Below are 72,089 nucleotides of genomic sequence, written 5' to 3' on the forward strand. Positions count from 1 at the left end.
GAGCCAACCAGAACCTAATGCATCATAAGACTTGGTACGCGCTAAAGTAACCATCATTGTTTCCCACAAAAGTGCGGGCGAAAAGAGTGAACTCGTTTACAAAAGCTAGCACTCATGGATACAGGAGCCAACCATAACCTAATGCATCATAAGACTTGGTACGCGCTAAAGTAACCATCATTGTTTCCCACAAAAGCGCGGGCGGAAAGAGTGAACTCATTTACAAAAACCACATGCATAGGAGCTTTCACTCTGCTGCCATGTTTCACATTGGGAATCACCCCTTGAAAGGGAAGGTTTATGTCATGCCTATGGGTACCATTCATGCACGTAGAAGAACTTCTTGGATGAGGATGGTAAGCCAATTACAACCACACCACCGCACGGATGCAATGGAAGGAAATGAAAACCAACATGGTTTGTCAAGAAAGAGTTGTTGGAAGCCCAAGGATAGTATGCTGGTCAAACACAACTATGGCTACCTAAAGTAGCGGAGTCAAAACCATCCAATCAAAGAAGGCAACCCCAACGGAGGTGTGCTACCCAAAGATGGTGGTGGGAAGTTTTATGTCATGCCTATAAGTACCATTCATGCACGTAGAAGTACTTCTTGCATGAGGATGGTAAGCGAGTAGTTGGAAACCCAAGAATAGCATGCAACTCAAACACAATTATGGCTACCTAAAGTCACGGAGTCAAAACCATCCCATCGAAGAAGGCAACCTCAACGCAGGCGTGCTACCCAAAAATGGTGGTGAGTGCCTAATGCTCTTCTAGTGTCACAGCATTTCGGTGCCTGAGATCATAACATCGTTACATCCAACCTCTTTATCCATCAAAAAAAAATACCAAGGAAAAAATCAACCCAAAGTGGCAATGGCAACCCAATGGGAACCAAAGGCTACCAACAAAGTTGGAACCTCACCCTCAACCTTAGTAAAATTGAGGAATTCATGGAACTCAACACCATAGCCCAAACCGCTATGAATACGAGATTCCTTCTGCATCCACCTCAGAAGCTTATGTTGTAAAGGAAAGCAAAGAATCACCAATTCCCCTACCTTAGCCGACAACATCACTCTCCAATTTTCTTTAGTCCATCCAAGTCGAAGAAGCTCCTCTTGGCTCCTCTAGTGATATGTTTGAGCCTCATAGCTTCTTCACCCCTAACCCACATTTAGAGGAGGTGTGGAGCTCAAGCTACCGCGACGCCCATCAAGAGTCACCTAGTGACCCATGCTATGGCTCTCATTATGCTCCCATAATCCGTCACCTATTCCGACTTCATCCCAATGTCCACCACATCCTCTTCAAATGGCCTTCCACCCGTGGAAGCATCCCATACACGCCTCTACTACACCAGTGAAAGCATCCCATACACGCCTCTACTACACCCTCAACACCCTCAAGGATAGGATTGATTAGTCTCTCATAGACCATCTCTTTCCCCCGAAACCAACCGAGGATTTTGCAACTTCCCCAAGTACTTTCATTGTCGACACTCACCTATGGGTCAAGCTTATTGCCATGTCGTAGAGACCTCCAAGTGCCACATCCTTTGGCAACAACAAGAACTTAAGAGTTCGGATGCCTACATTCGGAAAGTGGGCTAAAAAATTACCCATGCCAAATAACTACTTCAAGCCGCCCTTGAGAAGAGTGCCCCATTCAAAGGAAAAAAACAAATAAGCTCCATGTGAAACCCATTGGCTCCAACATGAGCTTGTGGCAAAAGCCACCCAAGGGGATCTAGCCAATACTCATGAGAAGGACATGACTGCTCTCTGCCTTCCAAACCAAGCCCTCTTCGACCCACCAAGGTTGTGATAGCCCAAGCACATGAAGCCGAAGAGAGAACCTCCTAGACGAGTTCAAGCAAGAATAAGCTAAAGAGGCCCAAGTGGTCCGTACAGCTAACAAATTCTCCATGGAGTGTGATGCTACCCTCGCCGCAACAACACATGAAGCCACCAAAACCCTCAAAGAGTTCCAAGAGGAGTACAACCTTACAGTGAGCAAAGCGGCTCTCTCCACCTCCACAAAGAAACCCTACACATGCTAACCCTTGCCTTGGATGATACCCCATTGGAAGGGCGTGCCCAATGAAAGCTATACATGTTCCTCTCATGGGCTACTAACCTTGACACACTACCCACCATGAGCCAGTCTCCCATGGTATAACCTTACCCTCATCAATTGCATGCTAGCCCTATACTTGCTTCAGTCCAACATCTTATTAAGACCCTATTTCCAACCCCATCTTCGACCCGTATCACCGTTGCGTAGCAACCCACCGTCACCTCAACATGTTCTTTGACCAAAGCCATTTCTTTCACGGACATACATTGCTATACTCCATGGAGTCCCATCTGCTTGTATCTAACCTTGCCACATCCTCCATTAACGTCCTCATTAAGTGCATCCATGAGTCCCCATTCCACAAGGGGCCGGCTCTCAATGAGGAACCACCATAGACCACTCTAGAAAAAGCCAGTGAAGATGACAAGGACCCGAGGGTGTCCTTACATGTCCATGAACAACAACTCACATACCCACTAATTGTCCGAGATCTCACATTCCAAGGCAACCTCCATAGTCACCTGGATATCCCTTTTGACATGGTCGAAATCCATCTGGTAAACCAACACATGGATTTCTTATTTGCCTCGGGAGGTGTGCCAAAGAACTAATAAACAAGCAAAGAGTGATTGGTCTTCGATCTCAATGAAGGCCCCAACTTCTATTAGCAACTCAACCTTTACGATATGGTCAAATACTTCCACGGCCATAGAGTGGTCACCTTCGAAGACATGTACCCAAGGAACCAACGATAGTCTTCCTCCTCAAGATTGGGCTTTCCCGTCACATAAATAACCATAAGTCCATGCATATAAGGTTTTGCATAAAACAAATGACTAATGTTTGTAAGCTTATGAATCGTAAACGATAAAACCAATTCGAACATAGGTTTTCCATAGTCATCAAGCCATAGACTTAAGTATATGCAACACTACATGTAAACTCTTATTACTTTGGACAAACTATTTCTTGGAAAGAACGAATCCTCACAACTCTTGTTCCTAATCAAATCATGCTAGCGTTGTGGGAAACGACACCTCAACTGCACTTTTTTTTAAATTTCTTCCTTGTAAACAGTGTCTTTACAAACATTACAAAATGTCCATCATGGTAGAGCCTCATCACATCACATTTCACCACTATAACTAATTTGTCAAGAAGCTATTTTGCACTTTGGATAATGGCCATAGGTTGGCCACTTCCTAAAATGTGCTTTTTTGGGTAAATGAATGCACATACCATTTCCAATTGTGCACAGACCGGTACTTTTTAGTACTAATTGATATGAGCCTAATAAACCAAAAAGCAGATAATCTCTCCCACATTAAGCCAATGTCCAGCAAGAATTGCTTCCATAATCGCAAAGAACAAGCTATTAAAACAAGGAACACAACCGACAGAAGAGTTTTAAAAAAATATGAGAGAGAAGCCGCCACAGAACAACTGCAAAATGAAGAGGAATACAGAAAATCTGGTTGTGTGTCAAAAATAAGAACACGATACTCCTGCAAGCAAAAGAGGATGGGGACAAGCCAGGGGAAATGAGCCCATAATGTACAAAGTGCAGTGATCGGAGAAGAAAACAGGCTCTTTGCCACCTCTCAACAGCAACTTTTATCCTGAAAAGGCAATGTTATCAGCAGAAAATCACCTAGCTTTGAGCTCTAAGGCCACTCTATGAGAAGGCCAGAGCAGGCTCAGGCACGCTTTCCTTTTGCCGAACCAGCTCATCCAAGTCATGCACTATCTTGAAGACAGCATCAGGCCTGGCCAGCTTCAACGCGTTGCATGACATCTCCCGAAGCTCCTCAGCTTTCGGACCGAACCACTCTGCAACAATGTTGGCTATCTGTTTTGGGTCTTTACAAAATTTGCCTGCACCATTGTTCACCACATATGGCACATTCCCGACCTCCTGTCAAAAAAAAAAAAACCCCAAATTTTGCTGTAAATAATCCCCAATTGATGTATACTGAGTGCACACACCGGGTGGCTTCTGAGATTGCCCATCATGGCTAGGAATTCAAACTAGTGAAGCAACAGCACCTGGCCTGCTATGTAGTCATTCAGCAGAAGAGGAAGCCCACGGATCATTGCTTCTGCAATAGTGCCTGGCCCTGCCTGAAAATTTTGAGGGAACAAACATAACATTATATGTAGCCACAGTAAACCACATGAACGAAAAGCATCATAGACTACAAAGTCAGAGACCAAGAGACAGAGGAAGTATCAATCACTACCTTTGTGATAATGCAATCACATGCTCCCATCCATTCTTCCATGTTTGTCTGAAAACCCCTTATCTGCAAGCAGAACAAATCAATAGCTGACATAATTTATTTGCTGAAATGGATACCTAAATTTAACACCATGACACGACCCCAAGAAACAATCAGAAGCGCAGCTACAAATTCATGACTTGGAACAGAGGCAAAGCTAAAACTACAAGAGACTCTTGCCCAACTAGAATGATAAGAACAGATTGCCGAGCATCAGAATGTCCTCATACCATGAAAGAGAGCACACTATGTAATGTGACCAACATCACCCAAACATGCACGATCTTTCCATAGGCACAAGATCACATAACAAAAGAGGAGGAGGATAAGCCAAAATTTACTGTTGAATATCCCCGTTCATACAACAGATGGCTTGCAAATTCCAAACAAGCGAATAAAGAGGGATGATCTTTGAAATGGGGAGGTCTAGGGCCTTTTATAGGGCTTGCTCCTCATAAAAGGGGCCTTACAAACATCAGCTCCACAGATCCCATGCCCACACCGAGGGTGGGGCATTCATTTGCAGCACATATGGTCAGCAGCAAGGCCTAAACAATGTCATCCAGTGAAGACAACTGGAGCTTAAATGGTGACTGCTTCATTCCGAAAGTGTCAATTATGTGTTCAGTCAACCATTTCCCATCTTAATGCATAATATTATGTATCACAGGGGCATATGAGCGTCATAACAATTGCTACATTTGTGCTAATACGACATCTACACCGACTAAACTGTTTGGTACATGTATTCATTTCTTTTGTTCATGGCAAGCTTGGCACATGGTACCCGTGGTTATATACAACAAAATACTCCTAGAAATACAAATGCACTTAGGGAGGGGTCCCCCCCCCCCCCAAACACGCGGCCCGTGTTGGTTTTCTGTGCAAAACTTTATTTTCAGCTTTGTTAGTGCATTGTGTCATATATCCGTAAGTGTTGAAGTGTTTAACTATTTGCATACTGAGCTCAATAAGTTCTCACACCTACCTAGGTGAATTACACTTTCTACAAGCAAAAGCATGCCAACCAAGAGCAACAAGTAGCAGTCTTACCCACAACCCGAGCCCCTTTAAATTCCTAACAAAACGTTAGAAGCTCAAGGCTCCTATGAGGGAGACCCTACCATTTGGGTTCCAAACACCAAGTCGTTAGCGCCAGAATCTCCTAGGATGAAGGAAGTCAAGCGGCAGCCCCAAACCCCAGTTTCATCTCACTCTATTGGATCTCGACAAAGTAGCTAGAACCTGGAGGCTTTTACCAAAGGAACCCCCACATTTGGGTCCGAAAGTTCAAGGCTGTCAGTGCACGCCCATGCCTGACTTAACCTTCAGCATGAACTGTCCAATCCCTGATTAGAGCAGCAGTAAAGCGTCATCATCAAAAGAAGTAGCCGCATCAAAGTCATCATCCTTAGCGTCAACATCAGAAGCATCATCCTTAGCAAGATCATCATCAGCAGCAGCATTAGCTACAGCACTGTTAGCATCATCATAACAAGCAGCACAGCACCATCATCTAGGTCATGGGAAGGTCACAGGACCTGTCGGCTGGCTTCAGGCCTTGTGCATGCAGTCGGCCATGTGCTACAGGAAGGGCAGCATGTGTGGGCAGAAAATCAGAAGATAATCAGCATTTAATCCAGGTTTTAACCAAGCATCAGGCCGACAGTATTTTCAGCTGGCTGACTGGCATCACATACTAATATATCATGTCATTTTCAACATTTTAGACAAGTCATATAATCAGAAGTTTAGTTCATCATTCAGCCATAGCAAGTAGAAGTTATGCAAAAGGGGCATACGTGACCAAGCCCTCATTCATGTAAAATTATCAGTTACCATAGTAACACAGAAAACATGAACACTAATCTCTCTCTTCTTCTCTCTCCTCTCTGTCTTAATCATAAGTAATTAGCATCATTGTTCTTAAGTATGCTTAGGTCTGTGGATCAGTACAAAGGCACCCAGCCTCTGCATCCAAGCCATCGAATGCCAAACTGAAGATAGAGTGGAGACCTAGCCATGCCTCCCGCGCCACTCCCAAAGCCTAACCAAGCATGGAGAGCAGTTGCTATCCCTTCCACAGAGCATCAAGAGCCAGTTAGTGCCCCCAAAGAAGTCAGAAGATCAACCGGCACCAAGCTTCAAGAGCCAATACCAAGTCCGTGTGACACCTACCTATTTTCACTTTCATCAACGTAGAGCCACCCATGGCACCGACTCTCCAAGTGAGCCGCGCACCAACTCCCTTGGCACCACCAAGCAATCTCAAGGCTCAATGGGATCACCAAGGCTCCACAACACCCCGGTGCGCAACGCCGCAACACCAACTCCAATTGGAAGGTAAGGTACCATCAAGTGCACTAGCGAAATTGGTGGTGGTGGCATCCAACCTATGGAATGGATGAACAAATTTTTTGCCCTTGCTGAAAGAGCTCACAAGGTAATCTCCGAAGCCTTAGCCTATTTTGTACATCATATGTAATGTAGCAACCCCTGTCAATTGTAGAGATACATACACTAGGAATGACTTATAAATTATTAATAAAAACACCCCCAAAGCTCTTTTATTTAGCATTCCCTCGTTTGCCTATTAAAATAACTCCTCTCCCTCCATCTCATTTCCCCTATCATTTGCATTAAGATTAACCGCCTCTCCTTAAAAATTTATTTCTGCTTTATAGTTTTTATTTATTTTTATTTTAAATCTATTTTATGTTATTTTTACCGTTTATCTTTATTTTCACTTTTAACATACACAAAAAAACACTAACACTAAACCTTCAATACCCCTTCGACCATCTTCACCTCTTTGGAACCAGAGGCATCTTCACCACCCGAGCTTGCTGATCCGAGGAGGCGGTCACCATAAGGAAGGGGGGTAAATTAACCACTTCGGTTAACATGGTTTCGTCCACCCGTTCTACTATAAGATGCATCGCCATCTTATCCACAAGTAACAGAAGCCTATTCCTTGTAAAACAATGCTACTTAATGCCCAATAGAGAAGTCACAGACTTCATATATATACTTGCTTAAGGATAGAAATACTACTTTTAAGTTATGGCCGGCCAAATGTGAATACTAGCTATTTGTATATAAGGTATTTTTGACATTAAGCAATACACAATCATTATCTTGTAATAGATACTTTTGAGTTCTCTCTCTTCTCCCTACCCTCTTGCTTACTTGTGTTTTGTTGCATCCTTGCCTAGATTGATGGATGCTTACATTGATAGGTTTGATTGTAGGCTTCTCTCTCATGAGCTACCCACCTCTTCTTGCCTCATCAATGTGAATAAAGCTCTTCCTCTATACCCACGGCAATAGAGCACTCCCGTTTGACAATGGAGTGAGAATGCAGATAAGAGGCTAGTACACCCACAATTGGAAGTTGCATTTCGCGGCTCTATATGACAAAGCTCCCAAAGGCGCATGTTTGGGCATATGGGTAAGGTAAGCATTTGACTTGACAAATGCACTGTAGTCGACCAGATTGTTGTTTCCAACAATCTTTCCAGACCGGGCTTGCATCAAGGCGTTTCTCTAGAGGAATCAGCCTTGTCCCTAAGTGATTGGCACCTGGCTAGATAGGACAGGGAAAGAGCTAATGGAATCACGATGGTTTTGAGATTTGGCCACTCGTACAAGACACACAGGTATTAACACAATCAGTTAGGGCGGTTTGATTGATTCGTGTCGATTTCTGATTTTTAGAATCACGCAGGTTTGAACCGCAAGAGTGTATTGAGTAATACACTCTTGCACAAGTTGAAAACGCGCACGCACACACGCACACACACGTAATTAGTGAGTTTGAATGAAATCAGATCATGCGGGTTTGACAAGTTCTATGCTCGCGTGAGTTTGGAGCAACTAGGCTCACTCCAGTTTGGCTTGTTGGGCTCGCGCGAGTTTGGCTTGCTGGGCTCATGCCAATTTGGCTGCTAGGCTCACGTGAGTTTGGATTAGTTTTTTAGTGGTAGGTTTAGCCACGTCTTTGATTTTGAGGAGCTGTAACACCATCACCATGAACAGCATCATAAGCATACGAGGGCATGGGAACCCAGTCGGCAGCCATCAGGAGCTCTCAGCCAGCAGTCGACAGCCCATGGTGGACCCTAGCAGCCAGTCAGCTATCATCAGGTGGAAGGCCAGCAAGTTGGGGCAAACAGTGCATGAAGCGCAGCAAAAGTCATGAATATTCATGTCCAAAGCTGGCCAACCAGCACCTCAGCATAATATGAAAGCATGAAGTTATCATTCAGCAGGACATCAAGTCAATTCATCATTTTAAATAGAAGTCAACATTAATCATGTAGAAAGGGGGCCAAACCCCTAAGGAGCTGACCAAGGGCCTAACCATGTATACAAGCATTCAGCCACTTTTTGGCACCATATTAAATACAAAAAAACCTGACACCAACTCTCTCTCACTTCTTCTCTCTCCATTGTCTTAATCATGTTTAAATCAGCATCTTGTTCTGAATCAAGCTTAGGGTTGTGGATCAGTACAGCAAGGCTTCCGCGCATGCAACAAGGAGAGAGCTCGTGATAAGACAGAGGCATAGGATTGATGAGATTTATGAATCTGTTTGTATATAAATAAACTTGATATAATGAAATACATGATGTGTATTCTTGTTTGTCGATTGTCTTCTGTGCAAATTTTAGGTGTGTAAAGTTGAAAAGTGCAGTAATGGCTCAGGGTTGGACATCCGCACAAGAGCAAAAGATTCTTGAGGTCGTGTTTCAAAAGTTAGCCAATAATAGACATCTAACAGTAGCTGCCTTTTATCGAAGCTGTAGAGAGTATTATTTTGGCCAACCATATCAGCCTCTTTTTATATAGAGGCATATTTGGATCAAATTGAAACAAAATTCAGTATAGAAATTGGCATTGATTATTTACCCTATTATGCCTCAAACCTATGTGTATCCAAGAGCATGGAAAGGATAAATCTAGTAAAGGAATACAAGATTCATGGTAGAAGTCAGTATACCTTGGACAAATATTTGTCTAGATTGAATCATATGAGTATGTACCTCCCTCACCAGAAGTTCGTAATAGTAGGACCGAATAGACAATTTCCTTTGTTTAGGAGTTGTGGAATTCCCCACTGATGTAATAAACCTTTTGATAAAATAAAGATGTCATTTTCTTATCTTCATTAAGTTGTTGAATTTCCAAAGCGTTAAATGGTTGAATAAATTTTGAGAAAATTTAGTTTTTCTTCATAGCAACCATTGATACCACGATTTTGTCACATAAATTTGCATTAAATTGATGTTAAGATTGTGAGAACATTGTAAATCTATGCCGCTAGGCAGCTTGGATTAGTTGAATCTCATCATAAGGAATAATTGGATCATCTACAATAAAGTCATTAGTTTAGATTATTGCATATTTAGAGGTGTGCACATTAATAGATGGTCAAATTTAGAGAGTTTTGTTTTTGGCTTTTTTAGAGCCAAGGTTTTGTATAAATAAGAGTCGTCTCCCTCTCATAATTCAAGGAGCCTTGGATTTGCCAATGGACAAAGCTGCTCTTTTAAAAAGATTTATCGGAAAGCTTAACCCCCCCATGGGTACTCTTGTAAAGAATGCCAAATTCTATTGCTGAAGCGGCAAGAATGGTGGAGGACTTTGCTAAAGCCTTTCCTAAGGAAACCTGTAAGTCGAAGAATTTCCCTCCTCCTGCCCCGAAGAGAACTTTCGCTCCATTTGGAAATCAAGAGATGCCCAAGTCTACACGAAACAGAAGCATAGGATCCAACCAAGGTCCTTGGAGTACGGGTCCGTAAGAGATGTGTCCGCAGTAACAGATGGGTCACTGCAACAACTCCAAATGGAGAGAAGATGTTTTCGGTGCCAGTAGCTTGGACATTATGAGTGAATGTCCCAAGGCACAAGTCTCGGCCCATCCTACTCAAAGTACCATACGACCCCGCTTTCAGAGACCAGCAACTGCAAAGCAATCAAGGATCCCCGTCCCAAATTTGGGAAAATCAGAGAAGAAACATCCAAACTCAATCTACTATCTTCAAAGCTGTTACTGTAGCAAACTTGGAAGAAGAAGAAAAAAAAAAGAATTTGTGCAACTATAGAGCATCAAGGTTGGAATCAACAATTCTCCATCATGCAAGCACCATAAGACTACCAACGTAAACAACTTAAGCTTTTAATTGATTTTGGTAGTACTCATTTGTTCATATCGCCTAGCTGCTTGCGACAGTTGAACTAGACTAGAGAAGTGGTAAACCATTACAAGTTGAATTGGCTAGTGGAAAGATGCTTCTCTCACCATGAGACAGACAACATTCAATTTTCTCTTGATGGCAATGCAACTGAATGCAGATTCAAAGTCTTGCTTCTTGAATTATATGATGGTATTCTAGGAATGGATTGGCTCACCCAAAAGCATGCCGATATTCATTGCCACAAAGAGACCATTACCTTTATAGATATCCATCGGAACAAGGTGCAAGGGATCGGAGTGACAAGAGCTCCTCCCTTACAACTTGTAAAGGCATCTAGAATACTTAAAGGGCTTGAGATAGAAGCACGCAAGTTACATTGTCAAGCTTAATCCGATTGGCAAGAAGTCAAATTAAAGAGCCTAAGTCGTTTGAGTGAATATGCTAATACATTTCAGAGGATTTGATAGAGATGCCCCAATTCGTGAAGTGGATCACGAAATTGAGTTGATACCAAGAGCGCAACCTACTACAAAGAGGGCCTACAAGATGTCTATTCCTGAAGCCATTGAGCTTAAGGAATAGTTGAGACAGCTCTTGAAACTTAAAAAGCATTAGTCATCCATGGAAAAAAGCATTAGTCATCCATGGATACTGCGTAAGTTTTTGCCAAAGCAAGGCACGGTGATGAGCAAATACCAAAGGAGAAAAAACCAACGCAAATTCAAAAGCCTGCCCATTTAAAATGGGTTGCACAATGTTCAGTCTACCATATGGATCATTATAGGCCACAATTGTGTGTAAAGCATGTCATATAAGTACACAAACACCGGAAAAAGTAGTCAAGCCTCCATAATATGGATCATAGTCAATGGAAATAACCAATTTGTCTAGTGAGAGCATGCTGATTATGTTCCTCACAAAAGCAGAGGCAGCAGCTATGAGCAATATTGACGGCCAGCAGGCAAGAAAGGAACAGGTCCACAAGAAGAAGCAGAAGAAGGTTGTCAACGATGGCCAGCAAGTACAATCGATGGCCCACAGAAAGAGGTGACGGCTCTCTCTGTGCCGGAACAGTCGACAGCCCTTTCTCCAGCAAGAACAAGCCACGACCTTGACTCTCTTCTCACACACACACACACTGCGCACTAAATTGACGAACAGGAAAGCAAGCGAGCACCACTGTTGGGATCTCTCTACACACTCTTTTTTTTTGGTGAAAACCATGCTTCTATTAACAATGACCTATGTACAATATAGGAGATGGACTCAAGATAAGTCCATCTTCAAAGAACGTCAGAAGCAATGGAAAAACACCTCAAACTAGCTAAAAGCAATGTCCTCCAACTGTTAGTAATGGAGCGATTGTCACAAATTCATCTTGAAGTAAGCATATGCCTCTTGAGGCATCTGCCCAAACATAGCATTGTTTCTCATCTTTCGTGTGTGTGTGTGTGTGTACCCTGTCAAGCGAGAGAGAGTACACACGCGCGCGCGCACACACACACACACACACACGAACACGTGAGACTCCGAATCCCAACACTTCTGGATCCTTGCTTGCTTTATTAAATTTTCAAAGAACTTCAGAAGGAATGGAAAAACACTTCAAAGTAGCTAAAAGCAATGTCCTCCAACTGTAAGTAGTAATAGAGGGATTGTCACAAATTCATCTTTAAGTAAGCATATGCCTCCCCAAACATAGCATGGTTTCTCATCTTTCGTGTGTGTGTGTGTGTGTGTGTGTGTGTGTGTGTGTACCCTGTCAAGCGAGAGAGAGTACACACACACACAGTTTGTGTGTGTGTGTGTGTGTGTGTGTGTGTGTGTGTGTGTACCCTGTCAAGCGAGAGAGAGTACACACACACACACACACACACACACACACACACACACACACACACACAAACACATGAGACTCCGAATCCCAACACTTTTGGATCCTTGCTTGCTTGATGGATTCCTCCTTGGATAAGAGTGGTTGTAGGATCTCTCTTGCATGAGATTCCCCCCTTCTTTCACCTCTTATGAGTGAGATCAATAGTGTAGGAATCCTTCTTCTCACCTCCATCAAGGTGATTCACACTCTTCCTACACACCCCATGGCTATAGAGCTCTTCGGTGTGACAACGGAGTGAAGATTAGGACGAGAGGCTAGCAATGAGTCATGACACATGTTTTGGCAAGGCTAGGTAAGCTGTAAACTCAACACAGAATATAACTTGTCAATCAACGACAAAGAAGCTTTCCAGTATTCACACTTTTCAAACCTCACTTGAAGCTTAAATATTAGTCTCCACTCTTAGCTGGTGGGACGAGGTGCGAATCTAGCCAATCGCACATCTCACCCCTAAAGATAGGTGTGTGTCCATGTAGCGTGGGCGGATGATGAAGCCATCCTCTGTCACGCATAGGAGGTGATCTTCGCCCCCAATGGACGACTAGGTGAACTCCATGTCCTCTAAGTATCCAATCTGACAATGTCCTTCCTGATAACCTTGTTCCGCTCTGTGCGGCTAAGAGCAAAAGACGAGGCCTCTATGCTATACTGGAACGGGGGGGGGGGTGCCTCCATCTGCATGCCGTGCATGCCAAACCAAGTGCCTATCTATGCATACCAGCACTTTGCATCTCCCTCGAGTGTCAGTTGTCTCGCGGACTGAATGGCTAGCCGGGGGTATCTATCTAGTGGAAGCTCCCGTAGCATATGCTAATATGTCACTGTCTGGAACAGAGCCTCTATCACTATCGGTGGAGCCTCCATCTCTGCCTGCACAATCTCATGTGGCACTAATGGCTTACTCCTAATCACGCGCGACATCATCGCCACTAGGGGCCTCTCCATCGACTTCCGCCCATTATATACCTCCTCTGTATCTGTCTTGGTCGGCTCTCTCCTCTGTCTCCTCCTATGGTATAAGCTGGGACCCCAGCTAGGGGCACCATACAGTAGTGCAGGTGTAACTAGAGTATCAAATAGCCAAAGCTTTGTCCTCTCTAGCGAGCCAAGGGCTATATATCCCCTCATTAATCTAGCTTCGATCGTCTTCCGCATCAAGAACTGAGGTCCAGTAAAACTGATCCCAATGTATACATATAAGGTAACATACTCCACAGGCTCTCAACTGTATGTAAACTGTACTACAAATCTGCCTATCCACTATGGGGAGGTATTAAAGATCATGACCTTGGTCTTTCCAAGGTTCACAGTAAGGTCTCGGTCCTCGCAAAAGGCCCGTAATGCATCCAAGTGCCTCTCCAACCCCTCTGGTGAATCAGAGATAAGAACAATATCATCTCCATACAAGAGGATCGGTATCAGGACTCCTACTAAATGTGCTCCTGGTCCTCCCTGTCTGACTATATAATCCGAGATCTCGTCAATGCATAGACCAAATAGAGTAAGAACACAAGGGGAAGCCCTGCTTCACCCCGATAGTGCTGTGTATGATCTCTAAGTCACCTCTTGGAGCCCGTACTCTGCCTGTGACTGACCATAGAGTGTAATGATCCCCCAAGCATCTCTACTAACACTCCCATATCCTGCAATCTCCTCATCAGCCTGGCCCGTGGGACGATATCAAAAGCCTTACGGAAATCCACAAAGCAACAGTATATCCGATGCCCGTGAGCTCTCCCCTCTTCAATGATCCTGTCACGTGCACACCCATCAAGTGCACAGGTGACATGGCATATCATAGTATCCATAAGCATTTAGTAGGACATTCAAGCATTAATTCAAGTATTAGACATACATTAGCAGCAGCATGGGCAGCATGGAAAGCAGTAGGCAGGTGGCGGCCAGCAGCCAAAGGCAAAGGCACACCTCACCTAAGCAAAAGACCCTTTTTTGGGCCCAGTCGGCAGCTATGCCATCTGGCCGACAGCATCTCTAGCAGCTCAACCACAGCATATAACATTTAATATAGGCGTGAGCATTTAGGTACCTGGCCGACTGGAGTAAGCTGGTCGACCAGCAATAATTCTTCATATATATATTATTATAAAGTCATCGCATCATTCAGCCCTAGGCAAGCATCATAACAGCAGTTCGTCTCAGTTTTCCAGCATCTCATAAAGGGGTTCTCCTCAGCATTTCCTACTAAGGAGCAAAGGGGGAAACAACAGTTCATCTTCAGCATCCGTATTCAGTACATTCGGCATCAGTTCATCCTCCTTGTCCTACATAGAGGAAAGCCGGCATCCAAGTGGTGGACCTCAGCATTGGAACAAGGAACAGTCATCCATCATCAACATTCAGCATATCTCACTCTCCCCGAGTTAGATCTTCATCTAGGACAGCATAGATCTATTCATATATCTTCATTGTAACCCAGTCATTTAATATAGTTGCATTGCATTGCATTGACAACAGTGTCTTCTCTCTTTAGCATTAATAAGTGAAGTTTAGTTTTAGCCTAACGTTGTGATTACTACGATCAATCCCCAGACATTCAAGCATTAATTCAAGTATTAGCCATACATTAGCAGCATGGGCAGCATGGAAAGCATTAGGCACAGGTGTTGGCCAGCAGCCAAAGGCAAAGGTGCATCTCACCTAAGCAAAAGACCCTTTTTTGGGCCCAATCGGCAGCTATGCCATCTGGCCGACCAGCAATAATTCTTCATATATAAAGTCATCGCATCATTCAGCCCTAGGCAAGCATCATAACAGCAGTTCATCTCAGTTTTTCAGCATCTCATAAAGGGGTTCTCCTCAGCGTTTCCTACTAGGGAGCAAAGGGCGCAACAACAGTTCATCTTCAGCATCCGTATTCAGCAGTTGCATCAGCATATTCAGTACATTCAGCATCAGTTCATCCTCCTTGTCCTACATAGAGGAAAGCCCGCATCCAGGTGGTGGACCTCGGCATTGGAACAAGGAACAGTCATCCATCATCAGCATTCAGCATATCTCACTCTCCTCGAGTTAGATCTTCATCTAGGACAGCATAGATCTATTCATAGATCTTCATTGTAACCCATTCATTTAATATAGCTGCATTGCATTCATAGTCACAGGGGACGGAAGGGACGAGTGTTTGGAACGGAGGGACGCCGAAATAGGGACGGACGGACGTCCCCTAGGAAGCGTCACTCACAGGCGACGGGGACGGGGACGGGGACGCCGGTGGGGGACGGCTCTGTGGGGGGACAGCAGGGAGCCGTTGCGCTCGCCTCTTCTAGCCGTTGCAATCGCCATTTCTAGCCATTTATGGTTGTTGGCTTGGCCGTTTATGGCTTGGGCAAAGGCCCTTGAGCCTTGAGCCTTTGAGGCTTGGCCCTCTCTCTCTCTCTTGCCCTCGAGGCTTGCCTCTCTCTCTTGCCTATCTATATAAGAACAAGCCTCTACAAGGCTACAAGCACACACAACTTTCAAGCTTTCAAGCTTCTTCTAGCTTCCAACTTCCAAGTTCCAAGCCTCTCACACAAGGCCCGCGGGCCGCCGCCCTACTCTCTCTCTCTCTCTCTCTCTCTCTCTATCAAGCCTCTTGAGTCTTGAGTCTTCCAACTTCCAAGCCTCTAGGCTCTAGGCCTCTCTCTCTCTCTCTCTCTCTCTCTCTCTCTCTCTCTCTCATCCCTCAAGGCCCAAGAGTCAAGCCATCTTCACCATGGCATCCTCCTCACGTGCCGGGGCTTCCCGTAGAAGGACAACGGGACGGACATGGTGGGAGGAGGTTAATTACACCCCATCCGCTCATGGAGGCGGTTCTCGGACATGGGTATGCAAGCTTTGCCCGTACCGGCGAATGGGTGGCGCCGACAAAGTGCGAGCCCACCTCTTGCATGAGAGTGGGCATGGGGTGAGGTTTTGCACGAATGTCACGCCCAAGAAGAGACGGGAACTTCTTGACAAGCTTAGCGTCTACGAGGCAGTCGAAGCAACAAGGACACCATGAGTGGCCGTGGATCCCGCGACGATGGGGAGAGGAACTCAAGCCTATACAATGGAGTCATGTGGTGGATCGGGATCATGCACACCATCACCTTCACCATCAAGTCAGACTGTTACTCCATCCACGACGCCAGCACCCTCCATCTCCACGGCCTCTCAACCATTACGTGGCCCACGACAACAATCTACACTTGGGGAGAATTGGAACCCCAAGTTGAAGGAGGAGGTGGATATGGCGGTGGCCTGCTTCTTCTTCCACGACCACATTGCCTTTCAAGCGGCTAGGTAAGTGCAATCGATCATTGCCAATTCATCATTCATGTTTTCATCACCTAGTCCCCTTCTCATTAGTAAATTACTTTCTCGAATAGGTCGGGATACTTCAAGGTCATGGTTAAGAAGATTGGGGAGTATGGCTCAACCTATACGCTCCCCTCATCCGAGAGCTTGCACACTACATTGCTCAAGAAGGAGAAGCGCATTGTAGAGCAAGCGGCCGACAACACAAAGCAGCAATGGGGGAGGAACCGAGTCTCCCTCATTGTGGATGGATGGAGTGACACCCGCAAGAGAAGTATTCATATTCCCGCGGAGAGATGCACTTCATCTCATCTCATGATGCATCCGGCACTGGGAAGAGCGCGGATGTGCTTGCGGCGGAGTGGGCTACCACCATGGAGATCGTTGGCCCCGAGCATGTAGTGGGCTTTGTTGCGGATGGGGAGCCTTCCAATAGGGCCGCGGGAGCTATTCTCCAAGGTATGTATGGACATGTCACGGTGTCCTTTTGTATGGCTCATTGCCTAAACAACCTCCTCAAGGACATCGGGGCATTACCATGGATCAGCCCGCTCACTGAGCGGGCCAACACCATGGTCTCCTTTGTCCTCAACCACCAAAGACTTCGGCATGAGTTCAACAAGAGGTCCTGTCTCTCTCTCCTCAAATATTCCGACACCCGGTTTGCCTACAACTTTCTCATGTTGGACCGGTTGAAGGATTGTAGCGGTGCTTTGAGGGGACTTTTCCTTAGCGACGAGTTTGTCGCCATGCAAGAGTCCCATACAAACACTGGCCAAGAGTGTAGGCTACGGGCGGATGACGCCTCTTGGTGGGAGCGTGCGAAGACCACAGATGCTATGGTGAGGCCCATAGTCCACCTATTGAGGATTGTAGACGCTATGCAACCATGCATAGGCAAGGTCTACGAGGCCATGGATCACATGATAGAGAAGTTGAAAGACTTCGTGCCTGACGAAGACAGATACGAGGAGATCCATGCCTTGTGTCTAGGAAGGTGGAATTCCTACTACTCTCCATTGCATGCAGCAGCTTATGTGGTGGACCCAGAATTCCAAGGCAACAAGCAGGAGAGCGACCGGGAGGTGAGCGCTGGATGGAGGATCATCTTGGATCGTCTTGTGCCTGATGCATCGGTTAGGCGCAAGATCAGGGACCAGCTTTCGATGTACAGGTCATTTCATGGCTCATATGGCTGTCATGATGCACAGGTTGACCGCTCCAAAGTTGGTGCTGCTCTATGGTGGGAGGACTTTGGTTCAGATGGACCGGAGCTACAGCAGCTTGCCATCCGCATACTTAGCCAGGCCGTCAGCTCCTCTTGCTTGGAGCAACTTTGGAGTACCTACAGCCACATTGCCTCTAGGAAGAGGAATCGACTCGGGGTAGAGCGTGCCAATGACCTTGTCTTCGTCAGCGAGAACTTGCGAATGCTTTGCAAGAGCGTGACCAAGAAGGCAGATTCCTTCACCGAGTGGGAGATGAGTCAACAAGAAAAGCAACAAGAGGATGAGGTACAGGAGTAGCATGCCAGTGAGGATGAGACTAAGGATGAGCTTGATGCTTCTTTGGAACAAGCTACCCATGACCATGAGGCGAGCACTTCACGTGGATGATCATTCATGAATCATGATTCATGGGCCTTACTACTTAGCTCTAGCCTCTAGTCTTCAGCACTTTTCTGTCATTGACTCATTTGAGTCCGTCCATGTATTCTGCCTCCTTAAGGCTTAGTCCTTTGATGTACTTCCAAAGTAGAATAAGTGGAGTAGAAAAATTTTTAAAAAAAAGTATTTTTTGAGTGCCGTTCCCTCCCCCGTCCCCGTTCCCTACTTATGGCCGTCCCCCGTCCCGTCCCCATCCCCGTTCCCCGTCACCGTCCCCCGTCCCTTGTGACTATGATTGCATTGCATTGACAACTTTGTCTTATCTCTTTAGCATCATTACGTGAAGTTTAGTTTTAGCCTAAGGTTGTGATTACTACGATCAATCCCCCGGACATTCAAGCATTAATTCAAGTATTAGCCATACATTAGCAGCATGGGCAGCATGGAAAGCATTAGGCAGGTGTCGGCCAGCAGCCAAAGGCAAAGGTGCATCTCACCTACGCAAAAGACCCTTTTTGGGCCCAGTCGGCAGCTATGCCATCTGGCCGACCGCATCTCCAGCAGCTCGACCACAGCATATAACATTTAATATAGGAGTGAGCATTTAGGTACCTGTCCAACTGGAGTAAGCTGGCCGACCAGCAATAATTCTTCATATATAAAGTCATCGCATCATTCAGCCCTAGGAAAGCATCATAACAGCAGTTCATCTCAGTTTTTCAGCATCTCATAAAGGGGTTCTCCTCAGCGTTTCCTACTAGGGAGCAAAGGGTGCAACAACAGTTCATCTTCAGCATCCGTATTCAGCAGTTGCATCAGCATATTCAGTACATTCAGCATCAGTTCATCCTCCTTGTCCTACATAGAGGAAAGCCGGCATCCAAGTGGTGGACCTCGGCATTGGAACAAGGAACAGTCATCCATCATCAGCATTCAACATATAGATCTTCATTGTAACCCATTCATTTAATATAGTTGCATTGCATTGCATTGACAACTTTGTCTTATCTCTTCAGCATCATTAAGTGAAGTTTAGCTTTAGCCTAGGGTTGTGATTACTACGATCAATCCCCCGCATGTCACAGATCCCCCGTAGTGTAAAGATATAATCTAGTGTCGAGTGCCCTCTCCTGAAGCCTGCCTGCCTTGGTGCTTTGAGTCTCTGCTCCTCGGACCATCTACTAAGCTCATGCTCCAAAATCGAACCATAAATCTTGGCCAAGGTGTGACCAATCACGATAGTGTTGTAGTTGTTGGGGTCCATGGGGTCACCTGATTTCAAGATAGGTACAATAGTATTCGATGACCAGCTAGCGGGGAAGCCCTCACATAAAGTCCTGTTAAACATGTGAACCAATAAAGGGGCTAGCGTGTCCCTAGCATGAGAGAAATGCTCGGTGAGGAGTCCATCATGATCCTGTGCTCTCCGAGTCTGCATCCTATCAATAGCTTCTCTCACCATGCTCAAGTGAAAGAAGGAAGAGTGTGGGGGACGAGGTTCGGGTGGATGGGGGAGAGGTGGCTGCTCGGGGGCATGGTAGAGAGAGGTGGCATAGGTGTGCCAGGTGCCATGTGTAGTCGGAGTCGGCAAGCAATGATCCTAGAAGATCCTCCAGTCCTCCTTACAGTCCCTCCCAAGAAATAGCTGGTATGGCTCCTGGTCATGCCTGGCTAGGTAGGCTCTCTTCTTCCTCCGTGTGAGATGTCGGAAGATCACTCGTGCTTGTTGGTGAGTGGTGGATCCTAGCGCCACCTCCCGATGTAGACGAGCTCGGGTATCACGACATTCCTCGTCGTACCAACTGTGGGACAGTCTCTCCTAGTAATGTAGGGGTGGCTCTGGACTGCTGTGAGCTGTGTGGTAAGCTCATCAAGTGGGATGTGGTGGTTGAGGTCGGAGAGGATATGGTAGACGAGATCAGAATAGATGGAAGAGGTCTCTCTAGTGAAGTGGTATCTCGGTTGGCGGTGATGGGGCAAAGCAGGTGGTTGGGTGGTGTATCGACATGTGAGCGAGAAGGCCAAGTATGCATGGTCGGCTGCAACACCGATGGGGCGAGGCGAGATGGTAGTAAACTCCGGAATGAGTGGGATCAAAGACAAGGATCCCACTAGATAGTCCATTGTGCTGGCTCCATGTCCGAAGGGGTAGCAGGTGAAGGAGTTGGATCCAGGCCATATGGCTAGGCCATTATAAATGGCTAGCCTATGAGCCTCGCCGAGGGCTAAGAGATACTCTCCATAATCTGTGTGGGCTGCTGTATCCTGTGATGTCCGCTCCAGATCCATAACCACCATGTCAATCTCCTGGTATATGGGATCATCTATCTCAAAAAAGGGTACCTGTGCACATGCGGTGCGAGCATTGAAGTCTCCAGCCAGAAGGATGTCCCCTAGACTGGAAAAGTTCATAATGTCATCATAAAAGGGCAGGTACGGGGACTCTCCATGGGTGGCATATCTAGAAGTGGTGGGTGCAAAGTATCACACTGCAAGGCAGATGTCTCGGGCCCTCTCTGTTTGGATCCTCACCCACAAAAACCATGCATCCTCATCTCGCCTGACCACTTGTATCACATGCTAAAGCTCCTCCCTACATAGTAAAGCCACCCCTCCCGACCCCGGGGTACCCCCTATTGTGTGTGGCTATGGGTGGTGAATAGACTCCCATCTGTATCCTCACCTCTGAAGGCCGACTAACCTGGCGTTGAAGTGTCTCTGTGTATAAGACCAAGTCTCTCCCTCTAAATGTCTCCTCGAACAGACCTACATCTGTCCTCAAGGCACCATTGCAGTTCCAAACCGCAATCTCTAGCTTGGTCTCATAGGTCTCGCACCGTCATTGGGCACGTCGCTCGGTGATGATCACCCTCCCATCCTTGTACACTGTCCATTTCCCTGCCTTCCGTGCATCCAAGATGCGTGGAGTGCACTCCCTCCTGTGTGCCACCTGTGCTAGTGTGAGATTGTCTTCAAGGTAAGTCTTTTCTCCTTTTAGTGCCCGCCTTTTGGTAAGGAATGCTTGCCTCGCCTCAAACCCCGCAAACTTGAGGATGAGTGTGCATTCCTTGGTGGTGTCTTTGCCCACCCTCCATGCCTCGACGAAGGGGGTATCAGGGATTTCCAACTTTCTACATAGTGCTATGGCGTCCTCTTTCAGCGAGGCTCCTTCCTTCCATCCCACCACTCTCACATCCAATGCCCTAATCTTCCTTCTTTTCTCCTCTTCGAGTGTGTCATTGATGATGTTTGGGGATGATGGTGGGTTCCGTTGCTTCTTGGCAACCTCAATCCAGCTGCCCGCTTCTTCCACTTGTTTCTATGTCTTCTTAATCATCTCGGCCCATGTGGTTGCCTCGTTTGCCTTCTTCTCCTCTTGTTCCTAGAGGGTCTTCATCTGCTCTCTAAGTGTATTCAGCTCATCATTGAGGGATCACTGAATTTCTCCTTCTTCAAATTGAGTACGTGCCCTCAAGGTCTCATTTTCCACTTAACGGGTGGCAACTTGGGCCTCCAGCTCCGTGATTAGTGAGGCATGGTGACTGGTTTTTGCGTCCAACATTTGGACCATTTCCTCCTGCATCTTTTTTAGCTGAGTTGCCATGTGTACCTGCATGTCTACCTTCCACCTATCCATCTCCTCTTGCATGGAGGCACGCAACCCACACATAAGGTCGTCACTATCCTTGTTCTCCCCGAGCTTCTTTTGTAGGTGCTCAATGTCCGAATCTTGCATTTTGCATACTTCTCTCATGGTGGTCAAGCATGTTTTGATATGGGGGTCGTCGATCTTCTATGTGCTCGTCCAAATAGAGAGAGAGAGAGAGAGAGAGAGAGAGAAAGAAAGAAAGCTGTATTAACGTCTACTAGAGGCCAAACTTGACCTATGAGACAAATCAATGTACAATTGTCAATGTCCTTTGGGTGTCCAAAAAAAAAAAAGACAAAATGAACATGAAATAAACTATGAAAGTACTGAGCTAGTGGGGGGGGGGGTGTGATGGATGGAGCACTACTGCTAGAGGCTCAGTATGCAACCTATATGCATAGGGTATACAAGAATGCAATGCAGATCTATCTAGCTCCAACCAGTACCATAATGGGGGTGTAATATGTGATACATACGCGATGGCAAGGCAAAAATCCCTCTGAGCATGATCTCCGTGTGAGTGTAAGTGAGCTAGCCGCTCCTAGATATGGTGCTGATGTCGAGCCCGTATCTCTGTGATCTCCCTTTGATGTAGTCTGGGAGTCTAGTAGCCTGGTGCTCTCGGTCTCCGTTTGGCTCGGAGGTCCGCAGCGCGCTGAAGTGTAACCCCCTCCTGTGTCAGGGTAGGCACTGGGATAGATCTCTGGAAGAAATCAATGAGCTGGAGCTAGAGCTGGAGCCCACCTCTCCCTGTGGTATAAGTCCGTAGCAATGCCACTCTATGGCGCTGTCTCTCTAGCAAGAACTGGCCAAATCTGCGCTGGTCTGCGGATTCCATGATCTGGCGGAGTGAGGGATGTCCACTGAAGATGGTGGTGTATCTCTCTCTAATGTCACTATACATGGCATAGTCTGCATATCCTCTCTGATCTGGGGATCCATGCTGCCCTACCTGCCTCAATCTGATGACACTTTGAGCTGGCCAATCGCCACTCAGGCACTGTGAGGCATGTACACATCCATATATCCGGGTCGCTGAATGAATCCATCAGCTGAGATACGCATAAACCGATCTCTGTAGTATAGCATCTTCGGCGGTAGAGACTGACTAGGTGTAATCCAAGTCTCCTGAGTGTATCGTTGCCATAAATCTTGCCGAAGAACTCTGTTCCTCTCATTGTGAGAGAGCTGGATGTGTGGTGCATGTATATCATACTCGAAAGGTGGCAGGTGATCTATGTTGAGACCATGCTGAGTGAGCCACTTTATCATCTGTGAATACCATGATCTCCTATCTCCACTCTCTGTGAGCTACCTGGACACCTCAAAAGCTCTATGTGAGAGTCGATCTGATGGCATATCTCTGATCCTCTGTATGAAGGAGATCGTCTAGAAGAGGGCCTCTACTAGCATAGGAGGTACAGCAAACTCCGCTCGGACAATGTCATGTGGGACGGAGGGTTTGCTGCGGATCATCCGTGAAAGCATGAGAATCTGAGGCCTCTCTATCTGAGACCATGTGGAGGTGGCGAGCCCAGGTGCCCATACTGCTGCAGCATACATCAAATCAGGGGTGACTAGTGTGTCAAACAACCACCCCTTCACGCGGGGCTCCTGGAAGTGTGCATGGTGACATTGTCTCTCTAGCATGGCCCTCTAGAGCTGCATACCCTCGTGTGAGTCTATCCCTGGCTGCCTGTGCCATAGTAAATCTTCCTGGCAGAGTCGCAAATGTAATCCCCAAGTACACATATGAGTCTACCACCTCTACCTGTCCTCCTGCTAGTGTGAAGATGGCCTATCGTCGAACTGGCCCTAAGGTGTGGAAAATCATGACCTTGGTTTTCCCAAGGTTCACTGTGTAAGTCCCCTCTGTGTGCAGAAGTCACATCGAGAGCATGGAGATGATGCTGTAGTCCCATCTGCGGCTCAGAGACCAAAATAATATCATCTGCATATACCATAATGTGGACTGTGGTACCTGAGATGTCTACCCCCTCCCCACCACCGTGAACAATGAAGTAGAGAGTTATATTAACATCCTCAAAAGACCCAAAGGGTCTATGAGACCAAAATGATGTGCACATAGTGTCCATGAAATCTCATCATGGAGAGAAAGAGAGAGAGATGTTATTAACATCTACGAAAGACCCAAAGGGTCTATAAGACCGAAAAGATGTTACATGTAATCCATGAGTAAATTGATGCCCAGCCTGGAATGCCAAGCTTGGGTTTGAGCCAGATCTGTCAAATATGCCATTCATCTGCCATCGCATACTTAACTGAATCTCTGTCCGCCTTCCACCTTTACGGTACAGCCTGGACTCCCCCTTCCTGGAGTTGAGCCGCAATGAGCTCAACAAGATCATCAAAATGGATAGCATTCAGCTACACATATGTCATACCACGCACATGGATCACACCGGCCAAGCCACTAGGGACGAAGATGGCTTTCTACCGAGAGCATCTTCTCCACTTATCCCCTGATGGTTTTGTTGTCCGCCCGAGGTACATGGATATTCACCTCTCTCATGGAGTCAGGTGTGCTATTGGCCAGATCTGCATGTCTTCACATCAGCTGAAGATAGAGACCGATCGATATGGAGCCGTCTCCCTTGCCCCTGAGGATCGGATTTGCCAGCTCTATCAGCTCGAGCCAGAGACTGAGGAGCACTACATATGTCAGTGCCCAATGTACTACGAGATCCGGGGGCGCTTTCATTGCCTCTTCCAAGATGGATTTGGGCCATTGTCCAGAGTGATGGACTACTCAGACCAGCGTCGCCTTGGGCTTTTTCTCCTCGAGCTGCGCAAACACCGAGACCACATCCTACGCTCCAGATAGGGGGGACATGTCCCCAGCGCATCTGAAGCATCTCAAAGTGATGCTCGCCTTGGAGACCTGATGCAGAGCCAACAAAGATGACCCAAACTTAACAAGAACCAAAGTGCACTCTTGACTCCATAAGAGTCTACTCACAAAGTTTCAAATCATGGACTCCATCATCCATAACGAGCTATGGCATTCCCACTCATGTCATCAGTGCCCAAGAGTAGGTGCTGGTGCCACTCACAATAGATCTCTGCAAAGAGCTTTGGAGCTGTTTGTAGATATCTACACCATTCTACATGGGTACTCCAATTAAATTCTTCGTTCGTGAGAGGAGCTGACACATGGTGTGTAGTGAACCTCGGGCTTCTCTTGAGCATGATACAAAGGGTTTTAAGACTGTCATGCGAGCCCAATGCTTGCCCTACGACTCCATTGGTTGCTCCTGCACCACTCCCATTCTCCGAACATTGCCTCACAATATGAAGAACATGTGGCCTTGTACTCACCTTCTACTGACAAGTAGTACCACTATATGCCCTGAACCAAAAGGAAAGAAAGCCACATCACTAGCACCTCAAGCTTAAATCTCCCCCACAGTCTAAGCCACAAATCCCCATTGAGGTTATTCACTAAATGCAGGTGATGTATCATGTGATCCTTTTATATACTTCAGCACCCACATCATAGTAGCTTGAAAAAACATGCAAAGTCAAAGTATATGGATAAAGATGTTTCTAACAATATATACCAAAGGGAGGGGGGATTAATGAATATCCTTATGCCCACAGTCAACCCATCCATAACCACATAAATTTGATACCAGTTCTTAGCATTACAACCACCCTTGAATAGAAAACCACCATCAAATCTTCAAAGTTTACTATGTCATCTAGATGAGATGCCAAAACAAGCGCCCGTTCAACCCATCCATAACCACATAAATGTGATACCAGTACTTAGCATTACAACCACCCTTGTATAGAAAACCACCATCAAATCTTCGAAATTTACTTTGTCATCTAGATGCCGAAACAAGCGCAAACCTTCACAAGAGGGCATATTAGATAACATCCAAAACAGCAGTAAAAAGGAAACAAGGGAGTATTTATACACCTCTCTACCCAAGGGCACCATGAAGATGTGAGAGAGCACTGATGTTTACCTGAACTGGCATAGACCATGCTACAGCCTGGAGCTTTTTTATTAGCTTTTTGTTCTTTCCACAAATCACTACAAGTTGCCCTCTTGCCTTGCCCGTCTGCACATCATACAAAGACTGTCCAAGAGCTCTTGCGGTTGCCTCAACCGGGCCCATTCCTTCACCTCCTCCCATCAGAAGAACAGCCGGAAGGTCATCGTCCATACCAAGCTCTCTTCTAAGCTCTCTCTGCAAGACCCACACCATATTAATAACTTGCATTAACTTGTCCAATATATGTCTCTGCTGCAGATTGAGCAATCTCACCTTTGGGCGGACAGCTCTGCAGAATGATGGACGGATGGGCAGTCCATAAACACGAATTTGAGAGGGTTTTAACCCAGCTTTTTGGGCCCTCTCAGCCACCTCTTTCGCTGGACAGTAACATCTCGTAACAAGCCTGTGAAACCTGCAGCAAAAATAGCTAATATCACGTCTTGCCCTCTGTAACGAACATTTATCAGCTAGTGAAGGACCAGTATTCTGTGCAAGGGGTTAACATGTTCACACACCAGGTTGGATGTCCTGTGCTCAGATCTGTGACAACAGTTGTGAAAGGAATTTTCTTCAATAATCCCCTAGCTTTAAGTATCCTTATAGGAACATGCTGCATCAAAGGATGGACGCTCACGATAACATCTGGCCGATGTTTGAGAAGCCCTCGCATCACTTTTCTGTATGATAGATAGAACAATGCAATATCATGGTCAAAATTGTTGCTTCCAATGCTGTGATAGAAACAGTCACTACAGTGAACAAGGCTTACAATTATTACCATTAGCATAGTGCATCTCAAGGGGCAACAACATAAGAAAAATGGATTCACAGAGACTAGGGACAGAGTCAAGGTTATGGAGTTTTGATTGCCAAATTTTGTCTGTTTTATTTAAGGTTTTTTTCCTTATATTCATTTCTTGAGTTTAATATATTCACATTGTTAAGGTTTATGAAGAAGGTTTTTTCAAGTATTTTAAAATAACGGTCTAAAGCAAGTGCGCCTATTAAAAAAACAAATGGACTGTTTGCAGAGATTGCAGAATGAATATTCAAGAGAATCGGCTACCAAAACCCAAACAGGGGTGTGCAGCGGGTTAACCCAAAAGTATGCTTTCCATGGCATGCAGGCGGGTTAACCCAAAAGTATGCTTTCCATGGCATGCAGAATTGTGAAGGCACCCTTCGGTCTGCATTGGGCAACATCACAGACTTTTCATAGACATGGCATTTGTTTTACAGTATAGACCAATCAGAGTCGCAAAAACAGACTGCCAAATGTACAGAGATACGCATGTATCAGTCTTGAAGTGCAGCAAATTCAGCCCCAACAAAAGCACTTAATCGGTTGATCCGCCAAAGCTTAATATGGCTCCAGACTTCAGCAATTGGTAGGACTATAGCATGTTTCCTGCTCTGTTCTCAGCCCTGCTCTTTAGGTTTACAAGGTCCTTTGAAATAAACAGTAAATTAGGTTGAGGTGTTACATACATAGCGGAAGTCTTCTGATTAAGGTGTGCTTATCTTTATAACTTGGTGCAATTATGTTTTTATAACTTAAGAGATGAGAGAGGAGAGAGTGCGACAGCACACCCGCAACTAACCCATTTAAGGGACCCCTTTTTGCCGTGAAATTGTTTGTATTGCTAGATATATAAGTGAAGTATGTGCTGACCTCTATGGACTAGGTGTGGGCTGAGTTCCACGTGAGACGGAGGTGTGACTAAGTTCTCAAGGGCCAGTTCTGTGAACGAGCAGATTGCCTACCAGACTGTAGCATGCAACCGGTATGATGTGTAACACACAGCAAGGCCTTCGTTATACCTTTATGTTAGTGAGCATGAAGCAATCCACTTTACTATTTATACACAGGAGATAGATCTGTAGAGAGAGAGAGAGTCGACGCATAATTAAATCCCAACTACCCACTGAAGGGCCCCCTCTCCGAAGAGAGTATTTGCTTTATTGCTTTGGAGATTTTCTTTACAATGATGACTTTGACCTTGACTGAGGGGACTGCCGAAAAAAGCCAAACCCAAGGGCAAGATGTACCACACGCTGGCTGGAACTGCTCTGAAAACCTCTGGACATACATGATTCTACTATGCATCTAGCCGAGGTTAACCTAACTCCAAGTGGGTTAAGGGTTTGACACTGACACCTAAGGCTTGGAAAAGACCTACAGGCTACGCGGCTCATGCCTAACATGTCCCTGGACTAGGGCTCACAATGGGGTCATGGAGTATGACAAATAAATTCCTAAAAAGATACTCTTGATGTACCAATGTAGCATTGATGATGAGCCAGTGTGTCACATGGCACCTCAGTGCATGGATGCATCTGAAATTCCCTCTTGCTTAGCTTGGCGGTAGTTACATGGCTTCCAAGTAGTCTGCCAATACTACGGGTACTCTTGGAAAAACTCCTCGTCGAGCCAAACGGCTTCATGAGTGCCTCGGTCCTTGAACTTGGGGTAGAATTGTCTCAGTCTTCGACTGAAACAATGCTTCCACTTGTCAAGCAGAATCTACCCGGACTCAATAACTTTTACCTCGTCAATCACTTCAGGCTAGTGCTCTCTTGCAAAGATGATCCAACATAAGGCTTCAACCATAAGACATGGAAGACATCATGCATTGCCCAATTGTCTAGTAACTTCAACTTTATGAAGACATCACTAAGCTTCTTCACAAAGGGAATGGGCCAATGATAGCTTGGGACAACGCTTACCCACCTGCTTTTAATCGTTGCTTCATGATGCAGAGAAACATCCAATTCCCTTGTAGTTGCCATCTCTTCTAGACTTGTTGACTTGCCTCGTGGAGGCTTCCTGTGCGTCTGTCTCACCATCTGTTGGTAGATGGAATGCACTAAAGTCCACACCTAACCATGTGGCCTTTTCTTTCTTCAAGATAAACATTTTGTTCCACCTCACCTTCCAATGCCTTGGACAGGTGATCAAGGAACATACTGGAAGGCATTTCCCTTGGGACCAACCCAATCCGATGATCCTCAGATGAATAGGTGGGTGGTCGTTCCTCAACCTCATGTCCTAAAGTTGTGAAAGCAGACCTACCATCCATTGCTCTAAAGATTTTGATGTTTGAATAGCAGATTTTTACTGTGGAAAGTCAACACATTAGGGTTAGGTTTCCTACACAACTAAGGATGTCCATGATGTGATGTAGAGAGAGAAATGAAATGAAATGAAATGAGATGTTATATTAACGTCTTCAAAAGGCCATAATGACCTATGAGACCAAAAGTTACATCATGGTAGATCTGATACAATGTCTAGATAAAAAAACCCACAAAATGAAAAATAAAGATGATACTATTGGCACCTAGAAAATGAAACTGGAACTGGAATATAGCGAGGGGGGGGTACGCTATGGAGGTGAGTGGAATATAGTGAGAGGATACAATATCATGTGGGACGGAGGGGTACACTATGGAGGTGCCTCCATCTCATAATATGTGCCGCATCGGACACTGGCGGATCTCCTCAATATCCTCTGTGGTCAGCACCCTGACTGGGTGTCCCGCATGCCTCGCAAGAATAATCCGAATCTGCCGCCGCTGCAACCTCCGTCTATGCTGGGATGCCCCCCTCCGTAGTCGTGGGTGTCTGGACCACCCAAGCTCAATCGCACGATCAATCAGTGTACCCCTGGTGTGGGCGGTATCCATGTCCTGCTGCTGCTGTGGTCCATCTGGCGCAGTGATGGCTGGACTAAAGAAATCTGTAATGTGCCTCTGAGTCTGGCTCTCTGTGCGCCTAAGCAGGCTATCTCTATGTCTCCGCAGCTCAAGCAAGAACAATCCCAAACACCTCTGGTCCTGGTATCCCATGACTCTGGAAAGTGGTCCAAAACCCTCTCTGAATAAACAGTGGAAACGACCACGTATCTCATAGTATGCAGTACAATGGCATATATAATGCAGCTCTGTCTCTGGCTCCCCATGGCATACTCGGCATATCCTGGCCTCAGCTGGTATACCTCTATATCGGCCAATCTCAATCTCAAGCTGGTGTGAGGATGTGCAAATCTGACCAATAGCACATCGTACTGCATGAGACAAGTGTACATCCATGTAACTGGGTCTGATCACAAAACCATCTGCTGTGAGCTGAAGAAAATGCTCTCTGTAGAAAGCCATCTTCGTGCCCAGCTCCTCAGTCGGCTGTATCCATGTCCTCCTAATGTCCAGCTGAACTAAATCCTGACGGATGAGTCTGGTAATCTCTGTCCGTGTGAGAGTGAGAGAGGGTGTCCTCAGTCGGCTGTATCCATGTCCTCCTAATGTCCAGCTGAACTAAATCCTGACGGATGAGTCTGGTAATCTCTGTTAGAGAGAGAGAGAGAGAGAGAGAGAGAGAGAGAGAGAGAGAGACCACTCAAGAGAGAGAGTATTTGTACGTATAATGATTAGCTTTGATTGATGATATAGACACACCAAGTACAATATGATGTCAAGAAGGTATAAATATCTAGATATTATGTGAAACACTATAAGAGTGGGTTCACACCACAACACACATAACACATAAGTGAGTGTTCACACCCTTTCTGGGAACGTACACACACACACACACACACACACACACACTAGTGGACACAGAAACATGGTTACACACACACATGACGGAACACATGACGGGACACATACACATACGACTCTGAATCCCAACAAACCCCCCTTCGGAGCAAAGGTGAAGATGTATCAAGTTAGACCTTCCATAGGCACCGTGATTTGCGCTCGCAGGCACAACATGATGCAAAAGATCACAATGGCTATACCTGACGTGATACAATAGATCGCAGTCAAGCCTGCAAATAGAGCTTGACCACACACGACTATACCTTACATCAGTCTACTGAAATATCAATCCCCCCTAGATCTATAAAGAGATAGACTGGAATAGTGGAGCCTTTTATAACATAAGGCAAACATATAACAGACACGGAAAAACACACATGAGATTATTACATCTCGTTTTGGGGAACATCCTGGGCAGAGAACCCTAGACGCTCACACACACAAAATCAAACATAAATAGATTAAAAGTCAAGGTAGAAGATTTCCCCCTTGATGCCGGTGATGTCGTCCTTTTTGTGGCGTAGTTTCCAAGACATTGTTACCTACAGCGATGGCTAGAAGATAGTCGGTGAAGCCAAGCGTCTTTGATTCTGAGTTGCGGTGATGTCGGAATGCCTCAAGGCGTTACATGGAGCGATGGCTAGAAGATAGTCGGTGAAGCCAAATGTCTTTGATGCTGAGTTTCAGTGCTGCCGGAATGCTTCATGGAGGTTCTGCCACCTGTGGTATCCATGGGGGTGATGCCGGTTGATGCGGAAGGCATCAATTTTGTCATTTTGTGTCAACTTTTGAAAAATGCCCAAAAAAATAAGCGCATATGACCCTTCAATTTTTGTCGATTTGACTACGAAGTGCCAATTTTGGGAAAAGCCCCAAAAATTGAACTCACCACACACTTTAATTTTGGCTCTAGAGATTAATTTTGGCAAAACCCCCAAAATTTGGGCTTACTACAGCTCAATTTTTATGCAAATTGGCAATTTTGCAAAAACCCCAAATTTTGGGCGGGGCTTCACCAATGCTAACCTATTTCAACAAGATCATTACCATGGCACAACAATTGGGGAAGTCGAAAGAGGAGAAGCTGAAACAGTTTCTCAAGGGGTTGGATGCGACCATCCGGTTTCCTATACGAAATCTTGAGCCTTAATCGTATGATTGGACTTTGTCTCTAGCTCAAAATCAAGAGATGATGCTGATTGGAGGCAAGCCCAAGCAAGATTAGACCAGCTCAAAATCCCAGCTGCAACAACACTCATCATTGCAGCAAGGTAATGAGGCACCAAATAGTAAAGACAGCCAAAGTGGCTCCAACTCAGATGGACAGCAAGACAAAGACATAAAGCCTAGTAAGTCGCCTCAAGAAAAGGCCAAGGAAGGCATTACTGGAGGTTATCTTCAGCTAGATGAGCAAAAGTTGTACCGGGCAGAGAACCTATGTTTTTTCTGCCATCATGAGAGGCATAGTAAGAAGGATCGTACCAAGTGGCAGGCCAACAAGACCGTTAAGTAGCCATCCTCTACATTGGCCACCGTCCAAGCTAAAGCTACACCTCCAACCTCAATCGCTAATTCTGTTCAACTTTTGCCTGCCGCTTTGAATCCAGTGCCTCTAGTGGTGTTTGATGATAAGCAAGAGGGAAGAAGAAGGGCGAGGTTGTGGGGCAGAAGAAAGGTGTGATTTGTGCCTATGGCACAATGTAAGGAACAACATTTCATTATTCTCTTTGACATGGGCAGCCTCTAAGGACGCCATCTCTCCACACTTGGTTGCTAAGATGAATTGCACCTAGAACTTGTGGGGACGGGTTAACACCTGGTCTTTGTACGCATATCACACAGCAAGCCCATCAATTTCAGTTCCAAGTTCAGAGGGCTGCATTCCATCGAGACTTGATTGTTTCACCTCTCTTGGGATGTGACATGATTCCTGACACCTAGATCAAATTTTATAGTTCTAGATTTTTGTTATCTTTCTTTATATTTTGTACCCAGGATGATGTACCTCATGGATATGATGTAACCTTTAGGTCTCATAGGCCATTTTGGCCTTTTGAAGGCCTTAATACAGCCGACAGCCCAGCAGCACGCACCTCGTGGGACTCTAGTTGAGAGAGCTATCCAATTGGGCAGATCCAGATGCCCGAGGGTTCGCGGATCCTCACATCGAAGACGGTGCATACACCGGAGGATTCAGAGCATCATTGCGAGGCATCGGGCTCGTCCGACCAGGCATCTCACTATGGCAGATATCCAGGCCATCCAGCAAAGCGACCCATGCTAGAGCTCCTAGGATGATTACCACTCCAACCATATACTGTTGTACTCACTGTCACTTTTGTACTCCCCCATATTCATGTATTCATGTATCCATGTACTCATGTACCCCATTTTGACTAGTAGCATTAGCTTCCCACTCTCCCTAGTTGCTGCTTCCGGACGCTCCCTACTGATGTATTGTAGGGCTAGATACTTACCTTCAGTTCTTTCTTTTCTTTTCCAGACAGTGTATCAAATGTCACATGGTTGTAACTTTGGTCTCATAGGCTTACCTTTGGCCTTTTGAAGACGTTAATATAACATTTCATTTCATTTCATTTCTCTCTACATTGTGCTATTCATCATAAAGAACCAAGGGCTGAGAGTATTTTATCAAAGTGTAATCCTTTTCTGTAAAGCTTCGACATGTTACAACGAGTATAGTTTACCCAAGTAGCCAAAGTAATAACTGCTTTCACACCAGCTCGCCCTCTTAAGAACCACATAAGAACTCTGAAGAGAAAAAGCCCCCTACAGCACTTTCATCTAAGCCATTGTATTCTGGCTGATGCGGCTGCCTCCACTTCAAAGACATAGAGCATGTGGATCCCACAGCATACAAAAGCAAAATCATGCTCACACCAACTTTGTTATGTACGTTCTCAGGACACTGGTGGTACAGTTGAGGAGTGAACAACCCTTGACAATGCACAAGCCGCGACCCTCACCAAATGGTTTGCCATAAAGACAAAGTATGACTGCACCTTGAAGAACGGCACTTTAAAATCTTGTAAAGCATTCAAACAGCCAGCATGATGATCGATACACATGTACAAATTCAAAGATATTTAAAACAGCACACTACCTTGCTATGAAAACAGAGGTGAAAGCAAAATGTGGTTGATGCACAAAGCGTGGTGCTGTCCCATGAAATGTTGCCTTCCATAGCGTGTTATGCTTTACCAAAAAACTGTAACTCTTTGGAAGTTGATTAAAAGGCCAAGGTGTGTGATCGGTCCAAAGGTCCGTTATGCTAACCTGTAAAATGCATACAAAATTGGATGATGTGAAAAAGCAGAGTACCACTATTACACGGTGCTAATCAGTAACTCAATTATAAAACACTTGATATTGAGCATTAAACAATTGATAATAGCCTGGGCATTAAGCATATTGGGGATTTGTGGGATGGGCTGGAGAGATGCTGATCAGATTGCTGTCATGTTTGGGGCTTCAAGGTCTGATAAGGAATGGATTGAAGTGGCTCCAAAGATAGTCCAAGAGTTGGAGATTAACACAGCCTTCAATGAGGAGGAGCAGGGCAGGAGGCAGATTGGGGGAGCTCCTCTTGGTTCTCCCTCTACTTCATCCCTGAACATGCATTTGGTAGAAAAGGAGGTTGAATTCTCCTAACTAAACAAGATTTGGAGGGTAAAGCTGAGTAATGGAGGCTGGTCTCTCAGATTCCATAATCTGTGGGATGCTGGGCTGCCTTTTCATATGATTGTCTTTCTTTGGAAGGTAATGGTTGGAGCTAATTCTATTGGTTCTAAGTTGGAGGCTAGAAGAATCTCTTTTGGTAGATGCCCAAGACGTAGAACTTCAATGGAGAACTGCTGGCATGGTTTTTAGAGCTGCCCTGTTATTAGACCCATGTGGGAAGCTATGACTAGATAGTGCAAAGAGCTTTTTGGTGGGTATATATCTTGGTCTCACTAGACCTTGGGCAAGCCTGTGGGCCCTTCCAAAGAGGGTAAAAGTAGAGGTCCACATGCATATGGGATATTTGGAAGTCTAGAAATTGAATTTTGTTTGAAGGATCTGATAGCACTCAAATTAATGTAGGACTCCTTACGAGCTATGTGAAAGCTAATGTACATTGTGTGGTGCAGATCAATTCTTGGGACTCACTTGCAGTTCAAACTTTGAGGCAAAGGATAAAGTGAAGGAAAGTAAATACATTCAAAAGAACTCTCATCTACTGTTGTATTTAATACTTGGCTTTGATGGCTAGCTATGGGCAGTTGATACTATAATTTTCTTTTGGAGGATATCTCCTCATATGTAGATGGTTTCTCTTTTTTATATATTTACTCTCTTCAAAAGAAAGACGTTCTGACTGTCACATGCAGAAGAACTGCCTGTATTAAGAACTGTGCAAGATGAACAGAGAGATGTTGCTATAACAATGTTTTTCTGTATATATGTATCAATATGTCCATAGATCCTCGTCAACATGGCCTCCAAAAGGAAACACCTAGACCTATGACATGTCCCACAAAACTGAGATCAGATGACTAATGACTATACTAGGCCTTGCTATTTATAGGCTCATGGAATTGCCCCTACAACCACTCGATTGATGTCAGCCAGGTCTCTTGAACAAATAAATACCAAAAATCCCATAAAACGCTGGTCAATGCCTGAAAATGCTCCTAATCATAGCCAAAAATGAGGATTAAGCATGTCCACATGCCATGCATGTGACATCCCCTCTTGCTAAGCTTGATGACAGGAATCCACCTTCCTTCTAGATGATTGTCATTATCCCTTTACTGCATGTGGACTCCACCCTTGGCATCCTGCTTCCAAAAGTTGAAGCACTGAAGATTTTGATGCGGATGCGACCTTCCCGTACCTGAGCGAATCGCACCTTCTCTACCCGCCCCTCTCCTTTCCCACTGTCCTCAGCCCTGCCTGCCAATTACCTGCCCCCGCCACTGTTGCTCTGTTGCCCCTGATTTCCTGCTGCCCCCACTAATAAGGAGGCTTCCCATGCATGCCCAAGCTTATAACAGATGATATGTGCGCCTCTTTGGATGCCCCCTTTTCGAAGGATGAGCTAAGGCACACGCCCTCTTGAAAGGCAAATGCCTAGGGGATGATGGCCTCTCTCCATCCTTCTTTGGATTACACTGGTAACGATGTTACTACTGCTCTGCAAGAGATGTGGTGTACTAGTATGATGGCCCCTTTTATCACAGAGGGTCTTATTCACCTTGTCCCGAAAGGTAGGGACAAGACCAATCTTTGACAGTGGAGGCCCATAATTAATGCTTGGGTCTGCTTACAAAATTTAGCAAAGGTAGTGAGTATGAGGCTTCAACCTGTTCTTCAGAGAGTTATTCATGATACACAAAATGGCTTCATCCATGACATATTTTCATTCTGGGAAGATGTGGAGTGGGCTAAATCTAGCCAACAACCCCTTGCCATTCTCTTGCTAGACGTTGGAAAAGCTTATGACACAGTGGATTGGGACCAATGGCACGGATGGGTTTCTCCAAGGAGTGGATCAAAGGGGTCTCTTGCATGTAGCAAAGGCTATGGGCAGGTTTCTCATAGCTACCCTAGGGGTCTGGAGCCTCGAGCTGCCTCTTTGCACTGAGGAGGAGTTACTCGACTCAGAGTTAGCAAATGATCCTGTTATGTTTTTGGAGGCTTCACAAGCATGCCTCTCTGCTTTCCGCACTGCTTTGGAGATGTTTTGTTTGGCAGCACGCGCCTCCATCAATTGACACAACTCAGCAAGATTCTAGATTAGTGACTCTCCACAGACAGATTGGGGTTTGGATGTGGAGTTTACTTGGATTGAGAGACCAAGTACCTTGACTATCAAGTTGGCATTGACATCTCGCCTACACAACAGTTCACTCCTGTGCTCATGAGCATTAAAAGCAAACTTCAGCATTTGAGTAGCAGGAAGCTTGATTTGGCCTCTAGAGCCTTGATAGCTAACCAAGTGTTGCTGGCGACTACTTGATTTGGCAGGGTCAGCTTCGTCGGCTCATTCCGAACTTCCTCTAGTCAGGATTAGATGGCATTGTACACACCAAGACAAGAGTGGCTTGGGATACTATCATTATGCCTATGCAAGAGGGAGGATTGAAAATCATTGACCCGAAGGTGCAATGTAAGGCTTTACTTTGTAAGCTGGTAGTCAAATGATTTCTTTCCTGCACTAAACATTGGAAGGACTTTCTTTTGCAATAGATTATGAGGTGCACTCCGATTAGGAGAAGCGACTGGATTTATAGCCCACGTTTTATCTTCTTAGATGCAGAGCACCGACGACCTTCTTCGCCCTTGATGAGATCTCTTCTGCAAGCCTGGGATTGCATGAGGAGCTAGCTCATATTCCTCTACGGCCAGTTGAGGAGGATTCTAGGCAGCCCATTGTGTGGAATGACTTGATCTTGGATGAATCTGGTAGAACTCTTGGAGCAGCCACACATATCCAGTGGACTGCCTAGGCGACTCTTCTCCCTTAATTGTTGGATAGGAACAGGGTCATGGGTCTCATAGAGGATGAGGGAATGCTTCCCACCCAGCACTTCAGAGGCACTAGTCAAAGAATTATGCAAATGAATGTAGCCATACCTTACCACTTGATCACACAAAACTTCGTGGAAGGGCCTCGTCACTTATGGTTTGGGGTATTTTCAGAGATAGGGGTACCTCTTCAAGTGATTGGCCTTCCCACTTCGGGTGAGGACAACGTACCGGTCTTTTAGTCCATTCAGGATAGATGGCTCTTGAAGAGAAGTCTTGGGCAATATATCATTGAGGGTCCATCGGTCTAGCCGGTGAGAGTGGTGGGCAAAGGCAAGGACGCACATCTATATTGATCCCCCTCGAGGGATGATTACGGACTCTTGGAGCCTCTGGTTATATGATGGGTGTCCTATTAGATACTCGCACTAGGACCCTCGTGAGTAGGAGTGGAGGGATGCTTTTAACCCCATGAAAAGCATGTTTTTCTTTAGTTACACTGTGCGGAACGCTAGACGCTTAGTTCTAGAACAAATCCAAAGAGTCCCTACTTCTACACCGCATTGGGAGGATTATGGGATCACCCTTGACATTCAGGGAGCTTTTTGACGAAGGTTGTGGCACTCGTACAAGGAAACAAAGATTTCCTCTTTTATTTGGCTTTCTCTACATGATGGCCTTGCCACCAACCAGTGGAGAACCGTCACTGGCGCTAGCCCAACTTGTTTGAGATGTGGAGGAGCTTCATAGACAGTCTACCATTGCATATGGGAGCGCAAGGAGGCACAAAGTATCCGGATTGTAATTGCACACCTTTTGGAAGGATGAGGTGGGATGCCTATTTTTGTTTTGGTCCTATTGTTTGGTTGACACAGCCGGACCCACAAATCAGGTTTGAAGGGAACGACAAGATATGATTATACCGGTTACCCAAGGAGTGGGTTGGCAGTAGTACCATGTTTAGGACATGCCAAAGTCGGGCTACGTACCTCCAGCACAGAGATTGGACACTGCATGGGAGATCATTGCTAGCATCATAGCCTAGCACATTTGGAAGGCTAGATGCACTGAGGCCATGGAGGGCACAGTGCATTTAAAAGATCTGGTGTGATGTTATCCACATGCTCATGGCCACTTGGACCAAGATTCAAGGATCTTCCAGGGTTGCAGAGAGAAAACATGCCCAATTCATGAGAGAATGGGATCATGGCATTTTTTTCACTCTCATGTGGGCCTTGCTGGCAGCACAAGGCACCCGATGGGTTGAGATTTTCCCCTTGCTTGGTTTGAAATCTCCCTTGTTGTAAATTTTTTTCATACTTAATAGAAGTCTCTTTTCCACGGGGGGCAGGAAGTTGAAGCGCTCTTGACCACTTGGATCTTGTCTTGAAAACCTTTTGCCCCAACCTTGGATTGCTCCAATCTCTAGTGCTATATTCTACACTAAGGAACGTGCACCTGTTCTTCTTGTCCCCTCCCTGAGCTGAAGACCTGTACATTTCTTGGCCAAAGACATTGATCCCTTCTTGAAAACCTGCAACCCTTGTTCCTTTGCTCATCCTTGTACCATGGCAGCTGACCTGAGTATCTCAGGGCTTCATACCCCATGATACCCACCTGAGGGTCTCTACAACCCATGGCTGCCCTCATGCTAGCTCCACCGAGATACTTGATGTTAAAGAACCACTTGGCTGCGTTTTCTTGTCTAGACCAAAAACAGCCACCTTTGTACTATGGATTTTCCAAATATGCACCGATTCAGCACCTCTAGAACTTCCCCAAGGATCTCATACCAATGTCACATGCTGAAGAACTGCCTGTATTAAGAACCATGCAAAACGCGAAGATGAAAACAAAGAGAAGAGAAAGAGAGAAAGAGATGCTACTATAACAGAGTTTTTTGTATCTATGTATCAGTATGTCCATAGACCCTAGCCAACATGCCCCAAAAGGAAACACCTAAACCTATGACCTATCCCCCAAGCCTGGGATCAGATGACTAATGTTGTACTAAGAAAAGGGAGTAAAGGCTCTAGGCCAGTTGGGGTCCAACTTATGAGCCCTTGCCTTGTGGACCACCGTAGGCCACTCTAGAGAGGGCATACAAGGGGCTAAGACCCAGTCGGCAGCCCTACACGTGCTGGACAGGCAGTCGGCTAGTCTGGACAGCAGTCATCCAGCACAAGGAGCAGGCACACCACACATGTGAAAGCAAGATCAATAAAAGATGATTTTCAGCAGTCATGAGCCTTGAAGATATGGCGACAGCAGCATAAATCCATATATAAGCAGCCCTCAGCCCATTGCATAAATCATCTCATTCTTTCATAGTTTTCAGCAATAGAAAAGTGTCGAAGCATGTGTGCCTAAGCTAGTCTTGTGCAAACATCGATCTCAGCCAAGCACTCTTGTGCTTAAGTTCCAAGGCAGCCCGAAGCTCTCTTCAGGATTGAGCCTTCAGCAATGCATCTCCCTCAACAAATCTGTGAAGTAGACTAAGATTAGTCATCTCAAAGGTATGATTCAAAAGATCCATAATCGTAGCAGTGCGGTCGGGGTCAGATCCAATGAGAATAAGATCATCAACATACAAAATGATAATCATAATGTGATCCTCCACTATCAAAACATAAAGGTTCATAGTCACATGGGACGCGAATTGGGGACAGGGAACGGGGACGGAAAAGATTGAGAATGGTCATTCCCTGTGACTATAGAGTGACATGGGACGGGAATAGGAACGGGAAGATGCTGCCATCCCCAACATTCCCGAGTCTAAAAATGCCCATTCCCTGTGACTATGTAAAGGTTACTGTCGGTAGGAGTTCTCTCAAAGGAATGAGAGAAAGAAAGCATCAATCTTTTGGTACCATGCCCTAGGAGCCTATTTAAGGCCATAAAGAGCTTTCCGCAAAAGATAAACACGGTCCTCGAAACCATCGCGGATGAAGCCAAGGGGTTGTTTAACATATATTTCCTCCTGAAGGTCCCCGTTGAGAAAGGTGGACTTGAAATCCATCTGAAAGATGGGCCAAGAAAAGTGAGTAGCAATGGCAAGAGTAGTGCGAATGGTGGTATACCTGGCGGTGGGAGCAAAAGTCTCCGAGAAATCCTCACCTTCCTTTTGGGCCTAGCCCTTAGCCACCAAGCGGGCTTTATATTTGTTGAGTGAACCGTCGGCGAGAAACTTCACTTTATAAGTTCATTTGGCACCAATAAACTTCGTATGAGAAGGACGGGAAACAAGTTCCCATGTGTTATTTCCATTAATGGCATCCATTTCCACCTCCATCGCAAGCCGCCACTCAAGAATTTGTAAGGGCTCCTCTAGTGTAGAAGGCTCCGCATGATGCATCAAGGAAGTCATCAATGCAAAGTTAAACCATAAGCATGCCAACACTCTGAGGTTGTATCTGGCAGATCTCCTCAATCCGACTGGAGCAATCCCAAACTGATAAATTGTCAGAGAAGGGACTTGAGAATCCCGCAATGTAGAGTGAAGCCACCACGGAGGGAGAGAGGAACTCGGCGGAAGCGCAGGAGAGGTAAAAACCAATGGTGAGGGTGGAACCAAGGAAGGAGTTGATGAAGTTGCTAGTGATTCCGAGGATCTGGAAGTCTCCTGGGTTTCATCAAAGCGCACGTCCCGAGACAATATAACTTTCTCCTTGTTGGGATCCCAAGGCTAGAAGGCTTTGGAGTGTTCGCTATAGCCGACAAAGATCATTTTGGTGGATTTGGGGTCAAACTTCGTCCGATGAGAATCGAGAACATGAACATGAGCATCACATCCAAAGACATGGAAATGAGAAACTGATGGCTTTCTCCAAAATATGTGCCTCCTCTAGAGTCTTCCCATCGACCGCATTTGTGGGGGAACGGTTGATGATGGACACAACAGTGTTAACTACTTCAGCCCAAAACTTTTGAGGAAGTTGAGAATGAGAAAGAAGAGATCGAGCCATCTCAACCACAATCCTGTTCTTCCGTTCTACTACCCCGTTCTACTGAGGAGTGTGAGGAGTAGAAAATTGTCTCTGTATGCCATGGCAATTACAAAAATCAATGAATGCTCGCAAAGTAAACTCACCACCATTGTCGCAATGCACTTTGACGACTTTGAGGCTAGTGTCGACCTCCACCATAGCACAAGGGAGTGAAAACAACCAAATAAAATTGGTTCAAATCGATGAAGAGGTGTTGGTCAGAGTTGCCCCAAATCACAAGCTCATTCCCACCTTCACTGGATGGACACCTGCCTTTCACTGGTCTTCCAGGACCGTGCACCAATAGGCACGCCCGTACTAACGCAAGTCAAGGGGTACACCGCGGAGGGAGCATGACCTAGTTCTCCCCAATGAGCTTTACTCCCAAATTTCCTGGTGAGTCAAACCTTCACTGACTCTCAAAAGCTGTGAGAGCGCGGTTAACAACGCCACAGAGGGAAATATACTAACCACACCACGAAGAACATTCCTGAGCATGGTCAGCATATACATGCTTTGCTCCTGCACTACACAACTTAAAGAATTCTCTGAATTTAAATTAACAAATTTCAGAATTACACAAATGAGAAAACATGAGGACACCTGGTATGGTGAAAGTAATCCAAGTACAACAGGTACAATTTGTAGCGGGTACAATCAAGCACATCAAGTACAACCAGATAGTATTCAAGTTTTGTACTTGTAGCAGGTGCAACAAGTACATTAAATGCTTCACACGTGTGCAGGTACAACCAGCCAAGTACTATGCAAGTACTGTACTTGCAATAAGTATAACAGATACATTAAATGCTTCACACATGCAAGTACAGCAGGTACTGTTTGCACAGCTGGTACAGTGGGTTCAACAGGCAGGTGCAGTGAGATACATCAAGGGCAACAAGTACACCAAATGATGTTAATGTAATGGCCAACAACAGGACTGGATATAGGTGTTGATGCAACAGCCGACAGGTTCAAGAGCAACAGCCACAGTTGCATTTTTGCAGGCGGGTGCAATACAGCAATGGTAAGGCAGGTACAGTAGAGTTGTGTGGCGAGTACAACATGGCTGCAAAGCAAGTACAGCACGGTTGTAAGGCGGGTACAACAAGGCTACAAAACATGTACAGTACGGTTGTAAGGCGGGTACAGTAGGGCTGCAAAGTGGGTACAGTATGGTTGTAAGGCGGGTGTGCAATTCAGCAAGCCTTAGGCGGGTACAACACGTACAGGTACGAGGCAGCCAGCCAGTACCAGGAGTGAAGGAGAGAGAAAACCACCAACCTCACACGTTGGAAATTTCCAAAAAGAGTCCCATGCAAGGCTTTTTTTTTTTTTAAGGTTATAAAGGCTTAAAACCAATTTAATATTATGGGCACCATCAAAAGAAAATATCCAGCCCTTTTTGAAAATGTGTGTGAACACATTAGCTTATAAACATTAAAGTTAAAAGACCAAAATGAAAATACTTACCACCTGTTCACACGCCACACCACCAAGTCAGCAAACAGCATTCCACGGTACACTGGGGGCGTCCCCGTCCAGTGTACTGGCACAGCATAATAGGCAGACACGCAAACAAGTCATGCAAAAACAAATTTATGCATGCAAGCATAAATGCATGTTACAAATAATGGACGAAATCTCCCTTCCATGAAACTTGTACAAGAGATTCCTGTCGAGCACAAAACTGGCGTGACAAATATAAATAAAGATGTCCTGGTCTTTCTATGGAGTGACAATCCCATAGGTAAGACACCATCCTCGCCATACACAAGTGGCACCATCAGGCTCCCGTCCATACAGCACGAAGCAAATCACACACGGGTGACACGAAACTGGTTCCCGTCCATGTGACGCAGCACTGGTCGCACACGGGTGACACTGATCTGGCTCCCGTCCATGTGACACCATAAAACTGGCCCTTTCACATGGGACACTGGCCTAGCCCCATGTGAACATGGCACAAATCTGGCCGCCCTATGGAGTGACAGTCCCATAGCAGTGGCTCCAGAAATGGAGATGGACCAAATGGTGACACAAAGCACTCGAGGCATTCCATGCAATGAAGAAAGTTGCCTCCGAGTCTTCAATTCTCAAGTTGGCTTCATGGAATGATCCTTTTGAGGTGATTACCGATGCCAGCAATTTAGCCATAGGAGCTGACCGCCTTGATGAACTAGCTGCCCATGGGCTAGCCGACCAAGCCACTAGGGCTAGCCGACATGTTGGCCCCCTTGTTGTCCAAGCATGACCTTTTTGAAGATTGTGCTAAATCAAATGATGCAGTAGCTCTTCGGCATCGATGGATCATCATGCCAATGTTAGAATTTGTGCATCTCTCTATTGTAGGAACATAGCCCTTTTATTGGCGCACTTGTATCTTCTCATGTTTATGCTAGTCGTGAGCAATCGGCCAACCTTGTGGAGGGTTCGTGAATCTTTCCTCCTAGTCCAAGACCATGGGCACAAGCTCCTCCCATGTGATGGTGTTGAGCCTGCCATTGGTAATCAAAGAAGAGTAGAAAGCTGAGTACTGAGAAGGCAAATGCGATAGCAATGTGATGGCCATATCCTCCGATGATATCTCCTTCCCAGCTTGAAGAACTTCTTGCTGAAGAGTTTGCAACTTGTTAATGTGCTCCCGCATCGTCGATGACTTTGCAGAATTCATAACCCGCATTTGTACTTCCAAGGAAATCCTCTTCATGGGCGATACTCTATTATAGAGAGAAATCAAATGCTACCATATACCTCTAGCCAGCAGCATATGCTTGATATGATTAATTACCTGCAGTGTGCAATTGAGGAAAATGAAAGAACAGACCCTAGCATTGACACGATCCCATAACTGTGCCTATGCCTCGCGTTCCTTCCAAATCGAGGATAGCTCCCCTTCCTCTAACTCCAGCCGTGGAACCCCAACAACGATGAAATCAGCAAGGTCGTAAGACTCTAAAACAGATTCCATCATTACCTTCCATATGGCGTAGTTGTTCCCGTCCAACTGACGGTCCACTGGGAACGTGGGGAGTGTCAGGATATTCACATGCTTCTCAACCATCTCAAGTAAATCTACCATTGCGGGGATGTAACTGAAAAGGATGGGTGGGTGGCAAAACAAAAGAACTTAAACCTGCAAGTGGCTGTCCAGCAAATCAGCCCGCCTTCCTCTTGCTTCTCCTCTTCCCGAACAGTCCAAAACAGTCCACCAATCAACAACAAAACAGCCCCCCTCTTGCTCACACAATTCCCAAGATCTATCAAGAGCCTAGAGCTCTGATACCATGTTAGAATATGCAACAAAGATGATGACAAAATTTGAGAACACAAGAGCAAGTGCACTGCAGAAAAATACAGCAATAGAGAAGGAGAGAGAGAGGCGGGTAACTCTGCTATATATACACAAGAAAATCTCGGAATACCCGATACAAAAAGTGGGGGGCCATAAAATGGCCCCGCATGTGCAGTCGACCAGCAGTAGGACAGCCGACAGCATGCTAAAGGCCCACAACCAGCACAAGCTCCAATCGGCCAGCCCCAGAGAGTCGGCCCTCACACGTGTGGAGTCGGCCAGCTACAGCAGACTATCTAGGGGCAGCAGACTCAATCAGCCACCATAAGGATCAGCCAGGAGCCAAAAACAACCTCCCACATTTGGTAAAAAATAGGAAAAAATATGGAGTGGGGAAAAATGAGAAAACACCTAATCTGGGCAGGCACACCCACAACAGAGGCCCTGGTGTAAATTTACAGACAGGAGATGACTTCTAACAGCTTCATGGCCTCCTTTACGGCATTCGTTGTTGCTGTGGATATGGCTCCCCCTGTACGAACAAGGAGAACAAATTTGATGGGACCAATTATGCTCATTGGAAGCTGAATATGTGGGTCTGGTTCATTCATAAGAGTTTGTGGAATATTGTTCAAGGCAGTGAGAAGAAGCCTGAGCATTCCCAAAACTCTAGGCATTGGACCCTGGTTCAGGAGGAATTCATTGCGGAATTACAAGACTAGGAGGATTGTAATTCGAAGGCACACTTGGTGCTTGTGCAGACCATTACGAAGGAGGTCTCACCGGCCATGCAAACTCTTGCAAATGCACATCAAGTTTGGTCCAAGTTGGAGGATCTCTATGCTCGAGATTCCTTGATGAGGACAGTTACTCTACAAGGGCAACTTTACAGTCTAGTATTTTTTTGCTGATAGTTCAATGCATAGTTGTCACGGTACGAAAATACGATACCGTACGGGAATTTTTGGTATGATATAACATTTTCGGATACCGTGCGATAAAATACGGTTTTTTTTTAACACTTACAATCTTTTTTTTTTCTTTTTTTTTTTCCGGGAAAAGGATCCTTCTATTAGTTAATGAGAAAACGCCATAAGGCTACAAAGCTCACCTCGCAAGGAGGGATAAAACACAGTGAACTCCTGAGCTCCACCCCCGTGGCTGGCCGCTCTCTGGGGGGGCTACCTAGTAGTACATGTGGGAGGTGAGAAAAGCCAGACTGGAGGCCTGTAGTGCCAAGTGACATCCTCGCCCCTCGCGGTGAGGAAAGGGCCAGGGTGCCAAGTGCGGAGGAAAGCCTTGCGGCGCCCTCTCATGCGATCCGAGTCGCCCTGGAGTTTCCCCCAGTGTCCTCTCAAGGTGTGAATGATGTCCACCCAGAGGGCCTGTATGACCTCCGCCGGTGGAGTCGCCTGGCGGTCAATGGCCTCCCTGCATCGGGCTCTCCATATGTGCCAAGCCGTCATGCTGCTGATCATCTCCCATCTGTGCCCAACCCCCTCCTGAGGGGCTGCCGATGAGAAGTCTGGCGTCGGAACCACCGCCATCGCCCTGTCAGAGACCTGGATGGTCGCGCTGCCAGGGACGTCCTCATATCCAAGGGCCGGGCCGCTGTCCGTGGCCCAAGCCACCGCACCCCACGTCACCAGCATCTCACCTGGTGAGCCTGCAAAAACCATCCTGAGAGCGCGCTGCCAGACCTGCTGAGCCTGTGGGCAATCCCATAAGCAGTGCCGCTGCGACTCCTGTGCATGGCCGCACCGAGGGCAGGACGCTGGGTGTCTGCCAAAAGCTAGCCATGCCCCCACAGCCAGTCCTCTATGCGCTGTGAGCCAGAGAAAAAGCGTCACCTTCCGGGGCCGGAAGCTGGCCCACAGGCGCTGCCAGAAGTCCCTAAGAAAGGCAGGGGAGAGCCCCTGTCGCCGCCAATGCTCGGCCGCCGCCGGGGTGCTCGCTATCCTGTGCCTCTGAATCCGCCGCCCCAGCCTCGCTGTGTACTGAAAAAAGGGGATGCCTGGGCTGGTAGGGGCCAAGTAGGGATCTCGCCAAAACCACTCACCTGGATCCCACTGAAGGCGAATAAGAGGCCTGCTGTCCCAAGCCCATAATCTCCAAGAACAGTCCTCTCCTATCGAGGCCGGTGAGGGGTCTACATGCCACTGTCTCTGATGAAAGCCGACCACCCGCACCCTCTGAAGAATACAACCCTGGAGCCCATCCAAATCTAGTCGTGTCCTCTGAAGCTGGCCACCCTCTCCCACCTCGAAAGTGAGTGGGGCGACTCCCTCCGCTGTGCCGCAGACCGCTAGAAGGATCTCATGCCGAGTAAAGACACCCATCCACTGTGGAGGTGGGGGGTCCTGTACTGGGGTCCGCCACTCCCGGGGGATGGCCGCCTCGATGTCCTGTCTCATCAACTCTCTGCCCCTCATCCCACTGAGTCTCCTCTCCTGGGCCTCAAGAGGCAGCTGCTGAAAACATATCCAGTCGTCCAGGGACTGGGCTGGGCCGGAGCTCAAAGGGCCCCACGACACGTGAGACCGCGATCCAACCATATGGCCACTGGGAAGTCGAATCAAGGGGTTCCAGATCAATGGCTGCCTCAGGCGCTCCTCATCGGTGCCCGGAGGAGTCTGGAAGAGTGACGGCCTCAGATGCGACCAGGCCCTCAGAAGGCTAGCTGCAAAACGCTCCTCGAAGCCAAGGCCCACTCCTCTGGATCGCTGCTCTGTAAAGATCCACCTAATGCTGGGGGTCCAGGGGCCGCTAAGAGAGGGGGTGCGGCTGAGCATCCTGGAAACAAGAAACTCCTTCCACGGCTCAGCGCCTGGCAGGAGGCCACGAACTACCAGCTTGCCAAGCAATGCTCGGCTTTGGCAAATAGGATCAACAATGCCCGGGCCGCCTCTCTCCCTCGGCTGAGTGATCACCGCCCATGCCACCTTGGCCCTGGCGGGCCGCCCGTCGCCACCGGACCAAAGAAAGTTCCTGATGAGCCGCTGCACCTGGCCAATGCATGCCCGAGAGAAGGCCCAGCAGGAAGTGATGTACCACATAGTAGCAAGCAGAACCTGGTTGGCCACAACTACTCGGCCAGCCAGAGATAAACGAGCGGTACTCCAATACAGAAGCTTCTTCCGAATGCTCAGAAGAAGGGGGGCTATCTGCTGCTCCGGAGATATGTCAATGCCCACATAACATCCCAAATAACGCACTGTAGTGCCAGGGGGCAGCCACTGAAAACCGTCAACTGGCCTCCAAGTCGGGGGGGGCATAGAGCTGACCCACAGCCCACACGACTTGTGCCAGTTGATCAAAGCGCCCGAAGCTCTGCAAAACCTGTCCATGGCTAAGGCGAAGCGGCGGAGGTTCTCCTCACCTCCCTGAAGATAGACAGCAGTGTCATCCGCAAACTCCGAGTCTAGGAGCTCCTCCGAGGTACGGATGGGAAGCTGGAGGCCCCGCAAACCTGTATCCTGTGCCGTCAAAAAAGTGCTCATGGCCTCCGCCACAAAAAGAAAAAGAAAGGGCGCTAAGGGGCATCCCTGCCGCACCGAGCGCGAGAGCTGGAACCTCTCTCCGCGCACGCCCTGTATCAGCACCTGGCTATGAGCCGATGAGTAGAGTGCAGAGACCCCACGGATCCACTGAGGGGGGAAGCCCATCCTCTCCATAGTGCCTTCCAAGAAGGCCCAGTCCACCCGATCATATGCCTTCTCGAAGTCGAGAAGGAGCACTGCCAGATCCTCCTGTCGAAATCTAGCCAGAGCCGTAGCCTCCCAGAAGGAGAAAATGTTATCCAGAATGCTCCTATCCTGGATGAAGCCAGTCTGCGTGGAGTGGATGATGTCCGGAAGGTGAGGCTGAAGCCGCCTGCTGATCGCCTTAGCTAGGACCTTGTAGGCCGTGCCTAGCAAGGTGATCGGTCTCCACTGTCTAATCTCCAGTCTGTCTCCTCCCTCTTTGGGGATCAAGTGGATCAAACCCTCAGCCATGCTGTCCGGCATGACTCCTGACTCCATAATCTCCTGGAATGCCAATCTGAAGCCCCTGTGTAAGAGGCCCCAGTACCTCTGGAAGAAAGCCACCGAGAGACCGTCCTCTCCTGGGCATTTGCCCCGAGGTAATGCCTGAAGAGCCTCCTCCAGTTCCGTATCCGAGAAGGGGGAGAGAAGGGAGTGCTGTAAATGGGCCGGCACAACCGGTCTCGTGAAGCTCCAGACTGCCTCCCGAGCCTCTCTCACCCTGTCATCTGCTGGCTCAGCAGAGAGAAGGTCCCTGTAAAAATCTGTGGCTATAGTCCGAACCCTGGGGGGATCCACCACAACCTGGCCATCAGCCTGCCGGAGACGCCTGAGACCCTCTCGTCTGAAGCGAGGCCCTGTCGCCTCAAAGAAGTCTCGAGTCACTCTGTCCCCAGCCTGTGTCCAAAAGGAAGCCCGAGCATGGAATCGGAACTCCACCCTCCTCTCCTCGATGGATCTGATCTCCGTGCGAGCTGACTCCATCTGCTCTGAGATCCAAGGGCTCGTAGGATCCCTCTCCTGGAGTCTCTGGAGGGACGCTAGACTCCTCCGTAGGCTCCTCTCCTGCTCTCTGAAAGCCTCCAGCCGGTCCAAGGCAGCCTGTCTGAGCATCTGGCTAATCTCCTGTAAGCCACTGGCAAGATCGCTGGCTGCCGATCCTCTCCTGAACTGCAGCTCCTGCCAGACCTGCTCAACTCCGATCGCAATCTCGGGCTCCTCTATGAGACAATCTGGAATCCGGACGCTCTGGCTCTGCTCTTCCCTTATGGGGTCCTCAATCTGGAGAAGCACTGGATGGTGATCTGAAAACGAGGAGCCTGCAAGTATGCCCACTGTGCCACCTCTATCGCAGGCCCACTCATCAATGTAAAACCTGTCGATGCGGGATAGGTTAACCCCTGTGGCCCGTCTATCCGAGCGCGAGAAAGATAGGCTCCCCTGCAACCTGCCAAACTCCGGGAGAGTCCACGGATCCTGGCCTCTCACCTGAAGCACTAGTTCCTCCCAGGCAGCTAGCTCCGGCCCATGAATGGTCTCCTGGCTGCCCCCCATCCTGTCCTCTGCATCCTCTAGCATGTTGCAATCCCCTCCGAGGCACCAGTGGTCTGCCAAGGGGAGGGACTGCCTAATGGTGCTCCAGAACTCGGCTCTCCCGGTCGCCCCATTAGGGGCGTAGAAGTTGAGGAAGCCAATGCGGTCTTCCCCAACCCGAAGGATGATCCACTGCGCACGACCCTGGACCAGAATGCCAGAGTCCACAACTTCAGATAGAAGCTGCTCGCTGACTGAGATGCATACTCCACCCTGGTTCCCCTGGGAGCCATATGCCGGTGACCAAAAAGTGTGACTCCTGCCAGGCAAGATCTTCCCGCAGGTGCGGGTACGCCCAGCAGAAAGGTGGTGCTCCTGGATGAAAAGGATATCGATGGGTCCTCCAACGAGAGCCCTCTGGATCTCCTGGCGAAGTCTGCCCCGGCCAATGTAGCAGCGATGTCCACCGAGACCCTAGATGTTCCATGAGAGGATCCTCATGGATGAGCTATGGCAAGTGAAGCAACCTCCACTGGCTCACCCCTCTCAGCCGGCCCGGATGATCTGCCCTCCACTCTGTGAGTCTTGGGCGCCGGCTTGGAGGGAGAATAATCACTGTCTGTCCGGGTGCGGAGTCTCTCCAAAAAAAGGGTGACCTGTCTCTGTGTCCAGCCCCACTCCGCCTTCGCCCTGTCCAGGGCATAGGCGTGAGACCAATCCTCTGCATATATGTATCTAAAGGTAGGCTGCACCCTCGGGGCGGCATGGAGGAGAATCAGAAGCACCGCCTCAACTGAGGTGTGGACCGGATCCGCCCGCCAGTCTCCTATACCAAACAGGCTCATGCGGGCTGAGTGTAATCGGGTCTGCAATAGGTCCGTGAGCCCCAAGTCACTGAAGTGATGAGAAAACTCCAGTATCTGATCACGCAAAACTTCCTCTACAGGATGGCACACCACGCAAACTCGCAAGGGCGCGACCAGTGTCTCGAACGGGCCAGCATCCAGCTGGAGGCACCTGAAAAAACCGTAATCCACTGGTAGCCCCATCACTCGCGGGGGCCCCCCAGGGGAGGCTGGAGAGAACTCTGTGGCGGGCGAGGCGAGGATCGCCATCTCCACCGGCCCGGAGTGGCGGTGGAACAGCCGCTGGACTGAGCTCTGGCCTACCCAGCTGCGCTGCCCCGGGGCAGTGGGTGGTCTGGCGAAGTATCCTGGAGAGGCCGAGGGAGGGATGGGGGCTCGTGGCGAGGAGGGGGGAGAGCGAGGAGAGGATGGAGAGGCATCTGCCAGAGGATAGGTGTCAGGGGGGGCCGCCGGGGGAGGTGGGAGAGGGGGGGCTGGGGGGGGAGAAGGAAGGGTGGAAGGAGTGCTCTCCGGGTGAGGGGAAGGGGAGCCGGGGGTCGAAGAGTGCGGCCCAGGATCCTCAGGAATCTGCTCCAAGGAGGGTGGGGGGCCCCCCGCGGGGGGAGGTGGGAGCGGGGTCTCCACGTGGGAGGCTCCACCAGCGGCCTCAACGGGCACTGAGTCTGAATCCTCGTCCATCGGGGTGGGACCTGCTGGCCGCCTATCCCTGACAGGAGCATAAGTGCGGGTAGGTGCCTGTACGCCAGCCGGAGTCGCCTGTCCGCCAGCCTGTGCTGCCTGCTGGCGTCTGCGACGACAGTCCCTGCGGGCCGGGCGTTTCCGCCGGCGAACCTCCTGCCATCCGCCAGCCTCCTGGGACTGCGCGGCATCCTCCGCCGGGGCCTGCTCGTCAGATGATGGCGCCTGCTGTGACGAGCCAGGGATGTCCGGTCTCTGAAGTGGATGGCCACCCCTCGGGTCTCCTGCTGCAGGGGGTCCGGAGGCGGCATAACGTGAAGGATGAGCCCCCTTGCGGGGACAGGCGCGTGCGAGATGGCCCATCTCCCGACATATGTAACACTGGCCGGGGAGGCCCGAATACTCCACGCGCTGTATCATATGTCCTCCAGAAAGACAAGGGAGAAGGATCGTCTTCGGGAGGGACTCCGGTGACGGAACCACAACCCGAATGGCCGGGAGTCCTGCTGCCCGAGCAATCACTGAAGCCGCTGTCTGAGGCGTCTTTTTTCCTCAAGGTGGGGAGGGAGAACTCGTACCATCATACAACACCGTACGGTACCGTACGAATGGGTTCATACCGGTACGAGAAACAACTATGGTTCAATGCTATCGTTTTAATGAAGGCCATGGTTATCCATGACAAGTTATTACTAGCAATGGGTGTCACCTTGTTCTCTGCTCAATTGGCTGCACTTATCCTGACAAAGCTTCTTCCGAAGTTTGATGTGGTTTCTCAGGCTTAGCAGTGCCAAGTCATAGAAAGCAATTTGAATTGATGACCTCAGCTCCCTTCTCTTGGAAGAAGAGTCTGTCCTCATTTCATAGCGAAAGGTCAAGATGTCTCTTAATGGTCAGGATCACGTACTTGCTTCAGTACAGAAGAAAGGTCAGAGCCAGTGCCACTCTTGAGGGAAGAAAGGAAATTTGTATAAAGACTACTTGTCCAAGAAGAAGGACAAGGGCAAGGGCAAGGGCAAGGGCAAGGGCAAGGGCAAGGGCAAGTCTTCATCCTAGAAGAAGAGCAAAGACCGAACACAGGACACTAATTCAAATGCTTCTAGTGACCCATCTTGGGCTCCAAGGGCACTTCCGGCCCAGGAGGACCGGGATGGTGTTCTCTAGTTATTCAGATAGTTTCCCCCCACGTGCCTCCAGCTAGAGAAGGCTTGTGGGTAAGAGAGGGGGCTGTTAGCAACTCCAATTTTTTGGTGCATGGGAACCGTGAGTCAGAGTTCCAAGTATGGAAAATCTAGCAAGACAAGGTCAGCAGATGTGTTCCAAGTTCATTGCTTGTTGTAGCAGAGACTATGGACAGGACGTGTTACGAGTTCATTGTTCGAGGTTTTGGGGCATGATGTGTTCATAGTCTACCATTGGGGGATAATGGGTGCAGTTTGTCCGACAACTCATCATTCTATATACTTGGAGTTCACTGCACACTGGTGTGGGACTTCGGAGCCAAGCAAATTTCTTTGTTGTTCAGGGTGGCATTTTGTTTCGAGGAGTCAGGTTGGCGAGTGTTCTTTACAAGGTGTATCCGGTACTACGCAATGCTGGAGTGTCCATGGTTGCATCTTCCTCAGCTTATCTTCTTCAAACTTCTACACACTATGAGCTGCAGAGGGGGTGTTAGAATTTTATGCATCTCTGTGTTGTGGGAACATGGCCCTTTTACCGGCGCACTTGTATTTTCTCATGTTCATGGCCTCCTTTATAAAGGACTTCTCTCAACACTTGTTTATCCATCCAATCCTCAAGCACACTGTAATGTCAATCTGCCGGCTATTGCCATTGTAATCCTCTTGCTATTAATCACAGTGATCTTGTCTGCATTCTCCATCTCTCTCTCTCTCTCTCTCTCTCTCTCTCTCTCTCTCTCTCTCTTCCTTTGTCTATGCTTCCACCTGTGCATAATCCAACAGCCAATGTTTAGTATGTGTCGATGAGAGGGGCACGACTGGTAGCATATCTTCTCAGCAAGCTTACAAGAGTGTTACTGCTATCTGGGAATCTGTGTTGTGCCCCTGGTGGCATATAAAAATTGGCCTCATGTCCAGAGGAGGCCGCAGAGAATGACAGTCCAGCTGGAGTTGGCTGTCCATCATTTTGTCCTTTTTGGGCATGAGGTGTCAGTCACTAGTCAGCATTTAGGTGGGAGACTCAACTTTCAGTATGTAAAAAGGGGGCACCCATCCCATCAAAATGCTGGATGCTCATTGGCTGTGCACCCATCCTGAATTTAACCAGCCTAGATCACAGGAGCATTCCGCATATCCCGAGGGCAAGTCACCACTGATTTGCACTCACCAATGAATACACAGCTTTGAACTAAAGGCTCCATCATGCATATTTAATATGTGCAAGTTCTGATTTAATGATGAGCATAGTGCACCGTTGTGAGCTCTGGTCCAAAGACAACTTCCCAATGGCCATCAGAGTAGGCTTGGGTAATGCCAGGCAATTGTACATGCCCGAACCCCGCGCAGTTTTGCCGCCCGGTATACAATTGTCTGCATAGCTTACTAGGCCAAATGCGGGGCATCAGACATCACAGTAGATCAGTCAAGAGGTAAGATGCTTAAGTCAGGCAGCCTGGTGGCACATGGACCGCACGACACTGCTGGGCAGGTTGGCCAGGAGGCCAGGCAGGTCGAGCAGTTGGTCACGCAACAGCAGCAAGGTGTGGATCTGGTCGGATAGCGGATCGGGCAGGCTGACCATCAGAAGGAGGCGATTGTACCTATTAAAGCCTCCCCCCTTCCCTAATTCTTCATCTGATCCCAGTCCAGGGGCAGATTAATAGAGCATCTCACGCATTCGGGAAGGCATCAAGTCCAAGACAGTTCAGTACTCCACTTCAGCAGAGGAGCAAAGACAAGCATTTTGCTACAAACCATTGTATCTTCAACGAGTCACTCACTAGGCAGGTTGTTCTGGCAAGAAAATGTTCAGAGCAGCAAGGGTGGCTGCTGTTCAGTCTGGGTACGAATGCCAAAGCACAACTGAGTAAAAAAAGAGATATCAGATTAAGATATGCATTGTACTTATTTCACCTGCATAATAAAGCACACACACCATAAGGTGGGGGCTCTTTAGTGGGTTATTATGACCCAATGCTGTGTCTGGTGTGCTCTCTCTCCTCTCTTATCTTCAATTAATTCACCAAAGCATGCACAATGCAATTATGCATGTAAAAGGCTTCCATTGATATCAGAGCAGAGCAAGGCCATGTTGCGTGCATGAACCAGTAGTATGAAGGCTTCCAAGTGTGACACAAAAGTAGGTGCAGATGTGTGAAAAGTTGGACGTTGGGCACAATAATGGCAACCACCATCCCAGGTGGTTGATCGCTATACCCCATCCCATCAGCAAGATGGGGTGAAGTTGGGTGTTCAGATAAAGCAAGGAAATTAGATGCTTCAAAATGTGCATCTTACACAACTAGAAAAGTTCAAAAAATGGGTATGTCTAAATGGTATCAGCAAGGAAATAAATAAACTACATAAGCTGCAGTGCAGAATTGCAAAAAAAAACAAGGAAAACAATGACCTGATACTCATCACCATATTCAAGCTCGAAAGTAGTCTTGATGGCCTCCGCTGAGGCTCTATGGCCACCACCCGTGTCGCTCATCAATATCAACACTCTTTTCTGCTTGTCTACCATGGCCATTTCATGCTGTCCACCATCATCGCCGCTTGCATCTGCCTTTCCATTCTCATCTTGTTTCCCAAATGCTTCCAAGCTGGAACATGAAAACCCTGAGGGCACTCTGTCACAGTGCCATCTTACAGACCCATTGAAAATGTCCCAAAACTTGGCATGATGACTGTCGTGTCTTGCCATTACGACGGCAGCCTTCACCCCAAACCCTAGATTCCCTAACCTGAATTCCCCACTACTGATAAGCTGGCTCCTAGAGCTGTGAACAGGCAAGCAACATGGGGAGGCTTTCTCTGCCAGTGGAACTTCTTTGTAGAAAGTGTACGAGAGGTTGAGGCACTCAAACGAGGTCGCCATAGGCAGGATAACAGGGGGGCCTTGAAGCTTCACTGACCCATCACAGCCAGAAGAGTTCTGCATCTCTTTTTTTCTAATGTTTTGACAATGGCGGTCTGTTAAGCTACTAAATGGAAAATAATCTGTCTATGAGCTTTCTTCTTAATCCGCCATGGCCAGAAGAATTTTGCATTTTCCTCTGACAAGATCCCTTCTATCGCCCACTATGGGCGACAAGTAGGGTTGCTCACGGTAACACGGATGGATGTTAAGTAAATGTGGCAAGCTAATCAAGTGCTTGGTGGGCATTGACCCCTTGTGAGCCCTAGTGGTCTTTCTTGCCGGTGCGAGCTGATTAGCTATACATAAACTCCCTGGTATGCCACTGCTTGACGAGTTGTTCAGTGATAGATCTGTGCTAAACCACAAGAAACCAGCAATGCGTTGAAGGAAAAACAGGCGGAAAAGCTCGCTGTCTGGGTTCACTGTGGCAGCTAGAGAGAAGGCAAGTCGAAGTTTAAACCCACTCTACACCCCTATCACGTGACACCGCACGCTGCACTATGGATAGCTAAAGCTGGATATCATGGATGTTCGAACACAATCTATTTACCAGACACACTAGGATAAGCTAAAGCTTGGGAGATATGCTCAAACACTAGGATAAAGGGGGGCCGGGGCTCTTTCTCAGATCTCTCTCTCTCTCTCTCTCTCTCTCTCTCTTGCAGATAAGCTAAGCTGTCCGATTTCCAAATTTCAAAAACCACCATAAATGTAGAGTACCTATGCATACAAGTGTTTGATTCAAAATAAATATGGCACCACAATGTTTTCTTTATTAATTAATTAATTATATCTTGTTATTTTTTGGACTTGGCATGGAGTCATAGGTCGTAGCTACATGTTGTTACACGTGTCGCAACTTGGTGTTGTTTTTCGACATATGCATGCGCATTTTCCTGGGTCTTTAATATGTTGTTGTTTGACTAGTGCATGCGCATCTTCCCGCATCTTGCGAGAGGGACGCTTCTTGCTGTTCTCGAGGGTGTCGGCTCCGGAGTGCTGTGTTTCCTTTCTCGTGGTGTCAACGTCGCAACTCGTCTCTTTCCTATTTGTTGGTCTAATGCAAGGATGCTGTAGAAGGTGGATTTGTGATGCATGTGCCTTATTGGATGTTTCTGGTTCTTGACGTGTTGCTCTACATGTCCTTTCTTATTGATGCCGTCTGCGTTCTGGAAGCATGGATCATGTGGGTTGGTCCTGCACGCTACATGTGGCACCTACGGTTGCCTTCGTTATGGCGTCTCCGTCCTTCTATTCATGTCTTTCTCACGATGCTGCGTAGAAGATTTCCTTTGCGTGACATCACGAACTCTGCTCCTATTGGTGTGTCTGCCTCTCTTGTTTGTGATGAACAAAGAACTGTCAGTACTGTACCTAGGAGAACCTGTGTGAACTCTGCTCTAGTGAGGGTTGTTACTCCTCCTACAAGGTCTCCTTCTGTACGTAATCTTGTGGCAGTTAAAAGAGCTGCGAGATCTCAAGGTTATGTGACTTATGCACTTCCTGTTTCTTTTGCCAGAAACATGTTTGCAGAGAGAGAAACGTTCTTTACAACTGAGCACGACTCCTTTGTTCTGGTTGTTGCAGGTTCCTCGAAAGCAAGAAGTTGCACTCAGAGCCCTCTATTTGCTAAGTGTCACAAATATGCTCTTACGAAAAAAAATAAGCTGATTGAGGCATCTGTTACGATAGGTGTGGGCAATGGGGACATCGACTTGTCCAACGGGCAGGCCGTTGAAGAGTTTGTACGAGTGGAACGCATTAAACATTAAAGGGTTGTTTGCCCTTGAGAAAGGTGGAACCCTTAATCGCTTGCACTTCCAAATGGTGATTACAATTATGGCACCATCCTTGATAAGCATTGGAAAGCTTATCAAGAGATATATGCAGTGGGACATATCGAAACCACAAGGTGGGATCGTGATGTGCACAGCACTCCGCCAACCACGCATGTATACCTTTGAAGGTATGGTTGGGTATTGTATGAAAGATTTACACAAGAATAATTTTAAGTTCTTCTCCCACAATGTGTCATCGTCGGAAGAAACCAGCCGTGGGCGTGAATTGTATGCCCTGTATGGGCAAGGCGACCTCAAGAACAAAGTTTCTTTGACACTAGTTAATTTGTTTGAGTGTGCCTACGTATACATGGATAACTATATCCTTAATAAGTAAGGTGCTACATTAGAAAACACATTGTTGCGGATGATACAAGGTGGAAAGTACTATCCAGCGACGTTATGGATAATACACAAGACATGGAATGGTATGGAGAAGAAGAGAGCAACAGAGTTGTTTGGAAGGTAATGACAACTCCACACCCCACGGAATGTGTGGATGTAGAGACTATTTTTTTCATGGATACTGATGCAAGAAAGTACTTCTTTGGAATTGATCCGGAAGTGACAAATTTCGTGAGGAAATCCCATCGGCGGGGCGGGGCAGGAGGATCATGAAGGCACTAGTAGTAGTCACCATCCAATTCTGCTTGATGATGAGGACAACCATGATCAAGCTCACCCTCTCCCCCCAAATTCTTCTCAAGCCATGGACTATTTTTAAGTTATGGTTGGCCAATTGGGAACACTAGCCATATGCATATAGTGTAATCATTCCCCTTGTAATAGAATACTTATTATGAGCTCTCTTCCCTCTCTCCCTACTGTCTTGCTTGTGTTTTGCTGCAAAGCTAGATGGATGCATGCTTAAGTAGGATCTCCCTTTTCATGCGCTTCCCCCATCTATTTACACTCTTGGGAGTTTGATCCATAGTGTAAGAGTCTTCTTTTTTCCTCCACCTAGGTGGTTCAAGGTTGTCCTTCACACTGCATGGCTATGGAGCCCTTCAATGTTGTGGAAATGGAATGAGGATCCGAACAATGGGCTAGCACACCTACAACCCGGGAAGTTGCATTTTGCGGCTCTAACGCATAGCTCCCACGACAAATTTCTTGGCAAGACTAGGTAAGCTTTTAGCTTGAATAGAGAGCAAGAAACTAATTTTAGGTTATTGTTTTTTACTTGGGTCTGGATTGGCCTCTTGGATCCGGTTGTTTGTGCAACCAAGGCTTTAAAATATTCCTTGGCCCTCTAGACTAGCTCCTTCTATTGTTACAAATATTTAGCTCTTTTCTATTGTTATTCTCTATTAAGTTAATAATTTTGCAGCTTATATTATTCTCCATTAAGTTCCTATTTTCCAACTCACATGCTTATGGTATTTTTTGCATTACAAGAGTGAGACATCATTATAATTGGTATGTTGCCAAAAGATTGAAAGATCATTACAATTGGTATATTGCCAAAAAAAAAGATTATGAGGCTATTAGCCAAAGTGTCTAGAATATCAAATTGGAAAGAACCATAACAAGCTAGAGAAAGCCTTAACAAATTGGCAACAACTAGTTACTAGAAGTAGCCGATTCTAGTAAAGCAAATAACTAGTATAACTGATTCTCATTGGATGCATGTAAACCAATCTAGTTAAAATGTTAATGACTATATTTCTTTAGGAGGAGAATTCTAAGGAAAGCATTCACACAACAGTTGCAATACCAAATTGCATGACCTAGAATAATATTTACCACAAATGGAGCCACATAAGTAATGTGGATATGATAAGTGCAAAATCCAATGCAAGGCACTTCCATAAGCTCATTAGTGGAAAACAAGGAAATCCTAGGCCAAGGCTAGTACTTATAAGTTGCCAAATCCAATCTCCAAAAAGCTAGGCAAAAATAAACCACCAATTGGGAACTCTAGGGCCATGAAGGGCTAGGCTGCAAGGATCCTTGAAGATGAATAGAAAGCAAATGAATGGTGGAAGGATGAGACCCCAAGAAGAGGGAGTTCGAGAATAGATCACTTGGTAATATTGGTTGTAGCTTACTCTTTAATACACATTTTCATTTTGGCTTTCAATATTGGTGTTCAATTGTGTCCATTTGTTATTCATAAATTCTTTGTCGTATCTTGTGATTTCCATCTCATATCCCCCCCTCCCCCCGGCCTCTTGCCCCTTAATATATATACACTCCCTTTCATGTTTTTATTAATTAGGTAATTTACGAGTTTAATAAATTTTTATATAATTTTCTCATCAATAACATCATTCTAGCACGGATATTAATATAAATAATTTTGATTTTATTTATAAATGAGTCACTCTTGTAAAGAGTAGCTAGCTATATATTTTAAATAGCTTTAGATAGACCATCATGTGAGTTAGCTTAGCACATTGCCACTCATAAAGACGAGAAAAGCTAATCAAAAGTTTGCAATTATAAAATTGTGAAAATGGAATAAATGATGACGTTGAAGACTAAACAATTTCATTTCAATGCACAAAATCAGTGACCTTCAAATTGCGAAATCCAAAGAAAAAAAATTTGAATATCTAAATTGAGGGAGAATGAAATTATATTATCCAACGTTGACTAGCCAATATGGCACCAAAGTGTTTTTGGCATTTCCATGCGATATATTTTATGAGATTTTCAAGAATAAGAGTGTTTTTCTAAGGTTCCATTTTAGTATGGTTTGAAATGATGACCCTCCATATGCTTACTATTTGCATGCATTCACCCCTCCATGTCCTCTCTATTTAAGGTAATGAAATGATGACCCCCCATATGCTTTCTATTTCCATGCATTCACCCCTCCATGTCCTCTCTATTTAAGGTAATGAAATGATGACCCCCCATATGCTTTCTATTTCCATGCATTCGCCCATACCCTTTCTATTTAAGGTCTCACAATTTTCTATAAAAGGCCATAAACGACTCATTTGACGAGTAAAGGGAGGGAGAGAGAGAAGAAGGAGAGGGAGGGGGTGGTCATGGGGGAACTCATGCCTAAGGTCTGTATTAATTAAATGCCACGTCAATGGCGTTTATTTAATACAATACAAATATTTGTCTCAATATGGGTGCCAAATGAATGGAGGATGAAGAAGCAAAATTTGCGGATTGCAATGACAAATATGATGAAGAAGATGATCATGAGGTTGATGGTAAATTCCCTTTCGATTCGGGTGGATCCATGATTTCGATGATGGTTTGCCTATATGTACTACAACTGCATGCAAGAAAGATGCTATTCTTTGCACGTTGTCACAGGATGCTTATGCCGGTTGCAAGGGCACTAAGACATTGAGAATCAAGGCTATGATCAATGGTAGAGAAGCACATGTACTTGTGGACAGTGGTAGTACACATAGCTTTGTCTATTGGAATTCCTTGTGCAATCTCAAGTTGTACCCCGATGCTTTGGATGAATTGCATGTTGTGCAAGTGGCAAATGGGGAAAGTATGGATTATTGCACAATGGCGTGTAGGGACACGGAGGTATTGCTTTCAAAGGATTATGCTTGCAAAGCTAATTTGTTATAGTGTTGGACATGGGGACAATTGACTTAGTGTTGGACATGGGGACAATTGACTTAGTGTTGGGATGTGATTGGCTATCCACACTTGGCACATTCTCTATGAATTTAAAGAAGGAATTCATGAGCTTTATGCATGAGGGAAGTCAAGTGACACTGTGGGGTACTACTACATCCAAGTTGACCTTGATTAATGGCACGAAGCTCAAGAGAGAGCTAAAAAGGATGGGATGTGTGTATGTACTACAGCTTTGCAAATAGGAGTCTTCAAAGGAAAGCAAAACTGAAATGCATGGTGACATGGCCAAGCTCTTAGAGGCTTACAAAGATGTGTTTCAAATGCCCAAGAGTTTACCACCTAAGAGGGATGTAGATCATGGTATTGAGCTTGAACTGAATGCAAAAGTGGTTAACAAGCCACCCTATAGGCTCTTGAACGTGGAGAAGGATGAAGTTGCCAAGCAAGTCAAGGAGTTGATAGAGATGGAACCTAGCCAATCACCAATTGCTTCTCCCGTACTACTTGTGAAGAAGAAGGATGGATTCTTTAGGATGTGCATAGATTATCGGGATCTTAACAAGATTATGGTGAAGAATAGGTTCCCTATACCCCAGGTGGATGACCTCCTAGATGAGCTAAAGGATGCAAAGTACTTCTCCAAGATCGACTTAAGGTCGGGGTATCATCAAATTAGAATGAAGGAAGGGGATGAGTACAAGACAACTTTTAGGATAGAAAGAGGCTTGTTTCAGTTTATAGTGATGCCATTTGGATTATGTAATGCACCCGCAACATTCTAAGCCTTGATGAACAAAATGCCGTTTCTCTTCAAGTTTGTGCTAGTGTTCAATGATATTCTCATCTATAGCAAATGGGAGAAGGAACATTTGATGCATGTGGAGGAGGTTTTGAAGGTTTTGCGTGCCAATCGACTCTATGCTAAAGAGAGCAAATGCACTTTCATGGCTCATGAGATGGATTATCTTGGTCATATTGTGAGCAAAGAGGGAATCAAAGTGGATCCCAAGAAGGTTGATTGTGTGAGAAATTGGCCCATACCAACAATGTCACTCAACTTAGAGGATTTTTGGGTCTATCTTCTTTCTATAGAAGATTCATAGAGAGGTATGCCATCATAGCATTCCCTCTGACCCGACAAGCTTAAGAAGGAGGCCTTCTTTTGGGATGCAATTGTGGATAAAAGCTTTGAAGAGTTAAAAAAGTTGGTCACTATAGCCCCTATATTGGTATGTCCGGATTTCACAAAACCATTCATTGTGAGAGCGGATGCATGTGGGAAAGGTGTTGGGGCGGTACTCTGCCAAGATCATGGGGTTATTGCTTATGAGAGCCGGAAGTTAATTGAGAAGGAAATGCAAATGCATGTCTATGATCAAGAGATGGTTGCTATTATGCATGCTATCAAAAAGTGGCATCACTACCTCTATTTATGGTAGTCATTTCTATGTGCGGAGTGACCATTGAATGCTCAAGTATTTCCTATATCATCCCATCTTATCACCCAAGCAAAGAAGGTGGCTAGCTACATTACAAAATTATGATTTTGAGATCACTTATACTAAGGGAAAAGACACTGTAGTTGCCGATGCCTTGCCAAGGATGTGGGCATGTTCATTATCGGCCATTTCGGAGGTCCACAAAGGTTGGTTGATGAATATCCAAGAAGAATATCTTTTGGACGATGAAGGGTCTCAATTGGTGCCCAATTTTAAGCTACAAAATGGACTCCTTTACTACAACAAGGATAAGGTCTATCTTGTTCCTACCTCGGAGTACAAAGCTAAGGTGATTAAGGAGATGCATTCGTCACCAATGGTGGGACATTTGGGCCTTTACAAAATATTTGAAAAGATTAGAAAGAGCTTATTTTGGAAGGGCATGTGGAAAGATGTGCATGATTATGTGACAAGATGTATGCCATGTCAACTCAACAAGGATCCAACACATAAGACGGGTGGATTGCTACAGCCCTTACCCATTCCCGAGGGGAAATAGACTCATACGTCGATGGATTTTGTCACGGCACTTCCTCACACAAAGAGGGGATGGGACAACTTGTATGTGGTGGTGGATAGGTTGACTAAGGTGGCACATTTTATCCCTACCAAAGTGAAGTACACGACATCTATGGTTGCAAGACAATTTGTGGAAAGTGTGTTCAAATTGCATGGTATGCCGCAACAAATTGTTAGTGATAGAGATGCCAAATTCATGAGTTCATTTTGGAGGACTTTGTTTGAGATCATGGGTACCAAGCTCACACCAAGCACCACCTATCATCCTCAAACCGATGGTCAAACAGAGAGAGTGAATAAGTGGGAGGAGACCTATTTGAATAATTGGGTGGAGACCTATTTGAGACACTATTGCCATGAGATTCAAAGTGTTTGGGTTGAGTGGTTGCCTCTTGCTGAATTTTCTAACAATAGTACATATCATGGTAGCATTGGAATGTTGCCATTTGAGGCTTTGTATATGGGTACAAGGTGAATGTACCAAGCATGATTTCCAAGCAAGAGGATGTGAATCCAAGTGCCAAGGAAGAGGTTGAGAAGATGCTTACACTTCTTCAACAATGCAAAGAGAACATGAAGCATGCTCAAGAGAGGATGAAGGTTTATGAGGACTAACATAGGAGGCCAATGGAGTTCAAGGAAGGGTATTTTGTGTTTTTGAGAATCCCTGAGTCTAGATATGCCTCTCTCAAAAAAGGCAACACCAACACTAAATTGGCTCATCGATATTATGGTCCATACAAGGTCTTGAGGAAGGTTGGTGAAGTGGCATACCAACTCTTGCTTCCACCAACAACAACAAGGACACATGATGTCTTCCATGTATCTCAATTGAAGCCTTATGTGGGACCGGAAGTGCAAGTCTTTGATGAGCTGCCACTCATGAAGAGGGCATGATAGAGTATGTTCCGAAAAGGGTGTTGGGCATTAGAGAAAGAGTGTTGCGCAGCCATGCCATTGTGGAATACCTCATCAAATGGAAGGGTTTACACGAGAAAGAAGCTTCATGGTAGCTCGCATCAATGTTGGAAGGTCATGAAAAGGTTTGGCATGTAAATGAGGGATGAAAATGGAGCAGACAGCAGGGAATATACTTGCTGGAATTTCTAGAAATTCACTGTTATGCAGCCCTAAACATGGTAGACATGGATCCTCATCTTTTGGAAGCTTCATGCATGTGAAGTGTCAACCTTGCGCACTTGTTTGGGATTGTTTTGGGAGCATTTTACATAGTTTTTAGCCTATGGAAAGTGATGCTTCCAACCTTGGTGAAATCATGTCCAAGTGCGGCTTCATGGTGAAATCATGTCCAAGTGCGGCCTCTTGATCTCCAATGCTACATTGAATGATGATGATGCCCAAGTTTCGAGGATGAAACTTATTGGGTGGGGATGGTTTGTAACAAAGTTGTAAATAATGACCACGGGCATGAGGAAGAGGACCATGAGCCTATGGGGCTAATTGGAAGGCCAAACAAGTGTAAATAGTTAAATGGGGGCCCATGGGCATGGTCAAGTGTGAAGGCCATGAGTTAATAAGTGTAAACAAGGGTCCAAGTATAAAAGACAATGTGTAATAGTCTAATCAGAATTAACCAATACTAATCAAGATTTATAGCTTTAATCTCTCTCAAGCTTTCATGGTGGCTTCTCCCTTAATGCATGTGAGCCCTCCATTATGAGTGTGAAACCCTAACAGTTGCTTGCACCAAGATTTCTACCTACACAGCATGCCAAAATAGTTTTGAGAAGCTAAAGGTGGTACTTGCTTGTCAACCTGTACTAAGGCTTTCGAGCTTTCACAAACCATTTGAGGTGATGATGACCGATGCTAGCAGTCCGATGCTAATGGTATTAAAATTAGAGCTATCTTGATGCAACAAGACCATCTAGTCACATATGAATCTTAAAAGCTTTGGATGCATGAGAAGAGTTACCCTACCCATGATTTGGAGATCTTGGTTATGGTTCATGTACTTAAGCTCTAGAGACTTTACTTACTAGGATGTAGGTTCTAATCAACTACTGATCACAAGAGCTTAAAGTGGATCTTCTCTCAGCCCATTCTTAACACGAGGTAGAGGAGATGGATTGAACTAATTCCAGAGCTGAACTTTGAAATTAAATTCCATCCTAGTAAGGAAAATGGATTGGGCGGATTCTCTTAGTCAGCAAGATTTTAGTTTGGCCATCTCTATGCCATTGAATCCTCTTCCAGAACAAGTTAAGGGTCTTCTTGATCGTGATGCTTATTTTCAACCAATTGTGCTTCAATCTTTAATAACAGGGATCCAAAGCTTAATGGCTTTACCTTGGAGAATGGATGCCTGTTTTATTATAAAAGGATATGAATTCCCCATAATTAGGAGATTCGAAAGAAGATTCTCTTTAAGGCACACATGATAACCCTTTAGCGGGACACCCACATTATATGCAAAGAGCTATGCTTCAATTTAAAAGAGTTGAATTATGTAAAGAAATGCCTTTCTTATCAAAAGATCAAAGTTGAAAGATCAAGGAAGCTTCATCTCTTAAATATTCCATAGATGGGAATGTATCAATATGGACTTCATCACTGGGCTCCCAATTATGCGAGGTGGGTATGATTCCATCATGGTTATGGTGGACACATTAACTAAGGTTGACCTTTATAATGGCCAATATCATCCATATTTTTGTAAGAGAAATAGTAAGGCTTCACGGAATATCTCACTGCATTGTCAATGACACATACATTAAGTTTACTTCTTGGTTTTGGACTACCTTATTGGAGGCCGTGGGAACTCACTGAAATGAGTACGGCCTATCATCTAGAGATAGCTGAGAGGGTAAGTCAAGTTATTTTGAAGATATGCTTAGAACTTACTTACAGTCAAGAACATGAGAATGGTTTTATTTTTTGCATTTGGTAGTGCTTGCTTATAATGCGTCCTACCATAGAAGTTTGGGAATGTCTCCTTTCAAGGCCTTGTATGGGCAAGAATGAATTACAACTTTGACTTGGTTAGATCCTTTGATTAGAGTTGAGGCTACTAAATAGATGTTGGACAAATTGGATCATTAAGTCAAGATAATCCATCAAGATCTCAAGAGATCCAAGAGAATATTCAAAGAAGGAGATATTATATTCCTTTGAGTCAAACCAAAGAAGAGCTCCCTATCCTTGGGAAATTCTGGAAGCTCTCTCGAAGGTATTATGGTCCATATGTAATCACAAGGTAGATTTGTAATCAATCCAATGAGGTACTTCTACCTCCTCATCTTTGGATTCACAATGTCTTTCATGCAAGTATCTTTAAGAGGTACATGTTAACCCATCTCAAATATTAGATGATGCCCTAGTGATCATCCCTAAACAAGGAGAATTTGAGGTAAAGCTTGACTAGATATTAGATTTTAGAGAAAAACATCTTTGGATAGATTACTTTGAGAGATTTTGGTAAAGCAAAAACACTTGTGTCTAGAAGATACTACTTGGGAGAAGACCAATGATATCATGCTTATCCCTATTTCTTGAGCTAAGGATATCTTATTTTTTTTCTTTTTAGGAGGGAGAGACGTAAAGTCCCTCCCTCTTAGAAATAGATAGTACCAATTATTTTTTGATTTTTTTTAAAAGGGCACTTGTTTGAACTTGAGAATTTTTATTGAGAAACAAGCTAGAAAAATTATTCAGCTAAGCATTATGTGGGGATATGATAATGATTTTTTATTCTAAGACTCACTAATAGTTATTTTTAAAATTTTATAGAGCAATGATAATGTAAATATTAGACAATAAAATAATGGGTAATGACCTAGAAATATTCTTAAGCAAGAACATTATAGGGGGTCGATTTGGGCAAGATGCATTAGGAATTTATCAAAGAAAATCAATAAATTATTTTTAAAAATTACAAAAAATTACTCTTGGGGATTTTTGTGAAGGGTGAAATTTTGGCCAAGTGTAGGTGGCCATTAAGGCACCTAGGTGTGCACATAATGTAACCTTAACATTTTAGACCTTAAGGGGCATGCTTACCCATTCTCATCCACGTGTCCCTCATACCTCCTTCTAGAGTGCCCTTCTAGAGTGGGAGGAATTCTTTTTCCCTCACTTCTTGCCCTCCTCGTTCTATGGGAAGCCATCACACTCCTCCCTTGCATGATTAGGCTTATCTGGAGATTTTGATCATTACCAACTCTATCTCTTAGTGCTTATTACCTCTTGGGTGCTGTGTCCTCCACTCGTGTGGGTGCTTTTGGAACTATTACTAGAGCAAGAGAACCACATCCTTCTCTCCCAAAGTGAAGTTTTGTAAGATGCAAGTAAAAAGTTTGATTTTTAGTTAATTTTTAGCTATTATTCATTAATCATGCTTTTCTTAGGGTTTAATTGTGCCACTAATGAGCAGTGGAGTGTTGTAGAGTGCCCACGGAAGTAGCTATTGGAGTTCTCTCATTCTTCTCTCTATCTTTCTCTCAACTTTGAATTAGGAAGCTTCATTTGCATAAAATTAATTAAGAAAAGTTAATTATAATTATGTATACGTATTATGATAAATGGAATCTTGTGGAAAATCTAGGTTGTAACCAATCTCTTGGTGATGCTAGGGTACTTATGAGAATTCTCCCCTATTTTCGGGTGGTTGCAAGATCAGGGTGCCCAGTTTTGTCCACTCAGGCACCCTGTAAACAGTAAAAAAACAGGCATTTGTTTACCTTTAGTGGCTAATCTCTCCTAGTAAATGAAGGAATTTCGTTTCAAGTTCTTTTGTTGAAACATCATATTCAAAGTTGGAAATATAGTTACATAATTTGATTAAGCATTAGATAGTCAAAAGTCCTCATTTCCTTAGGTACAAAGTCAATGTATACACCCTGTCCCAAATTTGAACTGATTCCATAAAATGCTAATATCTTTTACATATAATCTCATATAAGATTCCCACTTTGTATCTTAGATCTTCACATAATATGGAGCTTAACTTGATTTTTCGAGAAAATTTTAAGATATTTGTCTATTTTCTTTAAATATTTCAAGGTCTTTAAAGTGTTATAATGTATGCCACTTTTTTTACCCACAATAGCTACCACTTAAAATCCTCAATCTTGTATATTAAAAGAGTGGGTAGATACTGAGACATTAGTAGAATGTGGTGGTTAGTAAAAATTACAAATCCAATGGTTGGATTTTTAATGATCTCTTTTTTAAAATTCTTCCAGACTATCAGAAGGCCTGTAAATATTAATAATCTAATTAGTAAAATTATATTTTTGATGTGAATCATCTAAAACCTATAGGGACTAGTGTACTTGTAATGGTGCATCTATGGAAAAATAAATTAGATCACTCTAAGTATGGAAAGATCATTTGTTTATGATTTCATCATATTTTTGATTAATTTTGATTAATTAGACTAATTTATATTAATTTAAATTATATTGGGTTAATTTAAGGGCAAGTGTATTTTCTATTGTTTTCTTGATCTCATTTTAAGTACCTTGCCCCCCAAAATTTGCTCTCCAAGCATTGTCCCAGTCCAGCATAAACTGGATAAAACTGGACACCCTGATCTTGCAACAACCCTTTCAAAAATTTTTCCCTTTTCTTATTATTATTTAATCAATAAGTGTCTTAAGAATATCTCTAATTACCCCTTTTATGGTTTTTATTCATGGCAGTATTTAAGATTAATCAAGTTCTCCCCTTCCTTGAAAGAATAGAGTATTCAATGCTTTATGTTACTAAATTTATGTGATGGAATCATCAATTAGGTTAAGTTTTAGATTCTTCTTTCAATAGAGAAGGGACGTTTTTTATGTGTGAATGAATTAGGATTGATTAAGGCCATTTTTTCCTTATATAGGGCATGGCGCAAGAGCTATGGTTTCCCTATAACTGTGTCATGAGAGAAGCATGGGATTTATGAGACTGAAGAAGATTAAAAGAGAGCTTTCCTTATCTAGTAAAAGGGTTGGTGTGTGTGAGAAAGGATGGTCTTCTCTTAAACTTAGAATTTGTTATTTCTTTAGATCTAAAATTAAGTTATGATGTCAATTTGTTTTGAATATTAGATATATGGTAGTACTGTTCTGTGAGGCCATGTACTTATGCCATATGGTAGTACTATACTGTGAGACCATATACTTATGCCATGGGAACTTTTGTCCCATTGGGTTTTTCCCCATGGCCATCCAAGTGTGAATAGGCACCTTAAGGCTAACTAGTATATAAACAACCTGATCTATAGTTTAGGGTTACTGCTCATTTGTATTTTCTTCTTTGTACTTGTAGTAGAGAGCTTCATCTCTCTCCTCTGAGCTTGCCAATCTCTCTCACACTTTACACCTTTATGTTCTTGTGTTTGAGCAATGTGCGTGTGTGAGTCGAGCTCCATTCTATGAGCTAATAGTGGTATTAGAGCCAAGCTTTCTATTTCAAACTTTATTATGTTCAAGATTTTATGTTTCCATCAGGTGGTTATTACAGAGAAGTTTTGAGTCCAAATAGAGCTTTCATTTTAAGCTTAAAACTTCTCTATTTTGTGAGCTAACAATGGGCAACTTTCACTGAGTTTGCAACTCTTCATTACTAACAGTTGTGGAGTGGGAAACGTTTATTCAATCCAATTGTGTGTAGGTGGCATACCTTAATCTCGATAATCCAGTTATTATTTTGTAGTCCACCATTTATTAATTGACAGATGTCAAATAAATACATTCAAATCCGTCTCAGAGAAGTATGTCGCATCCACCACTACCTCACCTCCATTCGACTCGTGGCACATAAGATCACCCAACTGTGCAATTGCCTGATTTTGTAATCGTTCTCAAGCATAATCACTCTTGGGTGTAATTGACAACAATAGATTCTCCAATTGTTTTGTAGGTTTTCAAATCCTTTGATTTCAAAGTAAGATTGACAATTCTTGGTTTTACAATAATTAGTTAGCATTCTAAAAGTTTGATCTCATCAGCGATTCCAAAAGTCCAAATTTGACAATCCAACTTTAATGATCCAACTTTAATGATCCAACTTCAGCAAGGTGGTGGCGATTCTACTTTTTTTAATCGCCTGATTCTACTTTTTTGGATCAACCAATTTCACTTTTTCAGATTGATTGATTCCACTTTCTCGGATTGAGCAATTCCACTTTCTCGGTGGATTAATCGATTCCACTTTCTAGGATGGACCGATTTTAGTTTCTTGGATCGATCGATTTCATTTTTTTGGGTCAACCGATTCTACTTTTTTAGATCGATTAATGTCACTTTTTTTGATCACCTAATTCCACTTTTTTGATCGGCGATTCCACTTCGCCGATTGTTCGATTTCAAGTGAATGATTATTTGCATATTGTTTAATATTGCTAACTTTAGTTTAAGATTTCTTTTCGCATCTTACGTTCTTAAATTAATCCAACAGTTAGGTATTGCCAACAACTCTTTAAATGATTTGCTTGGTATTCTTTCTAAAGAGAATAAATTAGATAGGCGAATCCCTATGGAGTTATATGGTCAAAATTATCCTTACATGAACCACCAAGATGAAAGAAAAAGCTAATAGTGGTGTGGACATTGCGTGTCATAACATCTAGAGACCGATTAGAGTCATTTTGAAAGCATGCAATTGAATATCACTCCCCTTAGTATGGAATAGTCCAAGGGACCGAGAGCCTTGTAAGTATTGGAATACTTACTCAGTAACTTTCTGATGCTTACTTTTTGGACTCTGCATAAACTTGCTCAATTTTGGGAGACCACAAAATGTTTGGCCTCATACTACGTAGATAGATGATGCACCCAATGGCCTACTAATAAAGTGATGGATCAAATGGTTCATATGCATCCTCAAGATTGAGCCTAGTAATTATCTCTACTGGTGTAGTAAGAATGGGCTTACAAACCATGTAAGAAGCCTTTATATGTAACTTTTACTGGCAAAATCGTAATACCATCATCACACTACAATGGTATGCCCAAATAATTATGCAATGAGCCCAAATCTATCATCTTAAATGACACACATAATTTAGCTTTGAAGGTTAAAATCTTCTCCTAATCATTAGGGCTTGTGAGTAGCATGTCATTAACGTATAAAATGATGACCAAAAAATAATCTTTAATCCTACATAGAGGGTGCTATAAGTTGGACTAGTGCAAAAATCATTTGCAGCTAAGTATGCCTTTGTCTAACTCATACCATGCTTTGAGAGCTTGTCTTAAGCGTATATAAAGCATTTCTTAACCTGCATACTTTAGACTCCTATCCCTTCTCAACAAAACCATGAGATTGAGATACTTAAGCCTCCTCATGTAAATCACCATTAACTAGGCAATCTTGAAATTCACATTCTAACCATGATGCATTCCCGATGTAATATTACACCTCACTTACATGAGGAGGTTTATGTAATATTATATTCTAACTAGTTGATGCACATTCTCACCAACCATGATGCATTCCCAATCTAATATTACACCTGATTTACAAGATGTGGGTGCAAAGGTCGCACTATGTATTCTATGCCCTTCTCCTAAGCATAACCCTTTACAACAACACAACTTGCCTTTGTAGTGGTCACAATGCTACCATCAGTTAAGCTTATAAACCCACTTTTTACTAATGGCCTTTTTACTTGTACTCATCTTGCATGGCCTGCATCCAATGATCATTTTCTTGTGCTTCCTCAAAGGAAATTGGTTCCTCTTCATTACATATATTAGAAATTAGAGTAGCATAATCCACAAAAGAATAAGATGTTGCATGCATGATGAGAACTTGCATGTGTTGCTAGGCAAATGATTAGCTAGTTTGTTGTCCCATAATGTTTACACCAACCAATTTGGCACACTCTTGGATGCATGTATGGATTCCCTTTCCTCATCCACTACATCATCCATAATTGCCTTATTGATAGGTTGATCTATGGTCTAAAATACGAGTTGATTTTTGGCCCAGTATAGGCTTGCAGCACCTTGTTGAGCATTGATTTTCTCCACATATGGCTACTCGACATTGTACAATGTATTAAAGTTTTCTTGTGAGCATACATTTATCTATTTTTTTACATAAACTCATGGGCAAAATTGAGTTCTCAAAAAAGGCAGCATCTCACCAAAGTTCACCTTATGGCCAGATGGTGGAGTTTATACCCTTTTCTTTCTCACCTATATTCCACAAAAATGCATTTTATCGCCTTATCATCCACAGCTTATTGTGTGGTGGATGAATTTCCATGCATGGGTGGACTGTTATGTGTTTATGTGATAACATTTTGGTGATTTGGTATTGTATTTTTATTATTTTATGCCTATTTCTTATGAAATTATTGGGGATTGATTAATGGGACTTCAATTAAATGCTTAATTGACACGGATTTCATTTGTGAGTTTTAGGTTATGAGCTGTCTGAGAGTGATGATGACAAAGGTGTGACACAATGAAAGGGTACTTATTTAGGTGTTGCATGGATGGTGGATTGAGCAATTGTGTGAAGATTGAGATCTCAGTATATATAATATTTTGTGATCGTG

The 72,089-nt window shown here is 45.3% G+C and overlaps 1 protein-coding gene and 1 pseudogene across 1 annotated transcript; both read right to left on the reverse strand.

The window, feature by feature from the left end:
* Positions 1 to 3,454: 3,454 nt before the first annotated feature.
* Positions 3,455 to 55,707, reverse strand: LOC147627335 (monogalactosyldiacylglycerol synthase, chloroplastic-like). The gene is made up of 8 exons (XM_086815970.1): positions 54,640 to 55,707; positions 33,760 to 33,932; positions 26,552 to 26,713; positions 26,307 to 26,448; positions 26,004 to 26,228; positions 4,320 to 4,382; positions 4,126 to 4,200; positions 3,455 to 3,994 (listed from the first exon to the last, which is right to left on the reverse strand). The coding sequence occupies exons 1-8, from the start codon at positions 55,171 to 55,173 to the stop codon at positions 3,755 to 3,757; spliced, it is 1,614 nt and encodes a 537-aa protein (XP_086672096.1). The 5' UTR covers positions 55,174 to 55,707; the 3' UTR covers positions 3,455 to 3,754.
* Positions 55,708 to 69,260: 13,553 nt separating this feature from the next.
* Positions 69,261 to 72,089, reverse strand: part of LOC147627336 (uncharacterized) — a 7,730-nt pseudogene continuing 4,901 nt past the window's right edge.

This window comes from Cibotium barometz, chromosome 21, assembly GCF_041138505.1.
Source record: "Cibotium barometz isolate CiBa-2024 chromosome 21, ASM4113850v1, whole genome shotgun sequence".
In the NCBI taxonomy this organism is placed as follows: Eukaryota; Viridiplantae; Streptophyta; class Polypodiopsida; order Cyatheales; family Cibotiaceae; genus Cibotium; species Cibotium barometz.

Excerpts from the sequence above, each read along its gene's own strand:
- LOC147627335 (XM_086815970.1), bottom strand. The coding sequence starts at position 55,173 with ATGCAGAACTCTTCTGGCTGTGATGGGTCAGTGAAGCTTCAAGGCCCC. Across the intron at positions 26,449-26,551 it reads AGCACAGGACATCCAACCTG|GTTTCACAGGCTTGTTACGA; the intron begins GTGTGTGAACAT and ends TTTTTGCTGCAG. Across the intron at positions 4,201-4,319 it reads GTGATTGCATTATCACAAAG|GCAGGGCCAGGCACTATTGC; the intron begins GTAGTGATTGAT and ends CAAAATTTTCAG.